Source organism: Nilaparvata lugens, chromosome 1 (genome assembly GCF_014356525.2).
Source record: "Nilaparvata lugens isolate BPH chromosome 1, ASM1435652v1, whole genome shotgun sequence".
Classification (NCBI taxonomy): domain Eukaryota; kingdom Metazoa; phylum Arthropoda; class Insecta; order Hemiptera; family Delphacidae; genus Nilaparvata; species Nilaparvata lugens.
The window spans coordinates 813,022-885,110 of NC_052504.1; the positions used below are offsets into that span (position 1 = coordinate 813,022).

The window sequence follows — 72,089 nt, forward strand, 5'->3', positions numbered from 1 at the left end:
TTCTACTCACAACTCTAAACGTTGTGCTATACTTAGATAGTTTTGTGTCGAAACGCTGTGGAAAATTTAAAAGCTAGGAGAGACAGTAGTAAACTCTAGGCTTGTAAAAGTGGTGGTGAATAATTAAAGAAGAACTGTAAGGTCCAGGTTCTGGAATTTTACTGGTAGTCAAGTCAAGATTTGGAGCTGGGAAATCCTGTTTTATGTCATTGTTTCTTTATTCGTTGGAGTCTGCCGATTTTCGGTTCTTTGGAGAATTTGTGTGATTGATTCTAGGATATTTTATGGTTGACTTAAACAATTTTCTAGTATTATCATCACATATATACGAGATTTGAAAATAATATTACAATATCCTATTACATTATCTATTTCCTATTACAATAATAATTGTCAATCTATTTATAAGAGTGGGGAAATTTCAACTTCCATTTTCATCTTTACTCATCATAAATATAAACCTTTGCATTACCATTCATCACCTGGGTATAAAATACTTGTGAAAAGTTGTCTTTGTAAATAAACAGATAAGACAATAAGAGTGACAACAGATCTATTCAAGAAAAAAAGTTGTTGAACAGCTTCTTCAATGATAATCTTTCTCAGGACCATCCTATTGATATTGGACCACCCATCAATAAATTATTTTATTGATAAATCTCAATAGCAAATATTGATTGTCTAATGAGATATTGATTTATGTTCAAGACTATTGGAAATATACTATTGTTATTAATATGATTGGAAATAAATTGAAGATTGATTGGATGGTTAGGAAATTGATGTCTATTAATTGATATCCAATAAATTAATCATATTGGGTAGGTGGCATTCTCTTGGTACGTATTGTACTTCTAGGTTTCAGCTTGAAGCAAGTTGAGAGTTGGTTACTAAACCACTAATACTGTAGTTGAAAGTTGAAGGTTCAAATTACTGTATTTCTTAGTACCTAGTTCGGAACCAACTTACAATAATTTTATAAGTTCATTAATCTTTTATCATTTTTACTTTCTTTACCCGTTGCCTATTATCAGATAATAGATTCTATTATCTATTTGGGCATCATCTTCATCTGAGAAATAATAATTTTAAATCTCCGAATTTCAATATCTACTAATAGAATCAACTGCAAGGCAAAAATTAAGAACACATTTGATTTAATTATTCATATTTCATGATGAGTTGAAGCAACGACGGCAACTTTCATAATAGTTTTTATCAGAAACCACACTGAGAAATTTTTATTCTAATTTGATGATTTAATAGATAGGTAATAGATAATAGATTTAATAGATTCGGGTTTAATAGTGAAGCACTCTTTATTCCTTATCCTCCTTATCCTTGAAACTGTTTGAAACCTTCAAATAGCTATATACAGGAAATTAATTGAAGGAATCCGTTCATTCAAACTTCACCTTGTTCTAATTGTGTCTTTCTGTCTCTTACCCCATTCAATTTAAATATGAAGCCAAATATCCAAATAATCTATATTAAATATTAATTATCTGTATCCCGTATACAAATCATTAAATTTACTAGTCACAGGTTTTCAGCCTGCGCTCAGGTTTTCCTTATTTACCGGCTGTGCCAACAAGTAATATTTATATTATTCTATTCTATTGTGATTATAAATTCACTATTTGATCATTCACTAAGGTCATATTTTTTGCAACACATTAACAATATTCATTATTAATTATAACTAATTCTTTGTTATTATTGTTATTAAGAACGATGAGACTTTCTGCAACAGCACCGATACGTGACCAACTCAAGTAGGAAAACAACAGACGCCAGACTCAGTCCGACTACCAACGTGGTGAAAGCGACCGTTAAATGCTCCAAACTGAACGTGACGTTATCACTGCGCCACGTCTCCTGGTTGACCACGTTCACACTTTGCCGCTTGCTCATGTTGTTGAAGAACCAACTCTTGAAGAGACCGGCTGCCAACGACTGCCCGATAATCCTGTTGATCGACTCCATGTAGGGCGAGTTCACACCCACAGAGTAAGCACTGTGGTAGGCACGCGGACATTCCTTCACTAAATGCAGTAACGGATCTCCATTCTCAGTGACCAGGTTGATCTGATCGATAAGATCGCGCTCCTTGCCCAGAACGGCGATGTCTTTGTCGTAAGCGATACGCTTCCACCTGCCTCGGTTCGACTCGTCTTTGAAGTTGTAGATGAACTTCTTGAACAAACTAGACATGATAGCATTGTTTTCGGCCAAGAAAGTGTCGCCCAGGTTCTTGGAGGCTACGTACACCTTTAGGTGAGACTTGTCCAGGTCCTCCAGAGTGTTGATGTCTTTCTTGTAGGTGCGCGTGCTGAACGACTTCACGAGGTATGTTTGAAAAGTGTGTGCCATCAGCAGCGAGAAGATCACCACAAACACAACGAACACTCGCTCTGATGTTGTCCTCAGTTTGCGGCGGATTGACGAGTTCAAGAATATCTGCAACAGTTCAATTGCGAGCTGTACACTGTCCGGTTGTTTTCTGTCGATGACCGAGCGGACAATGAACCAGATGACAATGGACAACACGTAGCAGACGGCTAGCAAAATCCACACGTCCCGTTCGAAACACAACAGAATGAACATCCAGATGTGATTTTTCTCGGCTTTGGGTACTAGCACACACAGCTGATCGAAATCAAAAGGGGTGGTGAACTCCATTATGGACGCGCTGTACTGTTTGATGAATATACGATTGGTTAAGATTGGAGTCTCCCCGTAGGACAGTTTTGCCAGGGCACCTGTTAGAGTACCGTTCCTCAGTTTTTGTCCATACCGTTGACCGTCCTCTGGTACCAGGGTGATTGGGGTGAAATTCATTCTGTCAGCCAACAACTTGAGGAGGTAGCCATCAGCTGCCCCATAACTTCCATCCGGTCTCAAGATGGCGGTCTTTGTTGTGGGGAACATGGTGACTGTCAGTGGTTGTCCGTTTAGGTTGAGAATTCTTTCCCTCCTCAACTTCACCAACAACTCTTTCTGGTTTGCTCTGGTGTACGTGGATAATTTCATAATGTTGGGATCATACGAGTAGAGTTTTCTGAACTGTCTCGAACAAACAACAATCGTGTTGTCCACCCTGTGCTTGTCCCAGATTTGTTGCAGGAACGTCACCATCAGCTCAGTGCAGTCACTGTCTATCACGAAAACGTACAACTTGAGCGGATTCCAGAAGGTGGCCGTGTGCAGGTCGGCCACATACTTGAGGATGTGCTCCTCTTCTATGAGAATCATGACGGCTTGGAACCGGGTTCCCATCACTACAGAACCAAGATGGCGGTTGCTGTCGAGGTCGCTCATCATCACCATGGAACCAAAATGGTGGTTGCTGTCGAGGTCGCTCATCACCACGGGACCAAGATGGCGGTGGATGGATCCTATGAACCTGGACGGAGCCAAGCCTTTAGCTTCGCCCACAATTATCAGACCCATAGAGTAGGGGTCCACCCTTCTCACTCCTACTGCACACATATCAAAGAAGAATTTCGGCTCTCTGTAGCCCACACTTTTCTTTAGAGGAGTCAGTAGTTTATGGAGAGAGGACAACGAATCTTCACAACTAACTGGATTTGAGCTCAGAAATCCGGCGATGTAGAGAGACACAGTGAAACTGAAGATCATGATTCTAAAATAGCTGTCTAATTTTCTGAATGGTTCTTTATTTTGTGTTATGCATTATAGGGTTCACTGTATATTTATGTTATATTTGCAGGTATAACGTGCTCCGTAAGGGTCCAATTAAAAACTTGACAAACTGGAAACTCGACCTACTAGAACCTTGAAGAATTTGAAATAGTCCTATAACCAACCTCGGTAATTTAAGAATCTATATGCAAAATTTCAAGTTAATCAGTACAGTAGTTTAGTCGTGATGATGCGTCATTCGTGTATTTCTTATCCCGTACGTGAATAAGCCAATTCTTTCCCTTAGATGACGAGCTTATAGATTATGTAAAATGCTCTGGTGAATCTTGAATGTGTATATTCGATTTAAATTCAATTTATAAATAATAGATTATCTCCAAACTGATCTATTTTGAAGAAGTTTCAATACCATACTTTTTCTCCGCAATAAAGAGAGCTAACAGAGGCCGTTTTCAAGCAGATATAGCATATAGGAATGTTCACTGAACACCCAAGTATTCAAGACAATGTTATATGAAAGTCAGCACTAAATAATCTCACTTCCTCCAAAAATCTAAAAAATGTTTAAACTCTCATATACTTCTGAAGCTTATATTTGAAGTGCCGTAAGCAAGAGATGCGTTGAAGTAAATAGCATCAAGTATCCAATAATATATATACAGTATTCATATTATTTCTTCAAGTTCTTGATATTCATTATTGTAGAGAACTTTCCACACATTCTAACTCCATGAAGCTCCAGATATTCATAGAATATTATATAAGATTTCCGATCATATCTATATGATTTGTAATAATATTGTATCCACAAATAAATAAATAACTTCAAGTTACTCTACCGAGAACACTCCAGGAGTCATACTGGTTTATTTTGGAAAATCAAAAACTACCATTCTTGTCAACTCTTCTGTAAAGGGACATTTATTACGATAACAATTTCCCAAATTATTGTGCACTTGACATGTCTATTCCTAACGATTTTACCATCTATCAAGACAATCTTCTATTTGTCTATTTCCTAACAATCTACAATAAGGGGAAAACTAATGAAGCGGACTGTCCATTATTATTTTATGACATCTGGTTATAGTTGTTTTGACATCTCTGATTTTCCAAATCTTATTTCCACTTATAAGTGAAAAATTATGATATGTCATTATTCTCTTTATTCAAGAGATGAGAATATGTCAAACTTGTTTTAACGATGCTGGAAGCCAAACATTGTTGTTAAGGAGACAAGTCCTGATAGAAAGTTTATTGATTGATAAATCTCTACACATTGAGAAATCAATCAATCAATCATATATCAATTCATTTATTACAATGATCTATAACAATATAGATTGTATTTGAAATATTATTATGCTGGCTAATCTAATAATATGCGAGTGGGTTCATCTCTGTAAACTATTACTATCTTATATTTAGATTATGGAATTGGCAATCAATTAGCAGTGAATAATTTATTAGCAAGAAATTATCAAATAATGAAATGATTAATCCTTCTTATTTGATCAATGAGAAATGCTCAGCTCAATAATATTATGATATAATACTTTGTACCGTAGGTTTTGTTTGATTTCTCTTGCCATATTATCTTCAATCAGAAAACAAACGTATAATCTATCAAATAATATTATTCCAGTTCAACTTTATAACATAGAGAAAGGTGTCTCATTCTTCTCAATTTATATTGCATGACAATTTCTTTTCTTTCTCCTCCTCCTTCTCCTCTTCTTCCTCCTCCTCCTTATCCTCTTCCTCCATCTCTTTTTCCTACTCCTCCTCCTCCACCACTTCCTACTTCTTCTGCTCCTCCACCTATTCTTCCTTCTCCTTATCCTCCTCCTCCTCATACTCCTCCCCCACCTCTTCATCCTCCTTATCCTCCTTCTCATTCACCTCTCCCTCCGCCACTTCCTCCTCATCCTCCTCCTTCACCTCTTCTTCCTCCTCCTTCTCCTCCATCCCATCCTCCTCCATCACCTCTTCTTCCTTCTCCTTTTCCTCCACCTCTTCTTCCTCATCCTCCTCCTCCACCTCTTCTTCCTCCTCCTTCTCCTCCTTCCCATCCTCTTCCACCATCTCTTCTTTTTCCTCCTAGTTCCTTACCTTCCCATCCTCCTCCACCTCTTCTCCTTCTTCATCGTTCGTCTACTGTCTAATCCTTCTTTCTTGCTTCTCTCTTCTTCTTCTTCTTCCATCTTCTTCTTATTCTTCTTAAATAAATAAAGATTTGTCATTGGTTACAAAGTATAACTGATTACTGTAGCCTACTTCTAACATTACGTAGGGTACCGAGACTGATAAGAACTAATGAACCTCAATAAAGAAAACAATTTTTTCAAGTATTTTAAGTATAATTACATATAAAATAGAGTGTACTGTTGCTAAATACTGATAATTTTATTTTAGTACAATATCTTCACGCGTTTCAAATTATCCCCAATATTGAAGTATTTATTTGAATACAAATCAAACATTGAATCGTAGGCCTTTCAAATAATATAACAGTTATTGGTTACAAGTATTGCATTATCTTCAACATTATGGCCCGGTTGCACAACAGCCGGTTAAATTTTAACCGTGATTAATTTCCCGAGAACCAATCAGAGAAGTCGTTTCAGAAAAGACTACTTCTTTGATTGGTTCTCGTGAAATTAATCACGGTTAAAATTTGACCGGCTTTTGTGCAACCAACGAGCTCCAATACCGAAGATCATTCTAGTATTTAATTACAAATCAAATACAGTCAGCCTACGATACTCAGATTTAATAGATCTACAGTAAGATTACTGTTTTCATTTAGTATGTTCACCTTATAATAATGGCAGTGGATAAAGGTAGGAGAATAGCGTTGCCGATTCTCTGCCTTTCCACTGCCTTCCATAGAGGATAGCTGATACCCGTACATTTGGCCATTCTTGTTTAAAATAATCATCATTCGTCAAGATGAAAATATATTTTCAAATGACTGTATAATAAATTTTCATTCTTGTATAAGTATATTCTGCTCATTCTTGTCTCTTTTTTCTTCAGCATGTTGTGACTAAATAATTTTATAAAGGGTACTTAGATTTCTATTTTTATTTATTTGCTCATTCTTGTTTAAAATAATCATTATTGAGAATAGAATAGAATATTTATTTTCGCCAAAATACAATATACTACATAAGACAAAATGTAAATAAATTATAATGAATCTTTGGCACAGCCAGCAAAGTCAGACTTGTGCGCTAGCTGAGAGTTTGTAGAACAGTAGAAAGCAGCAAAAGAATGAAAAAACAAGATTAATGAAAATAAAAAATAGCCTACTAATAGTAATTCTAATAAATAATACAATGAAGAACAAATATGAAGTAATTTCGTGTTAAAGAAGATTCGTATTCGTCAAGAAGATATATTTTTGGATGATTTTAGTAATACATTTTTATATTTGAGATGAAATATTTTGTTAATTGATTATATTTCTACATTTAAACGATCTGGCAAAGGTTCAAAAGGATAGCGCTATCTGCTTTGTAGAGTGATAGACAAGGATAACAACACTAATGTTAATCAAATACTTCCATAATAGTGTGGTGATAACATTATCAGATAAATATTTTTCACCGGTAGACAGTCAGACCTGTACTAAAATGAAGTACTCAGTGCCGGTTGCACAAAAGCCGGTTAAATTTTAATCGTGATTAATCCCACGAGAACCTATCAGAGAAGCCGTCTTTTCAAAAACTACTCCGATAGGTTCTCGTGAAATTAATCACGGTTAAAATTTAACCGGCTTTTGTGCAACCGAGGCTCAGTCTCCAGTCAAACAAGGCCCAGAGTATCGAGCATTACCCCTCAGCATCACTTCCCCTCCTCGCCTGCGATTGTGAGGGTGGATCACGTGATCTTATCGACCTCCACCCCTCCTCCTTCTCCTCGGTAACCATGGTGATGACACCCCTCCCCACCACCCCAACCGTCGGGTGGAGTTTTCCCCACATTTTCACACTGCCTCCTCAGTGTTGCAAGGTCTGCAGTAGTGAACACTACCTAGGTGGGACGCTATAGAGGGTCGGCGATTAAAATCGCTAGCTGCTCTCTGCTATCGCGATGCTATTTTTAATAAAACTGTAATATAATTGATAGGGTTAGGTTAGGTACAAAGTGAGTTTGTGGTCACAACTGGATGGGATTGTGTTGTGAATATATATAGTGCAAGTGTGCAAGTGTTTGTGTATTGATAAAAGTTGTTGAATAACGAAAAACGATTTGCAAAAATCACCTACGATCTGATGTTTGTGTAGATTTGATCAAATACACAGAAACCAACGAAATTGAATTATAATCAACACGAATAAGTGTTGATAACAAGTGTGTTTTTTCTGACAAACCCGTGATTGAAACTACAATCCATAGGATTGATATACCGTATTTAGGTTACTACATTATACTCTGTGGAATATCACCAATTAGATAACTACGCTACAATAAATACCACGCGTAATGGAAACTAATTTGTATGAAAGATTCAACAATTTTTTGAGCTAAATCAGAGGACCGTACTGTGTGAAATTAAATCGTTTAATTTTATAACGTTTTCAACAGTTTTTTGTGTGGCTTCAACACAACTTTGAGGTACATTGCAAGCGATTTGACTTAGAATGAGTGCAAAAACTGGATTTTAAACAGTGTGATCTCAAACTTACCACTGCGATAAAGATATCGCAGGTCACAGCGTATGACTACACCCTCTGTGGTGTAGATATAGGACTTCTATTTCAAGCTTAACAATCGAGAACCATTTTGAAAACATACCCTAAGATATGGTTTCGAAGCTTGTAGGACTTTAGCTGTATTTCAAGCTTTACAATCTAGAACGATTGTAAAAAACATACCCTGTTTCGTATAACTCAACTAAGATAACGTTTTGAACCTTATAGGTTTTTCCTCATTTCCAGATCTACAATTTATTGAAACCGCTTGTAAAACATTTCCTGTTTCAATAAATATCTCAGTCAAGATAACGTTTTGAAGCTTATAGAACGTCTACCCTACTTCAAGCTTTACGATTTAGAACGGTTGTGAAACATAACTGTCTACCCTATTTCAAGATTTACGATTGTAAACAATCTAGAATCGCTCTAGTTTGTTTGGAGTGAAGACATCGCGATAAAAATCGCCTGATCGACGATCGTTGTGGTTAGAATCGTGTGTTATTACGTACGACAACCGTACGACAACTGTATCAAGTACGTATACATAGAACGACAAACATTTCTTGATTGAATTTGATCGTTGAGGTTGGAATCGTATGTGATTACGTACGACAACTGTACGACAACTACTACGTATGTATAAGTACGTACTACTATCAAGTACGTATACATAGAACGACAAAACGTTTTTTGATTGAATTTGATAGTTGAGATTGAAATCGTGTGTGATTTTGGACGACAACTAACTACTAAGTACGTATAAATAGTTCAACAACCGTCTACTTTTACGTTTGTCTCTTACGTACGTATAAATAGTGCGATATTAATTGAATTAATTTAGATTTGAGCGGGCAATGAGCACACTGCCAACTTGATAAGGAATGGGCACAGTGCTGAGTTTTAGTCCCCGCGAGCGGCGGACAATCTACACGACCACTGCCAGCCATCATCACCACCCCTCTCACTCACCCCTCACCCTCAACAACCTGACCAGCTACGAACAGCTCAACAACGCCAAAAACGCCATGAGCGCCTCACTAGCGCCCCAACAACAACCACCCAACAACAACCATCACAACAACATTAACAACGAGAACGCACGAATTATCTCCGAGAAGAACGCTCTGGAGAAAAATTTCAAGAAACATTCTCTGTTCATCAACGCGCTCAGCTGGAAACGATTTTCCACCACCAACAACAACAAGAAGAAATTGGATAACAAGAACAAAAACCTGAGCGCCAGTTTTCGGCAACCGCTGGTCGACAACATCAACCCGATTGTTGTCGATAAAAACAAGAATGTGCAGAAGGCTACGGCGATATCCTGCTACTACCCGCCGAAGGGTGTTGTTGTGTCGACGCCCAGCTTGGATGTGGTGCGTGCCAACAACACTAACAACAACAACAGTAATCTGCTGTTGAGTGAGAAGTTAGCGCCGAAAGTGGTGTTGTTGCCGCCGGCCAAGGTGCGTGCGCCCGCCAAGAAGACGGTGATTCAGGCGTCCACTTCGGAGCTGTTGAAGTGTTTGGGCATCTACCTGCACACCAAGTGCTATCGGCTCAAGGACTTCCAGGCTGGGGATGCGGTCATGTGGCTCAGGACGGGTCGACAGGAGTCTGCTGCTGCAGGGCTGGCAGGTGAGCAATCGATCTACATTCACATTTTTGAAAATCTAATCATGTTTTATTTGTGTGTCAAATTATCTATTAATATCAAAGCACTTCGAAAACGAATGCGATTGATTTAAAGCTTTGAATAAAAAAGTAAATTCGTATGGCTTTTGTTGGTGGGGAGTCCCTTGCGGGATGGTCCCACCGCCTGAATATATAATTTAAGCCGTCAATGGGCCTTACGACTGTCATACTTCAGCCGGGACCGACAATTTAACGTGCCCATCCGATAACACGGGAGTGATCTGGTTAAAAAACTTTATGTAATGAGAGCTTTGAATTAAGAACACTATTGAAGGGCCCGTTTCCGAGCTCGGGAAGCAATATTTAATACCACTTTTGATCATTAAATCATTGAAAATATATTTCCTTGAAGAATAAAATATAATTGATCATTTTTGATAAGAATGAACCTTTAATATTACATAATATATACTGGTATCAGCTATCCTCTGGGCAGTGGCAAGGCAGAGAATCGGCAACGCTGTTCTTTTATCCACTGCCAATATAACGTAGACCTCGCTGTAGATAAGGGCTGGTTTCCGAGCTCGGGATTTAGCTAAGTTCAGACTTTAAACGGCTGGATCAGAAAATTGGCTTTCCAAAACGGGGTGTAGCACTACCTCCGCAAACAAAGCCATATAGTTCATGACAGGTGGTTGATGGTAACGTCAGAACAGATAGGGCTCCTACACCAATAAAAACACTAGCTGATGTAGATCAGCTGAAATCAACAAATTTTTATTGGTGTAGGAGCCCTACCTGTGCTGACGTCACCGGAATGCACGATGGCTTTGTTTATGGAGGTAGTGGGTGTAGTCGCAGTCCACGGTTAAATTAAATTTCGAAAAACTAGAAAATTGAACACAAAATAAAAATACAGAGAAAATAGTGTAAAGTATCAGCTATTTTGAATTATTTAGGAATGTTTCATTTCGCCAAGGAAAAACGTTTCCAATTATAGAAATTACAAAAAAAGATTGTCATAAAAACTGCGACTACGCCCCGTTTCGGAAAGCCAATCTTCTGACTCCAGCTGTTTAAAATTCAGAACTTAGACCGGCCCCACCATGAATACTATGAATTACAAGATATTCTAATTGAAGAAGCGTTATTTGTGTGTATGTGTGTGTGTGTGTGTGTGTGTGGTGTGTGTGTGTGTGTGTGTGTGTGTGTATATGAGTGTATGTGCGTCTGTGTACACGATATCTCATCTCCCAATTAACGGAATGACTTAAAATTTGGAACTTAAGGTCCTTACACTATAAGGATCCGACACAAAAATTTTCGATCAAATGCAATTAAAGATGGCGGCTAAAATGGCAAAAATGTTGTCAAAAACAGGGTTTTTCGCGATTTTCTCAAAAACGGCTCCAACGATTTTGATCAAATTTATTCCTAGAAAAGCCATTGATAAGCTCTATCAACTGCCACAAGTCTCATATCTGTAAAAATTTCAGGAGCACTGCAACATCTATGCAAAGTTTGATTTTAGATTCCAACTATCAGGCTTCATATACAATTAAAACGAAAAATTTCAAGTCGAAAAGATTGAGCATGAAAATCTCTACAATTAATTTTCACCTAAAATTGAAAATAAGCTCGAAATTCGAGAAAATACGATTATTCAATTGCAAACTGTTGGCAACTGTTGATTCTATTAAATAATTCACTATGAAGAGATAGCAGATCTCGTGTGTCTGCAGCGCTATTGTCCTGTCACCAGCTGGCTCAGATCTTAGAAAAGTAGACTTGAGATGCGCGGGAACACTAGCGTCAGTTGATCAATTTTTATAACGGCAAGGGAAATTGTGTGAGTGCGCCACACCAGATTTTTGTATGCATCTTAATGGAAATAGAAAGTATTATCATTATGAAGTAGTAGACAATTAATATCCCCAAGATATCCCAGGGTAGAAGCATAGACAAAAGATAGCATATCCATGATGAGATGGATATAAATATCCTATGGTATGGGTAGTTTATGTTCCAAATTTCAAACTGATTTTTGTCAACTCAAGCCGATTACTGTCGACTACTGTCTATTATTACTGTTTTGACCGAGTGTTGTAGAAGGGGTGAAGAACAGGTACAGTGATCACGTTGTGAGTTCCTCATTTTATCTTATAGATCATTCAATATGGATGTGACCAGAGTCCAATTTACTCTTCAGATTTGAACTAATAATTTCTGTCAATATCAGAGAATACTCTTACAAGGCATTGAATATTCCTGGCTTCAATACTGCCGATACCTGTTAATAGACAACTCCAATCGTAGATTGACAGCTTATTCAGGTATTCTCTCATGGGGGAATATTACTGTAATTACAGGCAATATTGGTAATGTTACTTCATCATTAATTTACTTCTGGTTAGTCCCAATGCACTCAAGTATAACTGATCAATTAATGTTCTCGAATTAAATAAAATTTTGATCTTACTTAGACTAGCACGTATTAGAAACTAGACAAGCTGAAAACATGACCTACTGAAATCTTGAAGAATTTAAAAAAGGCCTAAAACCATCCTTGGTAGATTGAGAATCTATACGCAAAATTTCAAGTTAATCAGTCCAGTAGTTCAGACGTGATGATGCGTCGAATTAAGAATAAGAATGATTTTTATTCCTTTAGTGCATACAAACAATGCCATCGGAAACGTCAAACTATGCATTATAAATACATTATAATAAAATATCAGAATCTATATATATATATATATAAGCGAAATGGCATTCACTCACTGACTGACTGACTGACTGACTCACTCACTCACTCACTCACTCACTCGCAGAACTAAAAATCTACCGGACCAAAACGTTCAAATTTGGTAGGTATGTTCAGTTGGCCCTTTAGAGGCGCACTAAGAAATCTTTTGGCAATATTTCAACTCTAAGGGTGGTTAAAAGTTTAAAGTTCGTCTTTTAGCATGTATATTCTTCTTATTCCAATATCTTAATTATAATTGAAATGTCCATACCATATGTTAATATAGAACTATAATCTAGAGAGAGTACCTCTTCGAAACAGTTGTTAACTGGAAACTAAATTAATAATTTTGTCAGGTTGGCATTAAGTTGAGTTGACTTTGTTAGGTTGGCACCAAGTTGAAGATTGAAATGCATAATTTATCGCGGAAAAATTGATTGGACATCTGGCTAAACGGATATGGCGAGCGAAGCGAGCCTGACGGCTAGTTATAGAATAAAAGTTTCATTCCATTCAGGACACAAACAATGCTATTGGAAACCTCTATTTAAGGTTTCCTTCATATATGTAAATAAAACAATAATATTCTTTCCTCGACCAATCCTTTATTATATTTATTATAGATGATGTTTTTAATTGATCATACTCTAGCAATAACATAATATTGTATTACATCCGTCTTCAAGTTTAATCATGAATAAAGAAAAAATACTAGAGAGTGATAATTTTTATCAAAACATCAGAATAAATTTCATATGACGAATTTGATTCTTTTTTCTTTAGAAAATGGTAATCTCCTCTCAGTTCCCAGCCAGCACGTGATTAACATTGTTCTGCTATCCTTGTCTATCACTAGTAGTTCTGTGAACAGTAGACCTCACGCAGTATTCTCATCCACAAGTTTCTGATTAAAACTGTAGACCTTATGGAAATACAGCAATAGTGTGTAATCACTTGTCAGCTGATTTATGATGAATAATATTCTAAAGTCTGATTTTTACTCTAATATTTGCGTATGAAGGAGGCTCCTTTTTCCTTTTATATTATCCTCGAAATGCAAAATTTCCAAAAACCTTGTATATACGTCGACGCGCAATTAAAAAAGGAACATACCTGTCAAATTTCATGAAAATCTATTATCGCGTTTCGCCGTAAATGCACAACATATAAACATATAAACATTTAAACATTCAAACATTTAAACATTAAGAGAAATGCCAAACCGTCGACTTGAATCTTAGACCTCACTTCGCTCGGTCAATTAATATCCAACAAATTACCTTATCTAACAAAGCAGTTACCTTTCTAGTCCTGCACTGTTGCAGAATCGTTTGAATGCTTGGGAGAAATATAATAAAGTACTGTAGCAGAATTATAATCCCAATTCTGAAAATGTAATATCAAATCACGAAGAAATATATTTTCTTGATCAATAAAATTAATATATTTGTAATAGAACTGATCATCATTGACAAGAACCAACAATAATTAATATTAATTAATTAAACTGCAAGGGTCTAATTAAAATCTTGAAGAATTTTAAATAGGCCTTTAACAATCCTCGGTAAATTAATAATCTATGTACAAAATTTCAAGTTAATCAGATAACAGATCAGATTTCAGTTATTCAGACGTAATTATCATGATAATATTCGTGTATTTCCTATCCCGTAATCTTTTCTTCATAATATCATAGATATATATATATATATATATATATATTATATATATATATATATATATATATATATATATATATATATTATATATATTGTGATGAATCTTTCAAATAGATCTCATGAAAAGAGAGAAAAAATTGTGATTACCTTTTAAAATGAAAGAATTGCTAAAGGAATAGTTAGCGACCGAGCGATAAAGCTTACTTATCAATAACTGTATATTTGATAAGAGTACCGTTCTGTACTGAATATTTTTCTAGGAAAATTATTCAATAAATTATAATTATTTTGCAAATAAAGCACAAATATTTATGAATCGCTCACTGATTTTGAGGTTACACTTGTTTACTATCGATCAGATGTTTTTAAAACAGTTCGAACGCAGCTGACTGATTCGAAGTATTATCAAATGTCATGCCGGTTTTCATGCAAGGTAAAATATCATCTCTAAAAATTATAAACTATCAATAAAGGACCAAGAATTTCAAATAAAAAAATAAAATGTATGTGTTATCGTTGAAATTATTATTATTTAAGAAATTATATTATATGTCAGGTCTTATTGTAACTAAATAGGTCATAGCATGAAATTATATTATTGATAAAATGGCAGAAATTATTTATAACAATCTCAAACCTAATAAAAATTGTACAAGAGTATTAATTCATAACGACTTAATTCAACTGAACCACATGGTAATTAAATCTCTTTGGCAGGTCTAAGCCAATCACAGTGCATAGAAATAGCACCAAGACAGTGATCGTTTGAAAGCAACACATGTTAATCTATTATCAGACAACAACCCTGCCTTATCAGTTACACTAGCACATGTACATTGTATGAGAGAAACTATGTCTAGAAGATTAAGCAGTTTTAAGGATTACCTAAATTGAATCATTATTGTAATTAAAAGAATTATATTCTACTGCTTGCCACTGACGTCATGTTTACGTCACAAGCGTTCTACCAATGGCAAATTTTTATGCAAATTATTACATCGAGATTCTGAGAAGCAAGGTCTAGCCTAAAAGCTTAGAGAAAAGACAGCACTTCCCTTTTGAAATCCTCACCGTGCAGATCTCTTTCTATAGTTACCAAGACCTATTTGTGAAAATTTCTTGTTCGATTTTAAATGTTCTATTTGTGAGCCGATATTTTAGGCCAATTTATTTGTTATTTGAAAATTTCTGTTTTCATCAATCGATAAATTTAAAAGTTTAAAGTAAATTATCCATAATTAATTGGTGAAGGAAATATTAAATTAAAATTCCCCACGTGCTGAAATTGAAGCCTGGATTGCCGCCGATCAAACGATTTTGATCTAAAGAAGAAAACCACGACCGCCAAGGAATTCACGTGAGTTATAAGTTTTAAAAAGGGGCCCCAATCTACGCTTCGAAAAATATTTCAGTGCAGAAACATAAATTTTTCTTCGTTAAATTATTGGCCACGCCGACAAGCGCTTTAGCATTTAAGAATCTAGAATTTATTCATATTAAATTTATAAGAATTGTAGTTGATTAACTATCCTCCGCTGCCTGACCACGACCCCGAACATTTTAAAAAATATTTTCTATAATCATTTTTCACTATTTTTCAAACTGTTAGATTTTATCAATTGTAAAATTCTGTCGAATCACGCATGGTATCATGCAAGCACAAGAACATTTTTAACTCCTTTTGTTAATGCTAAATTATTATCAACCTGTAAATCAAATTCTGAATCTGCACTGTATGATTACATATTTTATTATAATATATTCCAGTTTTGTTAATTCGCTTTCTGAGTTCGATTATTTCTTAAGCCTGTCAATTATTGTGTCTGATACGTTCTATATCATCAAGAACCGATCGAATACGATCATTGGAATAATTGAATCAAGCTGGATATTGGAACAGGTCTAAGTGGATGTAGCGAGTGGGGTCAGATCGAGATATTTATTCTTTGTCCTTACCTGCTCATATATCAGCTTTTATCTGTTACCTACCTCGACTTAGGAGCGAACACATCAATTGTACAGCAGTGGCAGCCATAGATCATATAAATTCCTACAATAGAGCTTAAAACCCGACAAGACTCTGTTCTCGAAGTATATTCTGAACGATATTTGGTCCAAATACCGTATTTTAATCCTTCAGAACTTATTAGAGACGCAGTCCCGTAAATTATCTACATCGGGATTTTTGCTCGACCTGTATGATTTTGTATGCTCATTCTTCACAGGTAATAATTTTAAGGTATCCGTATTCAGTGTTTAGCGATCGCTACACTGCTTATTAAAAACTTCATCATTATACAATTTGTCATTAGAGAATCAAGGGTGAGCGAGCGTTTAGGCCTCCCGCGATTCCGACAATTGTATTGAGTCTTGTAGTGAGTCAATCAGTCTGGTGTTCACTCAGCGTCCTCACACGCCATTGCAAAATTTATAGCCGCTACACCATTGACTCAGTACAAGATTCACTCTACATGTGTGAAGCCTTCAAATACCGCTCCACATGATTTGCCGGCCCAACGTGAGGCATTTAGATTCGGCACCACAATATATATATATATATATATATATATATATATATATATATATCGGGATAACGTAAGTCACAGCTATTTACGCGTACTATAGAAGGCGGTTGCAAAAGAGAATTGGCAACCACGTCATCCTATCAATTTCACTGACTTTATAACGAGAGTCTCACTAATTTGAACTCTGTGAGATTAATATTATCATATCATCTATAATACTAGTAGTTCTGTGAACAGTAGACCTCGCGCTCAGTAAGTAACATTGACCTGTTGTTATATTTTCTCAAAATTAATAAACAGTTTATCAATTTAAAATGTCTAGAAAAAATCCTAAATAAACATAGAAAAAATAGAGCTTTTTGTTCTATCGTACCGTGACGTGTCGTCCCGGAATGTGAGTGTGAGCGCTGTTATCAGGTCTGGCTGCAACTATCTTCAACGTTGATGAAAGATACATTTTCAGGATGTTCGATGTTTTTGAACGGGTAGTATTATAGTCCACTAGACAGCTGATTTATGATGAATAATTCTATAGTCTGATTTTTACTCTAATATTGGCGTATGAAGGAGGCTCCTTTTTCCTTTTATATTATCTTTGAAATTCAAAATTTCCAAAAACCTTGTATATACGTCAATTAAAAAAGGAACATACCTGTCAATTTCATGAAAATCTATTACCGCGTTTCGCCGTAAATGCCAAACATAAAACATTTAAACATTTAAACATTTAAACATTTAAACATTTAACATTTAAACATTTAAACATTTAAACATTTAAACATTTAACATTAAACATTTAAACATTTAAACATTTAAACTTTAAACATTTAAACATTTAAACATTTAAACATTTAAACATTTAAACATTAACATTTAAACATTTAAACATTTAAACATTTAAACATTTAAACATTAAACATTTAAACATTTAAACATTAAACATTTAAACATTTAAACATTTAAACATTTAACATTTAAACATTTAAACATTTAAACATTTAAACATTTAAACATTTAAACATTTAAACATTTAAACATTTAAACATTTAAACATTTAAACATTTAACATTTAAACATTTAAACATTAAACATTTAAACATTTAAACATCTAAACATTTAAACATTTAAACATTTAACATTTAAACATTTAAACATTAAACATTTAAACATTTAAACATCTAAACATTTAAACATTTAAACATTTAACATCTAAACATTTAAACATTTAAACATTTAAACATTTAAACATTTAAACATCTAAACATTAAACATTTAACATTTAAACATTTAACATTTAAACATTTAAACATTTAACATTTAAACATTTAAACATTTAAATATTTAAACATTTAAACATTTAAACATTTAAACATTTAAACATTTAAACATTTAAACATTTATACATTTAAACATTTAAACATTTAAACATGAGGAGAAATGCCAAACCGTCGACTTGAATCTTAGACCTCACTTCGCTCGGTCAATTAATTTCATAATATTAATTACTCATTCAATAATAAATTCCTCTTATAAACTGCATTATATACATCTTCTGTCTCTCAGGGCTACGATTTTCTCTTTTCTTGTCCCTAACTGTGAAATTCTTACTATTTCCTGCTGTTTCAATGTTCGCTTGCTTGTTCAATAAGAGATAGCAATAATTTTTTTCTTCTCGCTTCTTCTTCTCTATCTTCTTCTTCGTCAGAGGTCGTCACCCTCGCTAATTGAAGTGTGCGAGCACATGGCTCTCCACCCCCCACCACCACCCCAATCGTGAAAGATTCACCCTCTGCTGTTTCTGAAAATAGAAGCACCCTAGAAGAAAATGTTTAGACGGGGGTTAGTAACACCCCACTAGGAAATAAAAAGAATCTTCCGCCACCCTTATTGCAGTCTGAATTAATGTGTTTTAGTGCGTCTGTACTGCATAATAAGTGCATCGAGTTGTTTTTCTGTGTTATGTCGCTTTTTTTTAGAGACTCAGAAAAAATTTGATGATTTTTTTTCTCTCATGAAAATTGACACAAAGCTTTTCTTGGAGAGGCGTCACAGTAGCATTCTCGAATCTGAAACAAACACGAAATCTGCCATTTGATAAAAATGACAACTTTTGAAAGATTGTAGCGTGTTCCTAATTTTGACTAGAGACTATAGTGAGGTCCACGTTATAATGGCAGTGTTTGATTGACTATGTATGGTATTGCTATCCTTGTCTATCATTCAACAAAGCGGATAGCGCTACCGTATCTCTTTCTCGCTTTGCCCTGTTACCAGATCGTCTTTTAACAATGTAGAATTGATAATTGATTAACAAAATATTTCATATTAATGTTGAAAATTCATTATGGAATTATTGAAAAATATAATTTCTTGCTCAATAAAATAAAATTGATTATTTTAAACGAGAATGAACAGTTAATATTACATCAATAAACCTGTATCAGCTACCGTCTATATTTATTTATTTATTTATTTATTTAATTACAATATGGGCGCATACAGGGCAAGCCCCAAAAATTGCTCCCCAATCAAAACAATAGAAAATACATCAATTCTTAAATATAGAAGGCATTGAAGGCATTGAAGGCGTTATAGAAGGCATTGACAAGACAGAGGATCGGCGAAGTTGTACTCCTACCTCTCCACTGCCATTATAACGTGGAACTCACTGTAATAGTGTGAATATTAAGTGGGTATTATTGTAGTTGTTTTTGTGTATCTTATATTGTTTTTCAGGTTTTTGAACTGGAATGAACTTTGATTCGTACTTTCAAGATTTTATGTGAGAATATTTGACCATGGTTTATTGAATTTACTAACTTGTTGCTTAGTTGTCGAAATTAAAGCAATTTTCGTGCATTTTTCAAGTACAGTTTCAATATCTTGTCGAAAAAGCTACTGTATTTGGGAATTGTACGACCATTGGCTTTTTGCAGCTTGGCTTTTCCACTGGAAGTTATGCTCAACGCTCGTGAGGGGGAATAATTTTCAGTGAAAGGGCCACAGTTCGAATTGAGACGTAACTGGGAAAACATGTAACGGTGTGCGAGCCTCGGTCCTCTGAATGGGCCCATTTCTCATTCAGAGGGACAAATTGCTATGTTTTCAGTTATCAGTAATTCTATCTAGTTGAATAGGAAACAAAATTTTATAGAGTTAGTGGAGTAGAATCAGGGAATTATTGAAAAATATAATTTCTTGCTCAATAAAAAAAATTGATTATTTTAAACGAGAATGAACAATTAATATTACATCAATAAACCTGTATCAGCTACCGTCTATAGAAGGCATTGACAAGACAGAGGATCGGCGAAGTTGTACTCCTACCTTTCTCCACTGCCATTATAACGTGGAACTCACTATAGTGGCTCGATTAATTGTTCGTTCGACGATAACTTTCGATCGCTTCCATCAATCAACTACAAGTTTTCAACACATTTTCTTTGAACCATTATAAAGATCTAGTTCGTAGGCAAATGAAATTGACTCACTCAAAGAGCTACTGTCAAGTTATTGAATCTTCTATGTAGAAGAAGGAGAAGAAGAAGATGAAGAAGAAGAAGAACGGAGAAGAAGAAGAAGATGATGATCCTTTATGTACTACTATCCATCTTTTTAGTCCTTTCTGAGGATATAACAGGATGAGGAGAACATTGGAAGAGCTTGAGAAAACAATAAAAAATTAGTAACTTATCAATAAAAAACATAGTCTAAATCAGCAGTCAGCTTAATTTATTATAAATTGCGTGCATCGATGCATGCAATTAAGGCTGTGCAAAGGCTAAAAATAAACTTTCTACTCGTGATATTTTTCAAAGTTTTTCGATTTGTATGTCATCAAGCTATCAAAATGAAAAAGTTTTCTCAGGAAAAAATTTTTTCCTGAACATTGCTATTTGAGATATGAGCGCCTAAAGCTTAAATTTATGGGACAGAATATTTCATATTCGGTAAGATATAAATCCATGAGATTTAGAGGATAGATTCTTCATGGTAATGTTAATCTGGTAAAACAAAAATTTTCTATAAATATCAATTTTTTAAAAAGTTATTCAATTTACCAAAAATAGCTCAACTAAAAGTTATTTTTAGTAAATTGGATAACTATCTTAAAAATTGATATTTTCAGAAAATTTTTGTTTTACCAGATCAACAATACCATGAAGAATCTATCTTCTAAATCTCATGGATTTATCTCTTACCGAATATGAAATGCTCATATCTCAAGAAGTAATAATCGGAAAAAAAAATGTTTTCCCGAGAAAACTTTTTCATTTTGATAGCTTGATGACATACAAATCGAAAAACTTTGAAAAATATCACGAGTAGAAAGTTTATTTTTAGCCTTTGCACAGCCTTAATAACTCAATACAAGCTATCTGAAAAATTGAATAAATCCAGTCATTTGTTTGAACTGATCTTCCTGGTTGTTTCCTGAATCATATTCCAAATATGAATTATTTTATTCCAAACTAGCAGGTAACCCGTGCTCCGCAAGAGTCTAATAAAAAATTTGACAAACTGAAAACTTGACCTAAAGAAATCTTGAAGAATTCGAAATAGGCCTATAAACATCCTTGGTAAATTAACAAGCTATATGCAAGTTGATAAATTTCAAGTTAATCAGTGCAGAAGTTCAGACGAAATGATGCGTCATTCGTGAATTTCCTATCCCGCACAAGTATAAGCCAATTCTTTCCTTTATTTACATATCAAAAAAGTGTAAAAATATAGGCCTACAGTATTTGTCTGTTGAGATGAAAAATCGATCGTCTATTTTTATTTCATTCCAAAAACATGCAAAATATATATTTTTTAGATCAATCCTGGCTACCTTATATTAGAGACAAAATTCGATAGATACCGTTTAGATTATTTAATAATCTAAACGGTATCTATCGGTATAATCTAAATAATTCAAACTGTATTTTTACTCTATTCTTTTATCCTAAACACTAAGATATAATAATCCATATTATTTGAATAAATATAGGTCATTCGATACCCTATTTCCAGGGTTAGATCTGAGAATAAACATATCTCTCCAAATAGAAACGATACTGTTAGGAAAACCGTTGATGCGTGTAGATATTTTGAGTTTTCCGCAGCGAAGGAAATAGATTTTTCCACTTCTGCCATTGTATGACGGATTTTTCCGACTAGAAAGAGACACAAATAGCAAATCGATTTGGGAAACTGGAGTGGTGCGTGTCTTCACCCACAAAACAGTTCAATCACAACATATTCTTTGTGAGCCCATAGGTACTTCAAACTATAGTACGGAAAGGGGGTTATAATATTCTCACATGTCAATGCCACTTGGATAGTGACAGTATCACTCAACCTATCAATCACACAATCTCATTCAATCACTTTCATTCGATCATATAATAGAAAAATGATAGAATAAGAAGATATCCCATGGTATAGGTCGTTTATGTTTCAAATTTCAAGTCGATCTTCTGTTGACTCAAGTCGATTACTGTCGATAATCACTGTTTTGCCCGGGTGAGAGTGCAAGAACAGCACAGTATGAGAGACTACCAGCGTTACATAGCTTCACAAAAAAATCTGGTGTGGTACACTCACACAACTTTCCTTGCTCATATTTGAAACTACGATCAGACTTCTGTATGTGTGTATATATAATTGTTTTCAGAGTACTTTCTCCTTTGTGTAAACTGTGAAATTTGATGATTTTTTTAGTCGTCATTTTTTTAAAGTCGTCGAAACAGCTTTTCTACAGATGAAATAACTCGATTTTGTATTCTTATTATGAACTGCTCTACCTACCTCTACCTCATGCACGAGAAGGAGGTTACTAAGTTTATTTCTCAAGGATGGGGTGGACTCCCCATTAGTTTCCCAGAACGAAGACTCATGCCAGTTGATAGAGCTGATAGATAACTATACAGGGTATGAATTTGAAAAAAATCGGTCAAGTTATTTTTGAAAAAACCGTAAAAAACATGGTTTTTTAGTAATTATCCGCCATTTTTCTCAAGAATATTACGGAGCTCCTGCAATTTTCCCAGAAATGAGACTCGTGTCAGTTGATAGGGCTTATAAATAGCTATCCATGGTATAAATATGACGAAAATCGTTAAAGCCGTTTTCGAGAAAACCGTGAAAAACATGGTTTTTTAGTAATTATCCGCCATTTTGAATTCAATTTTATTGAATTTCTTATTGTCGGATCCTCATGGTATAAGGACCTTAAGTTTAAAATTTCAAGTCAATCGGTTTATTAGGAATGGAGTTATCGTGTTCACAGACATACACTCATATACACACACACACACACACACACACACACACACACACACACACACACACACACACACACACACACACACACCACACACACACACACACACACACACACACACAACACACACACACACACACACACACACCACACACACACACACACACACACACAGACCAACACCCAAAAATCATGTTTTTGGACTCAGGGGGACTTGAAACGTATAGAAAACTTGAAATCAGGGTACCTTAATTTTTTTGGAAAGCAATACTTTCCTTACCTATGGTAATAGGGCAAGGAAAGTAAAAAACTACAAGGACTATCGGCTTGAGTTAACTTTGAAAATTGGAACATAAACGCCCTATACCATGGGATATCTTCTTGCCCTATCTTTTCTCTATGATCATATTTAAAAATGAACATTTAGCCTACATGAATTAATTCAAGTAGGCTATTCCATCACACTTATGTGTTGAAAACTTTTTAAATGCAAATACAATTAAATCGAGTAGAACAGAAACATAATACTGGTAACTTACTGGAAATAAAATTCCTCAATTCTATAATTCTTTAAATTAGAAAAAATGTAATCTCCTGCTGTTTTAAAAAAATCAGACAAGTGAACATAATTTTATGTATAAAGTTTTTGACTCTTGTTCAATGTAATCCTATGTTGATAAGTTATAGCAGTTGGATCATCCTACTAGATTTCACCTCTATTATAATACCATATAATCTATTTAAATAATAATAAACTTTATTGCCAAAAACAATGCATACAAAATAATATCTACTCAATGATCTAGAGCATAAATTAATAATAATAAATAATACAATTATGAATTATACATTTAATTCTCTTGACAATAAATACTCTCATGCAAGGGAAGCTTCCCTGTATGCATGGAGGAGTTGGTGCAGACCCTAGAAATTAAAGTATATTAATTAAAGAATATATTAATTAAATTAATTAATTATAATTAAAAAAAAAAATATTAATTAAAAAAATGAAGTAATACTACAAATAAAGAATAGGATGAAGGCTATCAACAGGAAAAATAGTAAGTAAAATAACTTTTAGAATTTGAGAAATGTGATCTCCCATTAAATTTCAAATAAAAGTACACTATAAAAGCGATCAATGCATGTGGTTCAACAATCCCTTTGCCATACCTAAACCCACATTGATTAATGAAAACAATTATTCATCACTATATTAGTGACTAGCAAATGACCCGAGCTCCGCAAGAGTCCAATTGAAAACTTTACTACTAAAGTCTTGTAGGATTTGAAATAGGTCTATAATCATCCTCGGTAAATTAAGAATCTATTTGCGAAATTTCAAGTTAATCAGGCCAGTTTTTCAGACGAGATAATGCGTCATTCATAATTTATTTAGGAATTATTTTAATTATAATATTTTGCATTATTCAGTGGATTGGGGCATGATCGTACAGACTGAAGAAGAATGTTTTCTACTTCAACTAAGCAACAGTTCTATCAATCTGTCAGCCTCATCTTGTTGACACAGGCACAGGCCATCTATCCTGAAGATAATAGGGTGATTCAAAAAGTACTTTAAACTTTGAAAATTCATATAAATCTTATTGAACAAGTTATAGAAGTGGTTTTGGTGTTGTTTAAAAGGAAAATACTTCAAGTTTTGACTCGCGTCGTCCGCTAGTCCCTGGTCGCGTGAAACATTGCAAAATGTGTGTGATAGCCCTAAAGTGAACGTTTTTTGTGCGTTGAGTAAGAGGAAAGTGTACGGCCCCTTTTTTTCCAAGATCAACGGCATAGTGTAACTTGATGATTATGTTGCAAAAATGTTTGACACCACAGATCGATGAGGATGACCGAGAACGAAATGTTTTCTTTATGCAAGATGGCGCACCACAACACTATCTGACTGACGTCCGGGCAGTGGATTGGCCGTAATGCGCCAATTGCATGGCCCCCTCGTTCCCCAGACCTAACACCGCTGGATTTTTTCTTGTGGGGTTTCATAAAAGATATGGTTTACCTACCTCCTTTACCAGCCACTCCACCTGAACTTAGAGCAAGGATTTGCGCTGCTGTTGAGCAAATTACACCTGAAATGCTAGTGCGAGTCTGCGAAGAAATCGACTATCGATGGGATGTCTGCAGGATAACCAACGGAAGTCACATAGAACATCTTTAGTTTAAGGAGAAAAAACTTGAAGTGTTATCCTTCGAAACAACACCAAAACCAGCTCTGTACCTTGATTAATAAGATTTATATGAATTTTTAAAGTTTTTATGTCCTTTTTGAATAGCCCGTATAAGATAATAGTCAATTGGAAGATTCTTGTATCAGAATTTAATATGAATACTTTAATTGAAATGAAAGTTCGATTGAAATAATCTAGGAACTGTTCACTAGGATCAGAAGAATGTTAACTGAGAAAATGATACATGACAAAGCAAAGATCATACTTTTTACTTTCCTTGCCCTATTCCCATGGGTAAGGAAAGTATTGCTTTCCAAAAAAAATTAAGGTACCCTAATTTCAAGTTTTCTCTACGTTTCAAGGTTCCCTGAATCCAAAAACATGATTTTTGGGTGTTGGTCTGTGTGTGTGTATGTGTGTATGTGTGTATGTGTGTATGTCTGTGAACACGATAACTCCATTCCTAATTAACCGATTGACTTGAAATTTTCAACTTGAGGTCCTTATACCATAAGGATCCGACAATTAGAAATTCAAAAAAATTCAATTCAAGATGGCGGAAAAAATGGCGGATAATTACTTAAAAACCATGTTTTTCACGTTTTTCTCGAAAACGGCTCTAACGATTTTCTTAAAATTTATACCATGGAATAGCTATTTATAAGCCCTATCAATTTACATGAGTCTCATTCCTGGAAAAATTCCAGGAGCTCCGTAATATTCTTGAGAAAAATGGCGGATAATGACTAAAAAACCATGTTTTTCACGTTTTTCTCGAAAACGGCTCTAACGATTTTCTTAAAATTTATACCATGGATAGCTATTTATAAGCCCTATCATCTGCATGAGTCTCATTTCTGAGAAAATTGCAGGAGCTCTGTTATATTCTTGAGAGAAATGGCGTATAATTACTTAAAAACCATGTTTTTCACGGTTTTCTCAAAAATGACTTGACCGATTTTTTTCAAATTCATACTCTGTATAGTTATTTATCAGCTCTATCAACTGGCATGAGTCTTCTTTCTGCTAAACTAATGGGGGGGGGTCCACCCCATCCTTGTAACCTCCTTCTCGTGCATGAGGTAGGTAGGTAGAGCAGTTCATAAAAAGAACACAAAGTCGAGATATTTCATCTGTAGAACAGCTGTTTTGACGACTTTAAAAGAAGTCATTGAATTTCACAACTTACACAAAGGAAAAAGTACTCTGAAAACAATTATATATACACATACTCGTATACAGAGGTCTGATCGTAGTTTCAAATAATTATGTTGCCGCCAATCGGCATTATGTTATTCCCCTAAATTATTCTCGTTTAAGAACGGGGTTTACAGTTCAATGAGCAAGGAAAGTTGTGTGAGTGTACCACACTAGATTTTTTATTGCTACAATTGGAAGGCAATAGAATTTATGCAGTTAAAATCTATTCCAGAATTTGTTATTGATGAGATCGAAATGTTGGAAAAAATGTGTTATTGCTTGGAAATTTGCGGATTATATTATTATTAGTCATCAATATTCTCACTTTATAGTGAGATTGACGTCAGTGGAAATGATAGGACAGCATAGGATAACATAGTAGTCAAGTTTCTTTCTCCACTGCCTTCTATAGACGATAGCTATGATTCAAGTAATCCCGATAGGCTAATCCAATGATTGTTGATTTTTCTTAATGTTGATCAATTCCATCTCAAGTAAGATATATATTTAACAAGAAATGAGCTTGTGAGAGTTATTTATATTTCTTCATAGCCTACAAAAAATTTGTAACGTGAGGAATTGGAAAAGATACAGCTACCTACTCTGTCTGATAGACAAGAATAGCAAACCAATGTTAATCAGGTGCTCACTTACTCCAATCTAATTTATTCACACTTTACTCCTATCCTTCTCACCGATACTTTTCCTTTCACCAAGAAAAGAGGACTTCAAAAAGGCTTTGAAAGTTTTGTCATTAATAGGCTATCACTTCTGACAACCTTGAGACCCTTTGTAAGAGGGCATACCCCTGTAGGGCTAGGAAAGGGGAGTGTTGCTAACTTGAAGAAAGGTGACTCATTCTTCTCAAATTGTATTGCGTGACGATTTTTCTTCTTTTTCCTTTTTCTTCCTCCTCCTCCTTCTCCTCCTCCTCTTCTTCCTCTTCTTCTTCTTCCTCCTCCTCCTTCTCCTCATCATCGTCTTCTTCTCCTTCTTTATCGTTCTTCTACTCCTTGTTTTTCGCTGTACTTTTTTGTTTCCCTCTACAGACAATTCCTCATATCCTCCTCTGGTTTTTCATCTCCATTTCCTCTTATTATTATCTTCTTCTTCTTCTTCTTCCTCCTTCTACTCCTCCTCCTCCACCTCCTCATCCTCTTCCTCCTTCACTTCCTCCTCTTCCTCCTCCTCTTCTCCTTCTACATCGTTCTTCTACTCCTTTTTTGCTGTTCTTTCTGTGTTTTCCTTTCCAGATAATTCCTCTTATCCTCCTCTGGTTTTTAATCTCAATTTCATCTTCTTCTTCTTTCTTCTTCTTCTTCTTCTTCTTCTTCTTCTTCTTCTTCTTCTTCATTTTGTCTCCTTCTTCTTACTGTCTCCTCTTCTTAGGTTTATCTTTTAATTATCTTCTTCTCAGTCTTCTTGTACATTCTAGCTGCTTCTTCTCCTTCTGCTTCTTCATCTTTTTCTTTTCCTTCATCTCTTTCTACTTTTTCTCCAATATTATCATTTTTCCACTTCGTCTTCACCTTTTTTCCCTTCTATTTGCCTGCTTCTATTTTGGTACCTATTGTTGATTCCTAAAAAAGTGACCGCTTTTGTTCATTATTGTATTGCGGTATAGTGAGGTTCACGATTGGGAAGTGGAGAAAGATAGAAGAACATCGTTGCCAATTCTCTGCCTTGCCACTGTCTTCTATAGAGGATAGCTGAAACCGGTATATCTGATGTGATAATTTAACTGTTCATTCTTATTTAAAATAATAATAAATATTTTATTCGCCAAGAAATATGATTTTCAATGATTAAAATTTAAAATAAAACTATTTAATAGTGAATTTTCATAATTGAGATTGTACAGTTCGTTGGTTATATTTCTACATTGTTGAAAACGATCTGGCAACGTTACTGAGCTAGAAAAGGATAGCGCTATCTGCTTTGTCGAATGATAGACAAGGATAGCAACACTAATGTTGATCAAATACTGCCATTATAACGTGGACCTCACTATAGGACACATATGGTCATCATCCTTAACAAATAAATAACCCTTTTATTGTATTATTTTACATTTTTCAAATCAAATACAAGTTTCATAAATCATAATATACAAAAAATGTTATGTATGCAATAATCAGCGTCTTCTGGGATATCCTTGATTAAGAATGTGATCTTCATCCTTTATCCTATCCTTAGACAAAATCATATGGATATAGAATCCTATCAATTAATCTATATAATATAATAAAGGAAAGAACTGGCGTATACTCCTACGAAATAGGAAATTCACGAATGACGCATCATCACGTCTCAACTACTGGACTAATGAACTTGAAATTTGGCATAAAGATTCTTAATTTACCGAGGATGGTTAAGGTCTATTTTAATTTTTTCAAGATTTCAGTAGGTCAAGCTTTCAGTTTGTCCAGTTTTTAATTAGTCACCTTCTAGTCCAAAATAACCCTCTACTTCTACAATGAACAGGCAAGCAGGGTAGTTTGAAATTGAAGACAGACAGACACCTGGCTGAGTATTTGCATACCAAACTAAATTGGCTTAGCGGTACGGATTCAAAACGTATATTATGGCCTCTTTGCATTGTCTACTGGTCTGCTGGGTAGAAGAAGCCACATGTTGTCATCACATATCTTCATCTCTTACCCTCTTCATAACATGTATATCTTCCCCTCTTCCTCTTACACCCTGTCTTCACTCTTCCCCTCTACACCTCACGCACCCTTCACAAACACACGACATGCAAATCTGCTTAATCGCAGTACCTAATCACGTTGATACAACACATTACCCTGAATATCTTATCAACCCTCACCGTCAACCACTCATATAGGAGAGAATAGAATGACTTTTTTATTTGTTGACGTGGCGAAGTTTGGACAGTAATGTCCACTCTACCACTTAGCCACGAGTCCACTCTACTTACAATTTTCAAAAGACAATTATTCAAAAAATCTGGTGTGGTACACTCACACAACTTTCCTTGCTCATTGAACTATTATAAGCCTCATTATCAAACGAGAATAATTTAGGGGAATAACATAATGACGATTGACGGCAACATATTTGCAACTACGATCAGACTACTGTATATGTGTATATACAATTGTTTTCAGAGTACTTTTTCCTTTATGTGAATTGTGAAATTCGATGATTTTTCTGAAATTCGTCAAAACAGCTGTTCTGCAGATGAAATATCTTGACTATGACTGTGTTCTTTTTATAAACTGCTCTACCTACCCACGGTATATGGAAGAAGAAAAAGTAAAAACCGTTGCACGGTTTACCTCATGCACGAGAAGGAGGTTACAAAGTCCATTTCTCAAGGATTGGGTGGACCCCCCATTAGTACCCCAGGAAAAAGACTCATGTCAGTTGATAGAGCTAATAAATAACTATACAGGGTATGGATTTGAAAAAAATCGTTAGAGCCGTTTTTGAGAAAATCGTGAAAAACAAGTTTTTTTAGGAACTGTCATTTTTCTCAAGAATATTACGGAGCTCCTGCAATTTTCTCAGAAATGAGACTCATGTCAGTTGATAGGGCTTATAAATAGCTATCCATGGTATAAATTTGAAGAAAATCGTTAGAGCCGTTTTCGAGAAAACCGTGAAAAACAGGGCTTTTTAGTCATTATCCGCCATTTTTCTCAAGAATATTACGGAGCACCTGAAATTTTCCCAGAAATGAGACTCATGCCAGTTGATAGGGCTTATGAATAGCTATCCATGGTATAAATTTGAAGAAAATCGTTGTAGCTGTTTTCGAGAAAACCGTGAAAAACATGGTTTTTTAGTCATTATCCGCCATTTTTCTCAAGAATATTACGGAGCTCCTGAAATTTTCCCTGAAATGAGACTCATGCCAGTTGATAGGGCTTATAAATAGCTATCCATGGTATAAATTTGAAGAAAATCGTTAGAGCCATTTTCGAGAAAAACGTGAAAAACATGATTTTTTTAGTAATTATCCGCCATCTTGAATTGAATTTTATTGAATTTCTTATTGTCGGGTCCTCATGGTATAAGGACCTTAAGTTTTAAATTTCAAGTCAATCGGTTAATTAGGAATGTAGTTATCGTGTTCACAGACATACACACATACACACACACACACACATACACACACACAGACCAATACCCAAAAATCATGTTTTTGGACTCAGGGGGCCTTGAAACGTATAGAAAACTTGAAATTGGGGTACCTTAATTTTTTTACAAGGAAAGTAAAAATGAGAAAACGGTAAACCAGGGAGCTACCGACCAGTTTCCTTAGTACCTGTTAATCATAGAGATTCTGATTTGCGAGCAAGAAAATGATTTTTCAAAATTATTATCCGGAGACCACTGTGCCTTTAGAAAGGGTAAGGCAACAGTAGATGCAGTGGACCCTCTATAGTGAGGTTAACGTTATAATGGCAGTGTTTGATTAGCAAAATTGTATTGCTATCCTTGTCTATCATTCAACAAAAACTGCGCTATCTCTTTCTCGACACATTTACTTGTAGATATGGTTGCATTTATCATAATGTGTTTCATACGGGGTTTAAACGAACAGCTGATATTTCTCCGTTTAAACTGAGTATCTACATACGGGCATAAATAAGCTCAAGATTTGTTTATTTTTAAAGTGTACATTGTCCTTTTAACTTTTAATAAGTGATAAGTGACCTTAAGGCTGTTCGGTAGGCCTACACCTTTTTATTTGCATTTAAATTGGATAATCTTTTTCAATATAATTGTTAAGGTCATTATAAGAGTGAGAAAAAGTGGCAACTGACATTTTTAAGTGGTCTAATAAGCGAGTTATGTGTTGTTGAAGTGCTAAACTCCGTTTTCTTTCCAGATCATAAACGGTTTCGAATTTTCCATTAGAGTTTTTTTTTAATACATTCAGAATATCATTGGCTTTGCTCTAATGTGCGTTTTTTCGCGATTGATGCCAAAATAAACAAATTATCGAATTTCAAAAAAATGTTACTTTTTTATTTATTAACGATGTGGGGAATAAAATATTTTAGTTTGGAAAGATACATTTTTCGAATTTTTAAGAGAAGTTCTAATAATATAGTCAAAACCGTTTATGATCTGGAAAGAAAACGGAGTTTAGCACTTCAACAACTCATAACTCGTTTATTAGACCACTTAAAAATTTCAGTTGCCACTTTTTCTCACTCTTATCAACCAATTATTAACAATTATTTTGATAAAGATTATCCAATTTAAATAATGAAAAAAATGTATCGAACAGCCTTAATCTAAATTTTGATTTTAACTGTAGTATTTATTTGAAAAGGGACAGGGAACTTTTCATAAGTCTGTTGTGCCATCTCATATAGTTTGAAAATTATACATGACTAAAAGAGTAAATAAATAAATGAAAAGCTCGTTTCTGTCCCCATTCTGATGTTGCACTGCTAAATGTGGCTCAGTCATTAGTCATAGTCTGACTCAGACAAATACAGTCAGATGTAACAACTCTAAATAGAATAAAACTCAGGATTCAGCAGAATCCATTTTCATCCCAGTAAAACCCTTTCAGGCAAAAGCATGCTGTTGTTATTTTCAGCCCTTGAGCGTCTGTGTGTGTGTGTGTGTGAGAGAGAGAGAGTGAGAGTATTCGCTATGACGCCATCACACTTACACACACACACACACAAACAAACCCTCCTTTTAACTTAGTTTATTATTGTGACTGCATCGGGTAACGGGGGGGGGAAAGTGTACTGGCAGTTTTCTTCTATAGTGAGGTCCACGTTATAATGGCAGTGAAGAACGATAGGAGAACATCGTTGCCGATTATCTGCCTTGCCACTGCCTTCTATAGAGAATAGTTGATACCTGTATATATGATGTAATATTAACTCTGTTCATTCTTGTTTACTATTGTCAAATTGTATATTTGTTTTTTATTATATTTGTTTATTATTATCAATTGTATTTCATCTGTCAAGAAAATATACTTTTCTATGATTAAATAATACATTTTCACTATTAAGATTGAACATAAACATTTTGTTAATCTATACTATAATAAAGGAAAGAACTGGCTTATACACGTACGGGATAGAAAATTTATGTATGACGCTTCATCACGTCTCAACTACTCAACTGATTAACTCGAAATTTTACATAAAGATTCTTAATCTACCGAGGATGGTTATAGGCCTATTTTAAATTCTTCAAGATACCATTACGTCAAGTTTTCAGTTTGTCAAGTTATTAATTCGACCATAGCGGAGCACGAGTTACCTGCTATAGTGAGATCCTCACGATATAATGGCAGTGAAGAAAGATAGAAGAACAACGTTGCCGATCCTGTCTTGACAATGCCTTCTATAGATGGTAGCTGATACAGGTTTAATGATGTAATATTAACTGTTAATTCTCGTTTAAAATAATCAATTCTATTTTATTAAGCAATAAATTATATTTTTCAATAAATTCATAACCGATTTTCATAATTGAAATGAAATATTTTGTTAATTTATTATTAATTGTTAAAAGACAACAGAGCAAATCAAGAAAGAGATAGCGCTACCCGCTTTGTCAAATGATAGACAAGGATAGCAACACCAATGTTAATCAAATACTGCCATTATAACGTGGACCTCACTATAGTTAATTATATTTTTCTACATTGTTAGTACACGATCCGGCTATGTTGGAGAGCTAGAGGAAGATAACGCTATCTGCTTTGTCGAATGATAGACAAGGATAGCAACACCAATGTTAATCAAATACTGCCATTATATCGTGGACCTCACTATAGTTTGTGCATTGGTTGAGGGGGGTAGTGGCGGTTTTTCTTTTTTGCCACGTGTGCGCGTGATGGGACAAGGAGGGGTTTTCCCGCCAAGTTTTCCCGAGTTTCCCGCCCCCAGAAAAGCGTCGACGGAGGTGCACCCCCACTCAACCCCAACCCGACATGAATCGATAGATGGGTCGCGACGGACGAGTTCATTCTCGTTCACAAAATGGGGGAGTCCCCGTCAACCTTGCTCTTTGCACTGCTGCAGATACTCTATCCTCTATAGTGAGGTCCACGTTATAATGGCAGTGAAGAAAGAAGGAGAAAAACGTTGCCAAGTCTCTCCATTTTGCCACTGACTGTACACAGCTGTTACTCAATTCATCCCATTAAATTTAATCTAATAATAATTATCATTTCCTTAATAAAATAATCAATTTAATGTCAAATTGATCAATAAAATATATTTTTTCATAATTTGATTCAAAAATTTGCTTTCATGACTGAGATCAGATTTTTATTTTTATACAAACCTGAATGGCGGCTAATTTAAAAAGCTGTGATACAACAATCTGAATTTCAAAACAACAGAAATTGAGTTATTTGGTAGGTATTCTATTCCAATTTCCTTTAAAAATAATAGAAAAATAGAAATCCTATTTAAAAATAAGTAATTTCAATGGATTAATTCTGAAGTAACTTTTCAATATTATTTATACCGGTACGAGTAGGTCTAACCTATACGGGTAGGCTAACTGAACCATGGATGAAGTCTGGGATGGTTAGTTATCAACTTTTAAAATGTCATTTCATGTATTTTAATTTGTGTTTCTCATACGGTAATGTTTAAAAATTATTTCATTGTTACAAAAATACATTTTCCTACAGTTACGTTGAAAAGTGGCCATTGCTGCACTGATTACAGAACGCAAAGAATCACTTTTCCGCTCTAGTGCGGGAAAAATTTTTCTGCACTCAGATTTGCAACATGGAACGCAAAATACTTAGTAGGTTATATGGAGCAACAGTGCAGCAAAATCAAAATGAAGTTGGTAACAGTGACTGGGCTGCTATAGTGAGCAGTGGTGCAACGAAGCACAACGAGCACCTTATTCATTATTATATTATAACCAAGGACACATTTTTATTCAATTTGACATTAATTAGGTTTTTATCAATAATAAAATTACACAGAAAAACATTTGATGCATTTCAGCAATTTTTACCCATAATTACCCACTTTTCATATTCATGGTAACTGTAGGAAAACCTTAATGTGAAATACGTGTGCAAAGTTCCTCTGCTTCACTCAAGAAACCATTCCGCTCGCTACGGCTCGGGCGTAAACGTTTCTTTCGGTGCAGCAACTGTCACTTTGCGCACTAGTTGCACAAATAACTATTTACATCAATTCATATAATTGATTTGTGTACTATAATATGACTTGTGTACTCAAGTATTTTGATAGAATGAGGAAAAAAATGGCGGCTGAGAATATGGTTTGTTTAGTTTTGTACAGTCACTGTCAAAAGTAAATATAAAATATTCTGGCAAATAGACAACATTGCAAAGCGAGAGACAGATAGTGCTATCTGTTTTTTTGTATGATAGAAAAGGACAGCAACAGTATTGTCAATCGTACACTGCCATTATAATGTGGACCTCACTATACCAAGAGAGACTATAAAAACAAACCATAATTTAATAAATGAAAGAATTGGCTTATACACGTATGGCATAGGAAATTCACGAATGACGCATCATCACGTCTGAACTACTGGACTGATTAACTTGGAATTTTGCATATAGATTCTTAATTTACCGAAGATGGTTGTAGGCCTATTTCAAATTATTCAAGATTTCAGTAGGTCAAGTTTTCAGTTTATCATGTTTGTAATTAGACCCTTGCGGAGCATTAGTAACCTGCTATAGTGAGGTCCACGTTATAATGGCAGTGGAGAAAGATAGGAGAACAACGTTGCCGATCCACTGTCTTGTCAATGCCTTCTATAGACGGTAGCTGATACAGGTTTATCCTATTATATTAAGCGAGCAATTTCTGTATATATATCTATATATATAAAAGCGAAATGGCACTCACTCACTCACTGACTGACTGACTGACTGACTGACTGACTCACTCACTCACTCACTCACTCACTCGCATAACTAAAAATCTACCGGACCAAAAACGTTCAAATTTGGTAGGTATGTTCAGTTGGCCTTTTAGAGGCGCACTAAGAAATCTTTTGGCAATATTTCAACTCTAAGGGTTGTTTTTAGGGTTTTAAAGTTCGTCTTTTAGCATGTATATTCTTCTTCTCCCAATCTCTTAATTATAATTGAAATTTCCATATCATAGAAACTATAATCTAGATAGAGTACCTCTTCGAAACAGTTGTTAATTGGCAACTAAATTAATAATTTTGTCAGGTCGGCATTTTAAGTTGAGTTGACTTTGTTAGGTTGGCACCAAGTTAAGATTTAAATGCATTTATCGCGAAAAATTGATTGGGCACTGCTACTTCAATCCTGGAAATAATATTACTAGCAGTCAGGCTCGCTTCGCTCGCCATATCCGTTAGCCAGCCGTTTAGTCTGGACCCCCGACTGGATTGTCCTAACATTATGATAAAAATGCCCAAATGAAAAATGCAGGCGAGCGAAGCGAGCCTGCTGATCTCATTCTTGGACGATCCAGTCGGGGGTCCAGGGGGCGGAGCCCCCTTGCTAGACGAATATGGCGAGCGAGCGAGCCTGACGGCTAGTATATATATTTATAATTAATTATATTTATAATTATAATAATATATGGTTATATGATTAACGGATCTCGAAAACGGCTCTGACGATTTTCAAGAAATTTGGAACATAGTAGGTTTATGATATAAAAATTCGATTGCACTAGGTGTCATTCCTGGGAAAACTCGCTGAAGGTCATTAAAAGGATAATTAATCCTTGTAAAAACAAATGATAATTTCGTCGTCTGTCGATAACAGAAGATGCGTGTGCCTGTGTGGGAGATCAGCTGTGTAATCAATCAGCTCACCGTATCTCGGTAATATTATCTAGACATCTTAATAGACTCGATCAAAATAATCTGATTTGTTGACATGACATGGTATATCATTCTAAATTAGAGTATATCATAATATTCAAAGTTAATCATTATTTTACAGTTTTAAGTGATTAGTGAGTGTCATTTTGATATTCTATTTGGTTTGTAAACAATCTAAATTGGAAATTTTCTGTTTTCAAATATTTTGACTGAAAATTGGCCCTGAATTCAAGTGTATGTAGTACCTACTTTTTGGACCATTTATAGTGTATAAATCAACATTCGGGGAAGAAACGGTTTTGGGCTGTGCCTGTTAGTCCTTCCCAATCATTTTGAAGAATTGTGTTTTGTTTATCAATAAATAAATAACGAGCGAAGCTCGGTGCCCCTATATTTGATGTAATATTAAATTTTAATTCTCGTTTAAAATAATAAATTATATTTTAATAAGCAAGAAATTATATTTTTCAATAATTTCATAATTAAGATAAATATTCTGTTAATTAATATAATAATTCTACATTGTTAAAAGACGATCTTGGAACAGAGCAAAGCGAGAAAGAGATAGCGCTATCCGCTTTGTTGAATGATGGACAAGGATAACAATACCATTGCTAATCAAACACTGCAATTATAACGTGGACCTCACTATAGTATAGAATATTGTAGTAAATGTGATCAAATAATTTACCCTGATTATACAGGGTCTGTATAATAAGTAAGTAGAAATTGGCCATTTTTTGTGTATTTGAATATGGGCTTAAGTACACTCAACAATAAATTTTTCATTTTTCGACCGAATTTGACTTGTGATGCATGATTTTGGACCGCCTTGACGAGCCGAGAAGATTGAAGTGTAGTACGATGAAATCTGAGCATTGCGTCAAAAGTTATAAGTGTTTGAAATTGTGATCCTTGGGGTGTCCTTAAGCGCTAGGAAATACTGAAATGAAGTGCATCTAACGGGTGATTCTCATGGAACATGATCTCATGAACTTATGTCATTGTGCGATGAAGTTGGTGATTATGGTTGAAGCTTAAAATTAGGTGTTTTTCACAATACAAGGAGCATTGTTGTCAGGTGTACCTGGAAATCTATTTGAGATAGAGCGCTCTCTCTGATCTCAGATTGTAGAGCACAAAAATACGCCCAGAGGGATTTTGAATTATACATCTAAATGTTAACAATCGGAAGATATTGTTAATCATAAACTAAAATTCATCAAAATTGATTTTTCCTTCAAATTTCACTCATTTTTGAAAAATCATAACTTGATACTCATTGGAGATAGAGAGTTCCAAATGATCTCATGTTATTCAGAATTTTATAATCTAAAAAAACGGCGAGAGCAAATTTTTCTGTCCGATTACGAGATTTGGCAGAAATAGCTGAAAACTAGAAAATGAGCCGAAAATACGAGGTTTTTGGGCCACGCTGTATCTAGCACAAGGAAATTTGCATGAAGAAATTGGTTCTGGACTTCTCTTATGTACCCAAATAATATATTAAAGAATCAGAACTACAATATAAATTGCATACACCAATGTATATAGTGACTGGACTATAAAAACATGTGTATGAAATCATTCAAAGTAATACCACAGATAAATAAACAAACAGTTCAGTTTAAGACATTTTGAGATGAACGATGAACTCACGATTAGACGTTGTTGTTAGCATTAGCTGTTGAATGAATCATGTTATTCATGAGCAAGTCTGTCACTGTGAATCTCACATCTCACTCTAGTGAGGTCTACGTTATATTAGCAATGGTATTGCTATCCTTGTCTATCATTCAACAAAGCAGATAGCACTATCCTTTTCTAGCCCCGCAACGTAGCCAGATCGTGTACTAACAATGAAGAAATATAATTAAATGAAAAATATTCAATTTTAATAATGGAAATTTATTATTTAATCATTGAAAAATATATCTTGACGAATAAAACATAAATGATTATTTAAAAAAAATGAACAGTTGATAATTATTACCGGTTTTGATAATATCAGATATACCGGTAATCAGCTATCCTTCATAGAAGGAAGTGGCAACTCAGTGCTCCTATCTTTCTCCACTGCCGTTATAACGTGGACTTCACTATAAGGTTCAGTAAAGTGATCGGATTACAACCAAGCCTCGTTTTTTAGTAAAACAGAATCCAATTATAAACCACAGAGAAGGAAAAGCTGAAAGAGAAGTTCCTTTCTGTGTTACAAACAGCCTGGAGTGGAGTTCTATATTTGTGTCAATGAAAACAAAACGCATTCCAATTAAAAATAATAATTTCCGCCAAATGTCCGCCGTAACAAAAATAGTAACAATACAATTGAAATAAACGTTCTCAATCATCATTCCTCCACCCCCTCCTCCACCTCCTCCTCCTCCTCTCCTCCTTCTCCTTCTCCTCCTCCTCCTCTCCTCCTCCTCCTCATCCTCCTCCTCCTCCTCCTCCTCCTCCTCCTTCTCCTTCTACTCCTCCTCCTCCTCTTAAAACTTTTACAATATTTCCATTAATAAATAAATCCTTAGTTTAATGAGTTAAATTAACGTTTTGGTAGAGACTAGAGAGTTAGTGGGGAGGATATTTTTTAATATTCTTTCCGAAGAATGGAAAGAAGCTCCGCCAATTTATGTAGATGCATAACAATATAATTATCTATAGTTATTATATTACAAATTACTTTTTCATATCATATACAGTTCAATAATTATTTTCTTAGTCTATATTTTGTAAATTCATCTATAATTTTGCTGTATTGTAAGCTATTGTATATAAGTGTATAAGCCAGTATATATTGTAATCTACATAAATAAAGTACTCAATCAATCAATCAATCAATCCTCATCCTCCTTCTCCTTCTACTCCTCCTCCTCTCCTTCTGCTCCCCCTCCTCCTCCTCCTTCTCTTTCTCCTCTTCCTCCTCTTCCTCCTCCTCCAACACCTCATCCTCCTGCTCCTCCTCCTCCTTCTACTCCTCCTCCTCCTTCTCCTCCTTCTCCTCCTTCTCCTCCTTCTCCTCCTTCTACCCTCCTCCTCCTCCTTCTCCACCTTCTACTCCTCCTACTCCTCCTTCTCCACCTTCTCCTCCTCCTTCTCCTCCTTCTCCTCCTTCTCCTCCTTCTCCTCCTCCTCCTCCTCCTCCCCATTATAGAACAAAGATAACCTCATGACAACGACATTGTTACCGCCAAGCAACTTTTGTTGGGAAATATTTTAATGAGACTTTTCCATCATCCAGCCATAATTGGACGTTACATCATTACGTAATGTGGTCCACGTTATAATGACAGAATTGGATTAACATTGGTGTTGCTGCTTTCCTTGTTTACCATTCGACAAAGCAGTTATCCTTTTCTAGCTCCGCAACGTTGCCTGATCGTTTTATAACAATGCAGAAATATAATTTATTAACAAGATATTTCATCTCAATAATTATGAAATTCATTATTGAATCATTGAAAATAGCTATTTGCAAGAATGAACAGTTAATATTACATCAGATATACCAGTATCAGCTATTATATAGAAGGCAGTGGCAAGGTAGAGAATCGGCAACGCTGTTCTACTATCTTTCTCCACTGCCTCATTATAGCTATAGAGAAACGAAATCTATAATAGTTCATTTCTTAAATCTATAGTGAGGGCCACGTTATAATGGCAGTGTTTGATTAGCAATGGTATTGCTATCCTTGTCTATCATTCAACAAAGCGGATAGCGCTATCTCTTTCTCGCTTTGCTCTGTTGCCAGATCGTCTTTTAACAATGTAGAATTGATAATTAATTAATAGACTATTTCATCTTAATTGTGTAAATTCATTAAGAAATATCATTTATTGCTTAGTAAAATATAATTGATTATTTTAAACGAGAATGAACAGTTAATATTACATCAATAAATCTGTATCAGCTACCGTCTATAGAATGCATTGACAAGACAAAGGATCGGCAACGTTGTTCTCGTATCTTTCTCCACTGCCATTATAACGTGGACCTCACTATAGATCATCTCTGCTATAGCTAACTATTCAATGAATTTCGCAAAAAGTAAATGTATGGTGTTTTTCTAAACGAAGATCTATATTTTCAAATGGAAAGGGATACTACATTCAGAGGTATTTTTGTTTTCGCCCCACTTGGATGTAATGAGCTGGTTTTCGTGCGTACTATGGAGGTCGAAAATGATTGTTTTCCTGACCAGGCCGGTAAAATTTTACTGCCCTAGGGCTGTAAAATACCTTGAAGTCAGCTGATTCTCTGATTCTGATTTGATGTGAACATGTTACAAAATAGTTTATGAACCGGAATCAGTTTTGCTTCTAGAATTGAATAAATTATTCTGCTATAAGATACTATCATTTTATTTGGATGACTAAAGACAAATAAGTTATTGACACTATTCAAATTCGATTTTCAGAGTAGGATAGGACTTCTAACCTCAACTTCCGATAACAAGCATTGTTGATTGTTGACATCCAGATCGTCCAAATTTCAAGTGCGCTAAAACAGCTGATCCCCAAAAATTTTCATTACAGTATTTGTGTTTATATTCAAGAATCAAACATTCAGAATAATATCATCTTATTGATTTGAAAGAATAAAAAGTATAAACTCAAACTCCACATTAAAACATAATTGAACATAATCTGTTAGGTTATTTAGACAAATTGAAATCTACCCAAACCCAGCTTAAGTACTGCGTTTTCCACTAAACCTGGTGGATAATTTTGGAACTACTTAAAACAACCTATTTTTTCGGACATGTTATTCATTATCAAATTCGGAACCAGAATAGTTTGGCCTTGCCTGTTGTTCTTTCCCGATCATATTTATATGATATGTGATTGTATTCACTGAAAATGAGAAAAATAAAAATCTTGGAGAATTTCCTGATATTCAGATTACCTCAGATTTGCTAGAGCTATGACCTTCCAGTTTTGCTTTTGGAAGTGCCTAATAAACAATTATTCTCATATATTTATTGTTTTATTTTTTTGTGTGGCGAAAAATAGCGTTCGCACCACGGGCAAAAATGTTTTTCCGGCTCTCAATCTTTTCTAGTCCTCGGCCTACGGCCTCGGACTTGAAAATCGATTTCGAGCCGGAAAAGTCTCATTTTCGGCCCTAGGTGCGAAATATACTATTGCTGACTCATTTTTTACAAATTCGTTTGTTTTAAAAGAGATGGATGTCAGTGGAATAATACTCAGAAAAATAAAGGAGAGCGGAAGAATAAAAGGTCAAATAGAACAACATTTTCTTCTTTTTAGCGTGGGCGCCTGATCTGACAGATTTCCTCCCCTTTTACCCCAAAGTACGACACATACTGCATCACTACCCCCACCTTCTTGTCCACCACCACCACCACCACCTCCTCCTCCTCCTCCTCCTCCTCCTCCTCCTCCTCCTCCTCAACAACCCTTTCAATGAAGGGATGGTTTGATGCAGACTTTAGACAACACCCCTCACCTCTCAAACCATCTCATGCCAACACTAGAAAAAAAATTAGGATAGAAAAAGGGTGGGGGGATCAATACAGGGGCGGTATAGGCTACTCTTGATTTGGAAAATTCTATCTCTGTCTCTCACACTCTCACCTTTCCTCACTCACTCTCTCTCTCTCTCTCTCTCTATCCTCTCTCTCTCTCTCTCTCTCTCTCTCTCTCTCTCTCTCTTCTGACTCTCTTCCCTTCTTCATTGATATGCGTATTGCGTATATTTAGTATTTTTTGTGGGATGTTGACTGCAGAAAATAATGTAGGCTTAAACAACATAGGGGGCGAAAAAACTGCACATCGTAATTCATTAAGGCTTTGCAAAGGCTAAAAATAAACTTTCTACTCGTGATATTTTTCTAAGTTTTTCGATTTGTATATCATCAAGCTATTAGAATGAAAAAGTTTTCTCAGGAAAACATTTTTTCCCGATCATTACTTTTTAAGATATGAGTGCCTGAAGTTTGAATTTTTGGGACAGAACATTTCAAATTCGGTAAGAGATAAATCCATGAGATTTAGAGGATAGATTCTTCATGGTATTGTTGATCTAGTAAAACAAAAATTTTCTGAGAATATAGATTTTTGAAAAAGTTATTCAATTTACCAAAAATAACTCAACTAAAAGTTATTTTTGGTTATTTTTATATCTTACCAAATTTGAAATGTTCTGTCCCAAAAATTTAATCTTTAGGCGCTCATATATCAAAAAGTAATGATCAGAAATAGATTTTCCTGAGAAAACTGTTTCATTTCATAGCTTCATGATATACAAATCGAAAAACTTTGAAAAATATCACGAGTAGAATAGTTATTTGTGCAACTAGTGCGCAAAGTGACAGTTTGCTGCACCGAAAGAAACATTTACGCCCGAGCCGTAGGCGAGGCGAAGGGGGTTTCTTGAGTGCAGCAGAGGAACTTTGCGCACGTATTTCACATTAAGTTTTTCCTACAGTTACCATTGAATATGAAAAGTGGGTAATTATGGGTAAAATTGCCTGAAATGCATCAAATGTTTTTCTGTGTAATTTTATTATTGATCAGTGGTGGCTGAATGTGGTGGCTGTCGGCTGTCGCTGTCCTTGGTTATAATATATAATGTATAATAATTAGCGCGTTGTGCTTCGTTGCACCTCTGCTCACCATAGCAGCCCAGTCACTGTTACCAACTTCATTTTGATTTTGCTGCACTGTTGATCCATATAACCTACTAAGTATTTTGCGTTGCCATGTTGCAAATCTGGAGTGCAGAAAAATTTTTCCCGCACTAGAGCGGAAAAGTGATTCTTTGCGTTCTGTAATCAGTGCAGCAATAGCCAATTTTTAAGGTAACTGTAGGAAATAGTTATTTGTGCAACTAGTGCGCAAAGTGACAGTTTGCTGCACCGAAAGAAACGTTTACGCCCGAGCCGTAGGCGAGGGCGGAATGGTTTCTTGAGTGCAGCAGAGGAACTTTGCGCACGTATTTCACATTAATTTTTCCTACAGTTACCATTGAATATAAAAGTGGGTAATTATGGGTAAAATTGCCTGAAATGCATCAAATGTTTTTCTGTGTAGTTTTATTATTGATAAAACCTTAATTTATTGTCAAATTGAATAAAAATGTTGTCCTTGGTTATAATATAATTAAATACTAATAATTAGCGCGTTGTGCTTCTTGCACCTCTGCTCACTATAGCAGCCACAGCAGTCACTGTTACAACTTCATTTTGGTTTTGCTGCACTGTTGCTCCATATAACTACTAAGTATTTTGTGTTGCCATGTTAATTTCCTGTCCAATAAAATTCCCAAGAATGCTACTTTCTCTTCTTGGTCCAATTCATTTTCCTCTACAAACACATTTATTTCTCTATCCTCTACTGAATTATATTTACTTTTGAATTGTAGGAATTGACATTTCTTACTATTTATTGTTAATTGCCTTTGCTTCAAGAATTGGACAATTGACTGTACTCCAGTAAAAGCATTTATTTCTAGACTATCTAATAAATAATTGTTAAAGATAAGCGATGTGTCATCAGCAAACAACAGAGCTCTGTGATCTTTTAACTCTTTTGGTAATTGGTTCACATACAACAGAAACAGTAAGGGACCCAGAATTGAGCCTTGAGGTACTCCAGCCTGGACCTCCAGTTTTTGAGATTTAATTTTTACTATTTCATTCCCATCCACCTTGGTAAGCTCAACACACTGGTTTCTACCTATGAGATATGATTCAAACCATTTTAGTTCTATACCATTCACACCTACAGTTTTTAGTATTTCCAATAATATTCTATGGTTCACACAATCAAAAGCTTTGGATAAATCAAGAAATATTGCGGCTGCCTTCTCACCTGAATCTATTATATCTATTAGTCTTTCAACAAGGGATACTATTGCAGTCTTAGTAGATTTCCCTTTCTGGAACCCATGCTGTTCATCACATATGAAATTAATTTCTTCCAGGTGCATCAATAACCTATTTAAAACTACTCTTTCAAAAATTTTACTTATTACATTTAGAATACTAATGGGTCTATAATTTTCAACTCTCTCAGAATCACCGCTCTTGAAAATTTCGATATAGATTTAATGGTATATGTTGTTCTGCTTTAAGAATCCAAACCGGGATCAATCTTCAGCGTGCTTCAGTGGGGGTTTTATCAACTAAAATTATAGAATTCCTGATACAAAATTCTAAAATAATTATATAATTGACCGAGCGAAGTGAGGTCTAAGGCGGGATGCACACCGGAGAAACGCGTTTCGTGAAAAAAAGTTTCAGGAAACGTGAAACGAAAGTTGCTCGCAATCGACTGATAAGATTAAGCAGGGAACGTTTCTTTTGTATGCATGCCCGAGTGAAACGGATTGCATGAAACAAGTTTCATGAAAGAGGGCTTCACGAAATGCGTTTCTCCGGTGTGCATCCCGCCTAAGATTCAAGTCGACGGCTTGGCATTTCTCTTAATGTTTAAATGTTTGAATGTTTGAATATTTGAATGTTTAAATGTTTATATGTTGCGCATTTACGGCGAAACGCGGTAATGGATTTTCATGAAATTTGACAGGTATGTTCCTTTTTTAATTGCGCGTCGACGTATATACAAGGTTTTAGGAAATTTTGCATTTCAAGGATAATATAAAAGGAAAAAGGAGCCTCCTTCATACGCCAATATTAGAGTAAAAATCAGACTATAGAATTATGCATCATAAATCAGCTGACAAGTGATTACACAGATGTGTGGAGAAGCCAGTCTATTGCTGTATTTCCTTATGTCTATAGTTTCAATCAGGTACTTGTGGATGAGAATACTGCGTGTGGTCTACTGTTCACAGAACTACTAGTATAAATGGAAACAATGAGAATGGATGATAATACATATTACATGATACATATAAGGATATGTATAGCATTAAGCTTCAGTGGAGATTTTTTCAAAAAATTCCTCACTTCCTATAGTTTATATAGGAGGCCCTGATTGAACATAACTTATCATACACACGATGAACATAATTATGTGTTTGTCAAGTTCCGTTCAATCTAATAGAATCTATAAGGAGGGAGAAATAAACATTTTGTTAATAACTTTGGTGTAAACGCAGCTTTATTGATGCAAATATTCAAAAATCTGATGTGGCGCACTCACACAACTTTCCTTGCCGTTATGAAAATTGATCACCTGACGCTAGTGTTCCCGCGCATCTCAAGTCTACTATACAAAGATTTGAGCCAGCTGGTGACAGGGCAATAACGCTGGAGACACACATGAGGTCTGTAATCTCTAGATAGTGAACGATTTAATAGAATCAACAATAATTTGCAATTGAATAATCACATTTTCTCGAATTTAAAGCTTATTTTCAATTTTAGGTGAAAATGTTACTAAACATTAATTGTAGAGATTTCCATGCTCAATCTACTCCACTTGATTTTTTTTGTTTCAATTGTATCTGAAGCCTGATAATTGGGAATCTATCTGCAATGATGGGTCGGAGCTCCTGAAATTTTTACAGATATGCGACTTGTGGCAGTTGATAGAGCTTATCAATGACTTTTTTAGGTATGAATTTCGTGAAAATCCTGAAAAACCCTTTTTTGACAACATTTTCGCCATTTTAGCCGCCATCTTGAATTGCATTCGATCGAAATTGTTCGTGTCGGATCCTTATAGTGAAAGGACCTTAAGTTCCAAATTTCAAGTCATTCCGTTAATTGGAGATGAGATATCGTGTACACAGACGCACATACACTCATACCACACACACACACACACACACACACACACAACCACCAACACACACACACACACACACACACACACACACACACAACACACACACACACACACACACCACACACACACACACACACACACACACACACACACCACCACACACACACACACAATACAGACAATACCCAAAACCACTTTTGGACTCAGGGGACCTTGAAACGTATAGAAATATGGAAATTGGGGTACCTTAATTTTTTTTCGGAAAGCAATACTTTCCTTAAAAGAAAGTAAAAAAGGGTGCCGGTACTTGGATTTTTAATTTCCAGATAAATAAAAGAGTTGCCTTCTCCAAAAAGTTAATAGAACATAATAGTACATAGAACTCATGTGTTCAATGCCTTTGTATTCCGAAAAAAGCTACCTTCCCTATCACATTGAGATTTTTCAATGAAAGTTGACTAGTAGGCCTAGATGAATAGTCTGCAAATGAAAAATCGATTTTTGTTTTCAAACTGTCAGACAATACTGAGATACCAGAGATAAAAACGTTGTCGAGAGAATGTCGTCATTAAAGATAGTTAATCTGGCACTGATAATTTTATCATTAACTTAATACAAGCAACGTCTATGGATGCTATTTCATTTCAATTATATCAAAAACCAAATGAATTGCAATAGATCAACAGCATTTGGAAACATTATTATTTTTGAACCAATTTTTTATTTGGGGTGAATAAATAGGTGTGTAGCCTACTGAAGATAGAGTTAGAGCCTACGGTATTCATTAATTTATTTATTGGATAGAGTAAACAATACAGAAAGTTAGTCGGAAAGGAAAAATCAGGCTATTGCCCAAATCTTCTTCAATTTCCTGATTTTGTCATAAATTGTCCAAATACTATGTAGGTATAGCCTACACCTATAATGAAATATAAAAAAATCATTGCGCTATTATACAATATTACCAGTACAGTACTAAAGTGAGGTTCACGTTATAATGGCAGTGAAGAAAGATAGAACAACGTTGCCGATCCTCTGTCTTGTCAATGCCTTCTATAGACGGTAGCTGACACAGATTTATTGATGTAATATTAACTGTTCATTCTCGTTTTAAATAATCAAGCATATTTTACTAAGCAAGAAATTATACTTTTCAATAATTTCATAAATGAAATATTTTGTTAATTAATTATTAATTCTACATTAATAAAAGACGATCTGGCAACAGAGCAAAGCGAGAAAGAGATAGCGCATTCCGCTTTGTTGAATGATAGACAGGAAAAACAATACCATTGCTAAACAAACACTACCATTATAACGTGGACCTCACTATAGCAACTGGAATATATTAATAGATACTGAGTTGATATAGGGGCAGCTGCTAAAACAATTTACTTGAAGATGATATTTAAAATAACAAAACTATAAGTAAACACTTATTGCAAATTTAATTTTATAACCTGATGATGGTCTGATCACCGAAACTAGTAGCTATAATTTGTATTCTACTTGTTTTATTATTTCAATAATTTTAAAGGGTACTATAATTTTATTTTATAAATTAATAGAAAAATATTATTTTTTATTGTATCCACTCCTTAGATTTTCAGAGGCATCACAGAGAGATGTCAATAGAATGCAATATGAAAACATCTCTACCTTACCAAAACAAAGAGCCTCAGTTTATTGGTTCTGAGTTGAAATAAACACTATTGACTTGACCTTAAATACAATTCATTTTCAAGTGAATTCGGTCATTACACTGGAAAATTAGATAACATACCATATAATTCATCGTACATACTTAATCGCTAGACTGAAAAATAAATAAATAAACTAGAAAATGTGGCTTTCTTTAAAAATCAGTGCTACCAGCAGATGGAAAATTAAAACTGAATCAAACTATTATTGAGATAACTAGAATAAATCATTGTTAAAGTAGATCTTTGATGGAATGTTTTCATGTCTTCTTCAAATTAACGTCTAGACTTCAGACATTGGTTACCCTCTATCATAGAGTAAAGAAAACTATATTATTTATTCCATCTCTGCTTCCATACAGCTCTAATCAAAAGATAAACTATGACTATTATTTAAACTTAATTCTCTACGACAATAGTCTATTTACTACAAAATATTGATTGTTTAGATAGTTCATTAAATAATGGAATTTCCTAATCATCCTTTTAATGATATAAAGTTTATTTTCCATTTCACTATTTATTGTTTATTTGATGAGTTTATTCAATAATTCAATTTATTGTTCAACTAATGTTTTATAAAGGCCTGAGACTCTGAGTAGATACGATCACTGATCAAATATACCAGGGATAATAACCTTATTTATTAACGTTGTTGTAGCTCAGACGCTGTGTTACTTGTAAATATTTGCAAAAACACTTACTTTTCTTGGAGTCTGAGGAATGCATTTCACTCCCGAGGAGGAGCTACAACAGCCTCTTCTTCACAGGAGTGAAATGCATTCCTCAAGACTCCAAGAAAATTAAGTGTTTTTTTCAAATATTTACAAGTAACACAATGTCTGAACTAGAACAAAGCTATTATAAATAGTGTTTCGTCATGGAAAGCAACATCAACTTATTATTTATTACATCCTGATAATGTAGCATTTATCTTATCTTGATGTCAAGAATGATACTGTAGATAATTCAACAGCAGTTATACCTATTCCAACATAGAGTGCATAGTGCAAAGAGTACATAGAGTGCTAATAAATCAAAAAAATCTAGTTTTCAAAACATTACTAGTATATTTTCTACCTATCCTTACCCTGCAGTTAAATATATTCTTTCATATTTACACTTATTTTTTTATTACTAGTAGTTCTGTGAACAGTAGACCTCGCGCAGTATTCTCATCCACAAGTACCTGATTGAAACTATTGACCTTATGGAAATACAGCTATAGACTGGCTTCTCCACACATCTGTGTAATCACTTGTCAGCTGATTTATGATGAATAATTCTATAGTCTGATTTTAATCTAATTTTGGCGTATGAAGGAGGCTCCTTTTTCCTTTTATATTATCTTTGAAATGCAAAATTTCCAAAAACCTTGTATATACGTCGACGCGCAATTAAAAAAGGAACATACCTGTCAAATTTCATGAGAATCTATTACCGCGCTTCGCCGTAAATGCGCAACATATAAACATTTAAACATTAAGAGAAATGCCAAACCGTCGAATTGAATCTCTTAGACTTCACTTCGCTCGGTCAATTATGAGAGGATCGTATTCTTTTTATTATTTTATTTATTACACAATTCCCTAAATCTAATATTCCAGCGTACATTATGCAATCATAGAAGAAAATATATGTGATAAGACCTGGTAAATTAATTTAAAATAGTTTTGACTCTCTTATATTGTGCTTCACGTTAAAAAGTCAGTTGAAAATATAATTTATATTAAATTATATTAATAAATTAAATCATATTAAATTTATATTAATATATTTGTATAGGTTTTTGTCCTATAGGACGTCATAGGCCTTTCTATGATTCAGTTCATCCCGGAATATCTGTTTCAGTAATTCATTGTTGATTCTTTATTAATGATCGATTTCATCCCAAATATTTTATATTCAACAATAATAATATATATTTACATGATAGAATAATAAATTTTCAAGTAAGATTGATTAGTCTGGTAGTTCATTATAGAAGTTCTGTATTTCTTCATGACCCACAAACGAGTTTGTAACAATGCGGAGCTAGAGAAGGGTGGAGCTATCTGCTTTGTCTAATGACAGACAAGGATAGCAAACCAATGTTAATCAGGTGTTGCCTTTATAACGTGAATCTCTGGGCTCTTTGGTCCAGTTGCACCAAAGCTTGTTAATTTTTAACCATGATCAATTGCCGCAAGAACCAATCACAGATTACTTCTTTTCAAACAAGTCTCCTCTGGTTGGTTTTCGTGGTACGGTATTCAATCATATGATTAAAATTTAACAGACTTTTGTGCAACCCGATCTTTGAGTGTTCAATATCAGATAGAATTTGTAATTCTACAACTAATTTTCCTAGATTGCAGCATGGAAGCGGCTGATGAAGAAAAATTCATGAGAAAAATTAATTAACAAATAACATGTTTTGAATTCGTCAAGATTTCATTACATCAATATTACTCAGTTTTACAAGCTCTTAGTTGGACCTATGCGAAGCACGGGTTACCTGCTAGTCAACAATGATTTCCAATCTTCATTTGGACTCGTGTATAAATCGAAATTCGGGGAAGGAGCAGTTTTGGGCTGGGTTGTTGGTCCTTCCCCAATCATTTTGATGAATTATTATTTTTACTTTCCTTGCCCTATTACCATAGGTAAGGAAAGTATTGCTTTCCGAAAAAAATTAAGGTACCCCAATTTCTAAATTTCTATACGTTTCAAGGTCCCCTGAGTCCAAAAAATGGTTTTTGGGTATTGGTGTGTGTATGTGTGTATGAGTGTGTGTGTATGAGTGTATGTGCGTCTGTGTACACGATATCTCATCTCCCAATTAACGGAATGACTTGAAATTTGGAACTTAAGGTCCTTACACTATAAAGATCCGACACGAACATTTTCGATCAAATGCAATTCAAGATGGCGGCTAAAATGGCGAAAATGTTGTCAAAAACAGGGTTTTTCGCGATTTTCTCGAAAACGGCTCCAACGATTTTGATCAAATTCATACCTAAAAAAGTCATTGATAAGCTCTATCGACTGCCGTAAGTCCCATATCTGTAAAAATTTCAGGAGCACCGCCCCATCTATGCAAAGTTTGATTTTAGGTTCCCAATTATCAGGCTTCAGATACAATTTAAACAAAAAAAAATCATGTGGAAAAGATTGAGCATGAAAATCTCTACAATTAATGTTCAGTAACATTTACACCTAAAATTGAAAATAAGCTCGAAATTCGAGAAAATTTGATTATCCAATTGCAAACTGTTGTCAACTGTTGATTCTATTAAATGACTCACTATGAAGAGATAGCAGACCTTGTATGTCTCCAGCGTTATTGTACTGTCACCAGCTGACTCAGATTTTTGTTTATAAGTAGACTTGAGATGCGCGGGAACACTAGCGTCAGGTGATCAATTCTCATAACGGCAAGGAAAGTTGTGTGAGTGCGCCACACCAGATTTTTAAATCTAATAATGGAATAGATAAAAAATAAATAAAATATTTATTAATCAATTTATGCATTAAAAGTATACACAAATAATAAAATGTATCTATAAATAAAAAATACATAAATGAGAATCGAGGGATGTTTACAAGATTGTAGAACAAGGAAATTGAAGGCGGGTGTATATTGATGGTCAATGCCACTCAAGGTCGTAGTGAGATTCAGTTTATACTGTCATTATTCCCCATTGAATAGAATCAATACATTCCATTCATATTCAATGCTGCCACTAAATCTCACAATACGGAGCTAAAATTACTTTGCATGTTGCCAGTCTTGTCGCCGAAAAAATGAATTATTCAAAACCAATCAATGAGCAGAGTTATTTTTCTACTTCACAGTTTTCTGTGGGTTACTGGCAGTGCTTTGCACTGGAGAACTTGCCACTAACATATTATAACTTTCTATAAAAGTTGGAACATTTCATAATTTAGCATCGTCTAGGACCAATTAAACTTTTTTAGACTGAAATAGTTGTGAGTGAACACTTGCTATTCTATAGAAAGGTTGGGATATATATTTTTTAACAATGAAATTGCTTCTCCAAAGCATTATACATTTATATAATTGAAAACATTTTCATTTGATTCTCTATAGCAGAACGTAATTGAATGATCTTCTCCAAGACCTTTTCAAAATAAAAACTCAATAGATTAATATTTCCTATTTTAGTGATAATAATATGTGAAATATTTCTTCTATGTTTGGTATTGAAGCAAATAATTTTAAAAAATTAAGGACTAAAAATTGTATGAAGTGAACAATTACAAGACAACCTATTTGGGACTATGTGTAACCTTATCTAAATTTGGGAGAGGAATAGCACAAGGTTACCTTATTTTTTCTCCCTATCATTTCGATGATGTACTTATTATATGAATAAAGATGAGAAATTTCATTATTTTGAGGGAAAACTCAATAGTCTATAATTATTATATCATACTTGGACTAAATGAAACAGAATGATATTAGAATGTCTTTTCTGTAATAATTCACAATGATCTGATTCTCAATCATTAATCAGAATACACTAGTTTTAGAAAATATGATATTTTATTGCTGTTTGTTTTATTCTTATAATCCTGATCATTATGTATCAATAAATAAATGAATAAATCCTGTTATTTAAGTGCATTTTTGACAATTGAGTGACTATAGATAATTTTTTTTGTGTGTAGTTGAGAAGTTGATATTGTGGTAATTATTCATATTGAATGAAAAACTCTAAGAAATTGTCAAAAACTACAGATTTATTGATACTTAGTTCTAAGTCTTTGAGACTATACTTAGAAATTCTAAGTATCAATAAATCTGTGGTTTTTGACAATTTCTTCTTAGTCTTTCTCATTCACTATAGATAATTTTTCTCTAAATGAATATAATCCTTATAGCCCTACTTATTATAATCATCTATGATTACAAAAATAGTTGTGTAATAAGTTCCAGTTGAATAATAAGTTCATAGATGTATCTTTTTCTCTACCTTCTCTCCATGCAGGTGCCCATAAACACAACATGTGTTTGTGTTACATCGAGGTACCTCTATCTCGACCTCTCCCTCTACCTCTACCACGACCTCAACCCTCTGAGGGTTGTGTGGCAGAGAGGGCATTGAGTCCTAACTCCACCCTTGATGAGGAAAATTATCCATATTATTCATTTTTACCTACTCATCATGTGGGCGCCCTTAACATTGAGGTATACCTCAATACCTCTATCTCGGCCTCTTCACGACCTCTCCCTCTACGGGAGGTGTGTGTGGGAAGGATATTTTATATCCTTCTAAGAGAATCGACAATTATTTGTTGAAACACCGCCGGTTTATGAAGTTACATCACATTATTATATTATCGTTATTCTAATTGCATTCTATATTTATTCTCATTGATTAATTATCTATAGGTACTTTGTGAAATTCGTTGAATAACTAGCATTATCGTCATTTAATGTAAATTAGTGTATAAGCAGTGGCTTATTTAGTGAAATATTGTAACATACATAAATAAAGAAATCTAATCTAATCTAATCCAATCTACATCCATCTCTTTCTCTTCACTATATGCACCTCTCCCTCTACCGCTCCCTCTAACTCTACCTATAGTGAGGTCCAGGTTATAATATGGCAGTGTTTGATTAGCAATGGTATTGCTATCCTTGTCTGTCATTCAACAAAGCGAATAGCGCTATCTCTTTCTCGCTCTGCTCTGTTGCCAGATTGTCTTTTAACAATGTAGAATTAATAATAAATTAACATAATATTTCATCTTAATTGAGAAAATTCATTATGAAATTATTGAAAAATATAATTTCTTGTTTAATAAAATATAATCGATTATTTTAAACGAGAATGAACAGTTAATATTACATCAATAAATCTGTATCAGCTACCGTCTATAGAAGGAATTGGCAAGACAGAGGATCGGCAACGTTGTTCTTCTATCTTTCTCCACTGCCATTATAACGTGGACCTTACTATATCTCTTTCTTTACCTTCTCACCATGCAGGCGCCCATAACACAAAATGTATTTTGTGCTACATTGAGGTATACCTGGATACCTCTATTTCTCGGCCTCTTCTCGACCTCTACCTCCATCTCTTGCTCCTCACTATTCACCTCTTCCTCTCCCTCTACCTCTACCTCTACCTCTACCTCTACATCTCCCTCTCCCTCTACCTCTACCTCTACATATTCATCTCCCTCCACCTCTCCCTCTACCTCTACCTCTACATATTCATCTCCCTCCACCTCTATCTCTACCTCTACCTCTACATCACCCTCTACCTCTAGCCCTCCCACTCCCTCTACCGCTACCTCTCCTACTCCTATATGGGCAACGAGATCTCCTACCCGCTGAAACCGTTCCTGGTCGAAGACAGCAAAGACCGCTTCTGGGACCGCTGTCTGCTAATCGTCAACTCGCTGTCCCGCAGCATGCTGCGAATCAATTCGGAACCGGCGTTCTTCACCGAGATATTCACAGAGCTGAAGGCGTGCGGCACGCCAACGGGCTCCCAGGTGTCGCAGGCCGCTTGACAAGACAACATTCGAAAACCCGCGCTGCTCGTCAAGTTGAGTGCCGGCCAGCAGAGTCGCGCCGATCGCTGTCAAATCACCACCAACCTGTGACCTTCAAGTCAGCTGGCTTTTGATATTCCAACAGCTGATTGTCAGCAAGGTGTCCAAACAGCTGACTGTCGGCTGCGACAGCAAGGTGTCATGGCGGTCGAAACAGTTGATTGTCGGCTGCGACAGCAAGGTGTCAAGGCGGTCGAAACAGCTGATTGTAAGGAACGTGGCATGGCGGTCGAAACAGCTGATTGTCAGCTGCGACAGCAAAGTGTCATGGCGGCGTACAACTGACACAGCGTGAAAACAAGTGATCTGCCCTTTGTACAATGCAATATTGATAGTGAAGCAAAAGAAAGACACAGCTAGGAATTTTTGAAGCAAATTGGAGCTGGGAAATGGAGTTGGATAGCAAAATCATTACTGATTGAATAAAAAATGAAAATGTAAAGGTTTTGGTATTGCACGGTATTTGATTGGGTTTTGCCAGGAATTCTGAGAAAAGTCAACATTTGTCAGTTTTCTTGATAAGATTGTGAACTTGAAGAGACTTTTCAAGAAAATGTCACAATAAGAATGTGATTTGAAATAGATCCCCAAAGAATTTTGTCACAAGAATGTGCTTTTGAAAAGATTTGTTAAGGGACCTCCAAAGAATTCAGTCACAAGAATGTGGTTTTGAAGAGACTATGTGAGAGATCATGAAAGTACAGTCAGAGGTGGATTGGCTGTATCTTTTTGAGATCACCTGCCGTGACTAGTTACACAGTAGTGGTCCAGCCAACAGATACAGTTGTTATTAAGAGTAGGTACTAGTCATATACCGGTAGTATGTTGAACAAATTATTGGGGCTCTGATTGAAAAACAGCAACAGAAAAAATTGACTTCTTTGTTGGTTTATATGGGCAATTTTCTTGTAAAATCTTCAAACTTAATGTTTGAAATTAAACTTATTGTTAACATCAACATTTTATGCTTGATTACCCAATGATGACCTGCCTTGCGAGAGATTTATATTTTTCTCATAACAAAAGTGGATGTCACTCCTTCCATCTCAGTGAGCATCTGTTTATATTAGAAAAGAAACTGGAAAGTCTCAGCTCCAAAATAATGCTTTCAATTTTCCTGTGTGTTCTCCAATGCAACTTCACAGTGGACAATTTGTTCTAGAATATAAATTATTGTAACAAACAAAAAAAAACAGTAAATGATTTAAATAGTCCAATCAAACTTGGCAAAATAATGGAGCATTAATTGGTTTGAAGGATGCTTAGAGTTTTGTTACAATCTATTTTTTATTATGAGGAATCGAATGCTTGAATGAATATAGTATAGTAGCAAAGTCTGGAGAAAGTCTAAAGGTGCGTACAGATTTACGCGCCGCGAACATGAGCAATTCACTTTTAATCAGCTGATGCCAAGCTTTTTATATCTGTATCTTACCGTTTCTGTAAAAATACAGATATAGTCAGCTGATTAAAAGTGAATTGCTCATGTTCGCGGCGCGTATATCTGTACGCACCTTATGGATTACGCGCAACCAATGCTATTGGTTGCACAAGACGAGATGACCCCTGACTGTCACCTGAAAACAATTATTAGAACCAGGGACCATCTCATCGTGCGCTGCCAGGGACTTTCATGGACAATAGTTATCAACTTTTGATTTATTGGAATATTATTATCGATTTCAGGACTCTATAGAGGAATTGATTTTATTTCTATATAGAAAAGAATAGCTTCCATTAATAATTCCTGGGAGGGCCAAGTTGGAGCTCAGCTGGTTTTGTCTCAAGATAGAAAAATGACCAATGATGGTATTTAGGCTTGTATAAGAATAAGGACAGTATTATATCCTTGTATAAGTATAGCCTAATCACTAGCCTTGAGAATGATCAACTAAAATTTAAAAATATATTGATAGAGACTATCAATTAACTAAAATTGAAAAAAAATATTGATAGAGACTATCAATTAACTAAAATTGAAAAAAAATATTGATAGAGACTCAATCATAATAATGTAGGTAATTATAAATAGGAAATTTTATCCTTTCCCTCTGATGGAGAATATTGATAGTTTTATCTTCATTTTTATTGGAAAATTTCTGCTTTTAAAATGAAGTTAATACATTTTAAAAATGAATTATCCAATATAGATAATAATAATAATGATTTATTATAAATAAATGAAATATTATTATAATGTTGTTGATCTGAAGAGACTGTTATCCAACTCATAAAGCATGAGTAAAATGTTTAGAAAAATTCTTTTCACAAAAAACAGATTTTGTTAAAATTTTACTGATCAGTAATTTAGTTTAATTGTTGAAATTTTAATAGTGAAAATTCTAGTCATGAGAATGTGAGTATAAAACGTGAGTTAATTCTTATTCTCTGAACTAATCTCATAAATAAGATGTAGTATAGCTTAATTATGATAGTTTATGTGATAATTAGAGATGTACAATTGAGAGACGTCTTTTAAATGTAGCCAAATTTGTATCGTTTACTAAAAGCTTCGTTTTTCCTCGCAACAGTGCCAATACATAGTCCTTCAAACCAATCAAAATGTTCTATTGCCTTGCTTTACTTTAAATATGAGAATGGACATTGTTATCTAGCACAAGTTAGTGAATAAATACGAAAATTAATATAATTCATGCGAACGTTGCTATGAATTACTCAGGTACAATTTATTTTCCTGCTTTGAAACAAGAAAGAACTGTGTAACAGAATACAACTGAAAATTTCTTGTCTAAGTTTTTAATTTTGTAAAGATATCTTGGAATCCTATGAGGAATTTATTGTTATTTTTGTTACTATCTTTGAAAATGTTAATTTTTTATTTTTATTCATACCAAGATCTATTTTTATTTTTACTATACCTAATTATTTTCATTAGTTCAAGGTTAATAGAATGGTCATTTTGATCATACTAGTATAACATGTACAATCTACCATTAATACAAAATGTTATGTCTGAAAAATGCTTCGGATATCTAGAGAAACTTTTAATTTTGGTCTCTATAGCATTGACATCAATTTCAGAGGAATTATACCATTTTTATTTTTGTTTTTGTTTGTTCAATTCAATATTGAACAGCGATCAAGAGTTATTTTAGTTTTTTTTAGATATCTCCTAATGAATTAGAACATCATTTGAGAGTATTTACTTGATTAGCTTTTAGATTTATAATTTACAATATCTATTTCATTAATTCCACGTTCAAATCCCTAAACATTCCAAATACTTTACATTCGCTGCCAACTCAAATAAAAATACATTATTTATTCATGGTTCTATAGAGTCTCCTTCATTGGAATACTCTCTATTCCAAGTGAAGTATTGTAAAATATTGTGTTAGGAAATTTCTAGCCAGTTTGTAAAAACATTATATATAATATTGAAGTAGGTAACCTGGTAGGACTCTTACCTACCTATTCGAACATTCAATGAGACGACTATGTTATAATATAAATAATAATATTCCAACTTTGGTTAGAACTTGTAGATCTGTAAGGCAAATGAGTGACATGTGATATTTGATTTAGTTTTTCAGTTTTTAAGGTAAATCTCATAGTTGATAACCGACTTGTGCAATGAATTGGAACATTGGAATGGTGAAATTTTACATTTAAATTTTGAGATTATTATGAGGCATTCTCCCATTATTGTCTCATCAATTTCCCATACTTTTTCTGTTATAACCGCTAATTAATTAAAAATAATAATTATAATTCTTGCTTCGGTTTTGATACAGTTTCAAGTACCAGCCAATGAGAGTGGTAAGTTAATTTCTGTAAAATAGACAAGCTCAATCAGTGTGGACCAAGTTGTTAGGGAATTCAAAGTACGGTAATTGCACCGTAATTACTATCATTACTTTCTTAACCGCCGGTTGGTTGACCTCCGATCAAGGTTTAATTCCCAATCAATAAATCTGTTGCTAAAATAGAAACATAATATTATCTTTTCCACTAAGATACCCTGCTTAGTATCGAAACTCAGTTTATTTTGTCCAAACGTAGAGACAAAGTGTATCATGCTCTGGTGCATTTGGACTTGAGCAAAGGAAAATGTATGTTTTCTGTATTGTTTGATACCATACCACCGAAACTTGAGTTATGTGTGAATAAAACCATCTCAGTAGAAAAGTCACATTATATAATTATATAATCATAGTTTATTATTCTATGTCATCCTAAAGGTGCGTACAGATATACGCGCCGCGAACATGAGCAATTCACTTTTAATCAGCTGACTATATCTGTATTTTTACAGAAACGGTAAGATACAGATATAAAAAGCTTGGTATCAGCTGATTAAAAGTGAATTGCTCATGTTCGTGGCGCGTAAATCTGTACGCACCTTTAGGAACAAGTACACAACTTCTCTGATAACAGTATTTCAAATTTTTTTCCACTGTAACTTGAGTAAAATTCACTCTTAAATGTCAACATGGGCTGTATCTTGTATGAGAAGTATTCATGTTTTTATTAGCAATTCTGACCATTTAAAGTAAATCTAACTATGAAAAGATTTGAAAATTTCATCAGCGAGGTCTGAAGTGAGATCAAAAATTATAATCTGTAATTCAATCCGTGAAAATTATAATGTTAATAGTAATTGGAGTTACATTCAAACAAGGCATGATTGAAAAAAATAAAATGTTTATAGTGATTCATTCTAAAAATTATAAATAAATTGAAGATTACATCCAAAGAAGGCATGATTTAACATCAAACATAAATTAATTGGGAATATCTACTCAAAATTTGATCCCAATTGAAAAATTGTAAACCGTGAAATTTACCGGAGGTCATCCCAACTTGGAATTCATTATATCCGACCATCAACTACTGATGTTTATAAATTTTGAATTTTTTGACATCTTCAAACCATCTTGCAAGAATAAATGTTGTTTCCTGTAGAGGCTTGTCCAGAAGGAGGCATTTATGGACTAGAGTAGTCTCGTAAAGCAATTTAGACTCTTGTTACACTGGTATAACTGATACAAAGACATTACTGAGGTCTACTTCTACTCCTAAACCGGTAGACTAGTCTACAGTCTGACACTAGTCTATAAAAACCTTGGTATTTATAGACCTTGTAGTCTACTAGTCTCCAGTATATATTCTAGTCTACCCAGAGACAAATAAATTATCAGTTTTATAACTTGTATCTAGATTGGTGTACAAGATCACTAGAGCTTAATACACTTTTGTCTCCAATTTTGGACATGTCTTAATTCAATTTAAAAGCGTCTACAGTAGACTTCAAATAGACTGGCAGAAGTCAGATGCATATGTGGTATTTCCACCAATTCTCCCCACGCTGCCAATTTATTTGAAACAAAATATCGTCAAAAAATGTTCCAATTTAATAGTAAATTTAGATTACGATTTTAGACTCGGCTGGGTTAGTGCAATAATGTCGTCGATATTAATTAAAACAATGAAAAAATGTTAGGTATTGATCATTATACTGTGTGAATCGATGTCTCTAGTGAAACATTCAATGGTTGCGAGTATCTTATTCAATAATAATTACTAATTAATGTTAAATTAATGAATATTAATTATTGATTATTGACTGAGAAAGGCAGGCAAAAATAAGTGGCTCCGTCCCCTGGAGTAAAAGAAGGAAGGTATTAGTCTAATATTTATTTATTTATTTATTGAGAGGAAAAATGTCTATTCTTATTAGTCCACTTATACATACATTCCCATTATTTGTTAATCAATAGCTTGAATATATTATATTAGGTACCTAATACAAATGTATAGTGATATGAGTTTTTAGTTTCCAAGTTTGAGTTTTCGTTGTTGAATATTTTTGTCACAATTTTTATTTGTTGTTATAGGCTACCTCATTGCACTTTGTATTCAAATTAAATACCTGTCAAACCCCGAAGATATTGAACTTGAAAAAGGAAAATAAGAAAGTTGTCTGTTTTCTTTTAAATAAGTGTGTAATCAATTTTGATTCTTGTTAAGTCGTAAAATAGTTAATTTTTACTGAAAATTGAACGATTCAAATAGTTGACAGCTGTCGTCAGTATTGAGTTCAGATGAAATACGTCTGCTCTTAGCTCTACATGCTGCCAATCTAAATTGAATGCGAAATAAAATACAAAGTTTTCAAACTGTATTTTTGTTGAGGATTACCAGTTTACAAGCTACATGAAGTTTTTTCTGGATTTTTCTTGCAACTTGTTTGAGATTTAGCTCTTCAATTTAAGTTACAAGTCAGTTTTTATGATACCTTTTTAAGAAAATGTTGTGATAGTTGAATGAATGGATAGTAATAATTTACAAGAAGAACATTCAGTAAAATTGATGTTTATTGTGAAATAGGCTGACTGAAGAGTTTGAATCTGATTTCTTTGATAAGATAAATGATTAGATCTGATTATTATTAAAATATGAGATATAGTGTATAAAATGAGCTATATTAAATGAATAGCAATCGAAAATAATTGGGAATTTGTATCAATGTGTTGATAAATTTCTTGAAAAAAGACTTACTTCTTGTCTAGTCAATACTTGAAGAGCTCATAACTGTTGAAAATATTTAAGCACTGAATGATCAACAAAATTCAGAATCTCTTTGAAAAAGACCTACATTTAAATAATTGTGTACTTCAATTAAATTGGCGCAATATTTTTTTAGACATTTTTTGTATCTACTCAAATTTGACCCAGTGTTATATTACCATTCCGAATGATAACTGTTAACCAAAGAGACTAAACGATCTCATTAATTTATTTCGATTTGAATCCTTGATATTATATTCTAGATTAACTGAACATGGAATTATCATACAATTAGACTGTAGTTTCAATATTATTATAGGAATGTTAAATCTGTAACCGATTGTCATTATAATAGGAAATAAATATGCAGCTTCCTCTTTTGTTTTATTATGAGAGAATTTTATTGAGAAACCCACCTCCAAATAATGATTTTTTGCTGAGGATGACACCCATATGAGCTCTAGGCTTGTGCGTGGGTAATGAGACGGATGAGTCCTATAGCTTTAGGTGGGTTCCGAACCACCGGGAAGCGATTTTTAATCTCAAAGATGGTATTTTAGAGGGGTTCGGCTCCCAAGTTAAAACACTGTAGCTTCTATTCTAAATAGAACTATTGATCTTATTCTCAATAATTCAATAAGAGAGATTTTTTATATTTAACCCCATTATTGCGCTTATTCATAACGCAAATTAAAAAGTACAATCTCAATATAATAATTGAAATGGCATTTTAGTGTGTATTAATGGCAGTAAGGCGATTGAATTCCTGGTGCTCTAAAATCATATTAGGTATGCTATTTTAGTATGGGGTAATTCATCTCAACAAGATATGGACAGAGTGTTTAAGATTCAAAAGAAGGCACTCAGATGTATAGAGAAAGTGAATAGGTTAGACTCTTGTAGGCATTTATTTAAAAAGCTTGGTCTATTAACTGTGCCATCTTTGTATGTATATGAAGTTGTAATGCATGTGAAAACGAGTGGTGTGATCCAGAATTCAGATGTTCATGAGTATAATACGCGAAACAGAGCAGATTATCATATAATGGGTCACAATAGTAGGTTATTTGAACAAAAACCAGATTATATTGGTAGGAAATTTTATAACAAGCTACCTCAAATCTTGAAAAGTAATGATGATTTGAAGATTTTCAAAAAACAAATGAAAAAATATTTAGTTGATAGAGCTTTTTATTGTGTACAAGAATTCCTTTCAAACCTAAACTAGGTTGAACTACTTAGTGTTAGAATTATTATGTAATAACATGACTTGTCTTATACTCCATGACTGGAGTCTTTAGGACGTAATCTAAAAAAAAAAAATAATAATATGAAATCCATGAGTTTTATTCACGAGAAGAACAATAATATGTCATCACATTGGCGAAACTCACTCCTATTATTGAGTTATAATAAGCATTTGAAGATGAGTGATTTCTCTGATCTGTGAGTGGAGGGAAGATTCTATGTTTGAGTGAATAACTCACCCTGTATTGTAGCAAAACGTCTCATATTATAGCACAACACTTGTTAGGTCAACCTCTATCCACAGCCGGAATATCAACCAAATCTGGGAGATGTGCATTTTTCATAAAATCAATTAATAAAACATCATGGATTTTTGCAAAAATGGTTCAGAATTGTAATCGCTCATACTTTCAGGAATGATAGTACTTGACGTGAGGAACAATAAGATGTGATCACATATTGACGAAATACTCTCCTATTCTTGAGTTATAAGCATTTGAAGATGAGTGATTTTTCTGATCTGAGAGTGCAGGAAAGATTTTTTCCTACAGATACCCTGAAAAGTGACCATTTGTGCACTGATTGCAGGCTGCAAAGAATCACTTTTCCGCACTAGTGCGCAAAGTGAGTACTTTGCGTACTCCAGATTTGCAGCATGACAACGCAAAATAGTTAGTAGGTTATATGGAGCACCAGTGCAGCAAAATCGAAATGAAGTTGGTAACAGTGACTGCTGTGGCTGCTATAGTGAGCAGAGGTGCAACCAAGCACAACGCGCTAATTATTAATTAGATATTATAATGGAGGACAACGACAGCACAGTGCCACCACAGCACACACCACACAGCTGCCCCCCGCCATTCAAACACTACTACATTATTCAGGCAATTTTACCCATAATTACCCACTTTTCATATTCAATGGTAACTGTAGGAAAAATTTAATGTGAAATACGTGCGCAAAGTTCGTTTGCTGCACTCAAGAAACCATTCCGCCCTCGCCTACGGCTCGGGCGTAAACGTTTCTTTCGATGCAGCAAACTGTCACTTTGCGCACTAGTTGCACAAATAACTATTTCCTACAGTTACGTTGAAAAGTGGTCATTGCTGCACTGATTACAGAACGCAAAGAATCACTTTTCCGCTCTAGTGCGGGAAAAATTTTTCTGCACTCCAGATTTGCAACATGGCAACGCAAAATACTTAGTAGGTTATATGGAGCAACAGTGCAGCAAAATCAAAATGAAGTTGGTAACAGTGACTGCTGTGGCTGCTATAGTGAGCAGAGGTGCAACCAAGCACAACGCGCTAATTATTATTCATTATATATTATAACCAAGGACAACGACGACTTTAGGATTTTAGGATTAAGGTTTTTATCAATAATAAAATTACACAGAAAAACATTTGATGAATTTCAGGCAATTTTACCCATAATTACCCACTTTTCATATTCAATGGTAACTGTAGGAAAAACTTAATGTGAAATACGTGCGCAAAGTTCCTCTGCTGCACTCAAGAAACCATAAACGTTTCTTTCGGTGCAGCAAACTGTCACTTTGCGCACTAGTTGCACAAATAACTATATGTTTCAGTGAATAACTCACCCAGTATTGTAGCGAAATGTCTCATATTATAGCACAACACTGGTAGGTATCAGATAAAAGGATCGTAAACCAGATGTATCCTTATTTAGGGCTAACCCACACATTAGCAGACAGAAAGAAGAAAAATCAAACGTATTCATGCAGACGTGAGGTGACATATGGCGACACACGGACACGGACGTCTGTGAGCCTTGAAACATTCGAACACCTATAGCGAGGTCCACGCTATAATGACAGTATTTGATCAACATTGGTGTTGCTATCCTTGTCTATCATTCGATAAAGCTGATATCATTACCCTTTTCTAGCTCCGCAACGTTGCCAACAATGCAGGAATATTCAAAAATTTCAAATTCAGATTTTATTTATTCAAACTCACAATATTCACATTCAGAATCAATAAGAAAAACAAAACACTCAGCTCAGTAAGATAAAAAATAAATAATGGAAGATTAATAAAATAAATACTGGTATGTTTTATTAGAAATACGGTAACTTTGTGAATTGGAATAAAAAATACTACCTGCTGGAAGTATACAATACTCCACGTTTGCAAGCAGGAATGAATACCACTTCAACTAATTTTAAATGCATGAATAAAAGGAGAAAGAAAAAGAAAAGAGAAAGAAAAGACTAGCAACCATTCACTCACCTTGCACACTTTCCAATAACAGCTCATCTTACTAATGCTTATTGCCAGCAACCAAAATTACATTTAAACTACGGAATAACATTAAATAAGGATTCTAAATGGTCAGGCATAAGACCTCTGAGCCATCTAAGAATTCTTTTTCGATACAATAATTGATCTGCAGAATTTATGATTGAATCATTGATAGATATATTTTCTTATCTTAACTAATAGAATATAATTGATTATTTTTAGTGAGAATGAACAGTTAATATTACATAAGATATACCGGTATCAGTTATCCTCTATAGAAGGCAGTAACAAGGCAGAGAATCGACAACGCTGTTCTCCTATCTTTCTCCACTGCCATTATAACGTGGACCTCACTACATAGTGAAATTCATTGAAATTATTAGCGTTCCTAATGAAATTTAGTTCAAACAGTGTTGACACAACAAAATCTTGACTAAATGATTAATTAAACCAAAACTTCATTGCTAAGCATCATTGATAAGGAATGATGATGACATTTAAAAGTGAATAACACTGTAGTAAGGAAATCTTAGCGCCGGTTGCACAAAAGTCTGTTAAATTTTAATGATGATTAATTGTGACGAGAACCAATCAGAGAAGGTTTTTCGAAAAGAAGGCTTCTCTGATTGGTTCTTGTGTAATTTAATCACAATTAAAATTCAACAGGCTTATGTGCAACCGGCACTTAGATTCTTTCTATAACAATGGGCATTGGAAGAGGTTTGTACAGAAACAACCATATTTATAAAAAATAACAATATTTTATTGTTAATGACAATATGTACATGTTAGTAAAATAATAACATAAAATAAATAATGGAATGTTAGCAACATGGAAGCTATCTTCTTCAACAGTAAGCTGTAGTGTAAATAATATGGGAACTAAGTCGTCTTAAAACAATTCTAGGGAATAATACTATTAATAAAACAGTACCAGTGTCTAAATAGTCGTAAGAATTCTATTCTAATTGAAGATAAAATATGAGGTAAAAAGATAGTATAATATATAAAAAAATAAATGCGACTACAAAATGTGATACATAGAGAAAGTTATTCTAGAAGCAGTTTTAGATGAAGTAAAAATTCATGACATGATAATGATAATGCTAATTCATCATACAGTTACCTACTCCAGCACTAAAAAAATGTATTCTAATGTACAGAATTATAATTTAAATTAGAAGATGAGAAATGAGATTTGAAAGCATATTAGAATTCTACAGAAATCAAGAATTATTTGGCACTTGATATGACAAGATCACTTAAATCGAGAATGTTATGGAATATACTTCACAATTTGGATTTCTCTTACATAGAGGATCTAAAAATCTCTTGTTTGAAATTGATGCTGGTTTGAGAAATATATTTTTTAGAAGTATAATACAACGTAGAGAGCTAATCTATTGGAATATTTGAATGAAGAAAAAACAGGCTAGCTAGAGTGATAGTTAATTGGGAAGACCACGACTAAACTAATAGCATAGAGAAACAATAGCATAAGAAGATATCCCATGGTATGGGGCGTTTATGTCGCAACTTTTATCTTTCAACTGTTATCTCAAGCCGATAGTCCACGTAGTTCTTTCCCATAAATCTGTGTGACACTGGTAGTCTCTCATATTATGCCGTTCTTACAGTAAGTATAAGTAAAAATCTACAATAATCGACAGTAATCGGCTTGAGATAACAGTAAAAGTTGCGACATGAACGCCCTACACCATGGGATATCTACTTACGCTATTGTTTCTCTATGCTAATAGTCAGAAAAGAGGAGGTGGATGACAATAGTTTAAAGTTTGTTCGATAGAATAGTAAAAAGGAGTTCCACAAAGTTTTATCACACACTCTATGACCCAATACTTACTAAAAATGGATAAAAAACGTATCTAAATTCCACTCTTGAAACAAATTATACTAAAAAGCGTTAGTAGATACAGTACTAATGATTACTTAAACAAAAATTTAAAACTTTCTAAATAGTACAACAATTTACCAACAATGTACACAAGCTACTGCGTACCTTACAAACTGCATAATATTCATAAAAATGACAAAATGTGATTACTTCATAAAAAATTTGTTGCTAGATCTATAAAGAACTATTACAATATAGCATCTAAATAATTGATAATTGTGTCTTAGATTTTAAACGTTGCCTTGCTATGCACTCACAATCAAATTGAGCTCTCAAAATTACTACGTTTATAATATTACTAAGATTATGTACAAAATCAATATTCTCTATATATATAATATATAAAAACCTCTATACTCTCTTCAAAATGATACCTAAATTGCTTTCTATAGTATAAACTCTCTAAACGAATACAAAACAACAATAAGTTTATTACATACAAAAGATGAATAGATTAAATTAAGTACACAGAAATAAAACTAAATTATGATGATGATGATTATAATAAACATAGTGAACGTCCAATCACATTAATAATGAAGGCACTTCAAAAATATTATTATGAAAAAAATTGGAAATTTGTCCACCCATTTGAAGTCAAATATACTACAGAGAGATCCACTATAATCTGTCAGTATTGGTTAAATGTACAGCATTAATGTTATTTATTAGAAATGCTGTCAGTTTGGAGTCTCACAATAGTAGACGACTTATCCATGAATGAAAAATTAAATCAATCAAAGTTTAAAAATGGCAAAACTATTTTACATCCTAACATTCTATCAAATTCATTGAAATACTTTCTTAATATTCTACTGAATAATGTTATGCATCATGTTGAAAATGATTAGTTCATCAAATATATTTTATGATATTGGATAGGCAAGCATGGATATCTATTCGTTCAATACACTATTTTACAGGGCATCGGAAACGGATGAGATAGAATAAAACTGTATTTATCGTGAAAAAACAATAAATAATATTACATGTCTCACATTATACAAATTCTTAGCCTAATTGGAGTTGTTTTCGTTCATTTTCCTTCAATAATTTTAAAAATTATTTAGTCATCTCATAAGTATTGCACTAAGAATGGTGGAAATACTCCTAAATCAGTGGACTCTTCATAAAATCTCTATCATGTTTATTAATACAACTAGCTTCACATTTTTTAAACTAAAGATAATATAGTTTGAATAACAGGGTTTACAAAATTATGCAAAGATTTCAAAACATGAGGGTGAGTATTTGAAATATTCTCTCATGTGAAAATAAATTTTGCCAGACCTACAAATAAATTTCAATAGATTGATAGATTAGAAACTGGTGTTATATTGCTTTAATACATTAATTTTGGTTTGAATCAGGATGAGATTTCAGGTAGAAGATATTTCATACCTTTCTTCACTTTACAATTAGCTCTAGAGTCACAGGAGCATTAAATTTACAATATTATATCCCCATTTTTATATTTGTTAGGTTTATCAAAATCTGATATTACCTTTACTTATAATATGAAGATACATCACATTTTTGTTCTATTGGAAATTAATTACACTCTCTAAAGTTGAATTATTCAGATTCTTAGAGATTTATAGACAAAACTTTCCAATTAGTAAATTTCTTAGAGACTTGAATTAAATAAACTGGTGCAGGTGTAGAAATCTGGATTAGCAGTATATCTAGTGGGATGTTTATAATTTTAATTTTCTAAAATTGAAAATTAAATTGAGGTCTCCAAGATGACAATTAAGAGATTGATTTTTTATTTAAAAATAAGTAAATAATTTTTTTTGTGTTTGGATACTGATAGCAATTAATGAAACAAGAGCATGAATGTAGCAAGATTCTGAAAATCGGCAGAATAAATGTAGAGGAAGTTAATAATATTGTGTAAAAACAAAACTATATTCTCTATATTTCAATAGATGTGAAGCATTGTTTGTATTCTATAATTTAGTATGCAATTCTATACAGAATAGCTGTGTAGAATTTCCATTCCTCAAAAATATAGAATACTACATATCATAACAAATAGAATTTATAATTATTCAGACTATAGAATAATACATTTATGATATAGAATTTAATTGAATACTTAGCTGCTTCATTCCATTCCACTCTTATTCTAATAATTTATCAGCAGTAAATACGAAATACTTCCGTAATGTGCATTACAATAATCAATTATCACTGTACACAACAATTACACAATTAGTCAAAGATATGTCAAGAATTATAATATAATTAAACTGTACTACAGTAGATTCAAATACTCTAACCATTACTTTCAAATTTGAAATTTTATAGTTATTGTCTAGTATGGAATAACACCATTTTTTGTTGGGGAAGAGACCAGCCCCCACTTATTATATTAATATTCTAAAGGCACCCAAGAATGATTGTTTGATATATATTTTTTTTAATCATAGATTTTGCTTTGACTTGTAGAAGAGCTTCAGACAGGAAACAAATCAAGATTTTAAACTTTATCTTGTTGGAAAAAATATATAGATACTCAAGAGGAGCATATTCTGATGAATATATTCCAACTCTTACTTTAAACGCATTTATATGCATACAGTATATCATTTATATGTATATTCTAATAAGATTCATGACCTTTAATCACTCAGTATAAGTCAAGGTGTGAAACTAACCATTGCTATAGTCGACTCAAAGTCTATATTCCCATAACATAAGCCCAAAATAACCCCTAAGAATATACGCACCATACGATTCAGCCAGCAATGGTTAGCTAGCAAATTTTTATTTAGTATTTTCCTAACGATACGAGACAGAGTTGCTAAAAAACTGTGAATCGTTTGTCAAGAAAATAATAGAAACGTTTCTTCACAAAGCTGGTACAGTAAATGGCACATTATTGGATAGCTGCAAGTATTTGAAGAACATTTTGCAAATAGTTCAAGAAATTGATATAATTTGCCAGTTATAAACTTTATTTTTTATTCATTTGAAAAGTTGACCAAAGAAATCAAATTAGATTTGCTGTTCATTGATTCTTGATGAAAATCTGCCTAAGAGGTTTAACCAACAGAGGTGAAATTTTCAAACTCTCTTAATATACCGGGTGATTCAAGAAGGACTTTACAACTTTGAAAAATCATATGAATCTTATCAAACAAGTCACAGAGCTGGTTTTGGTGTTGTTTTAAAGGAAAACACTACAAGTTTTGACTCGCGTAGTCCGCTAGTGCCTGGTCGCGCCGCACAAGCGCTAGTGGCAGTTACGTCAAAGATCACTGGCTTCACTGGACCCGAGCGTGCTAGCTGTGTGTTTTGGTTTGAAGAATCCAAGTCTGCGACAACAGTTCAACGTAATTTTCGTACCAAGTACACTGAATATCCTCCTAGTAGGCCTACAATTTATGAGTGGCATAATGTTTTGTAGAAACAGGGTGTTCAGTAAAACATACTAAATCCTCAGGGATCGAACGGGATTTTCTTAATGACCGCTTTCCAAATCAGTGGATTGGCCGTAATGCGCCAATTGCATGGCCCCCTCGTTCCCCCAGACCTAACACCGCTGGATTTTTTCTTGTGGGGTTTCATAAAAGATATGGTGTACATACCTCCTTTGCCAGTCACTCTACCTAAACTTAGAGCAAGGATTTGCGCTGCTGTTGAGCAAGTTACACCTGAAATGCTAGTGCGAGTCTGCGAAGAAATCGACTATCGATGGGATGTCTGCAGGATAACCAACGGAAGTCACATAGAACATTTTTAGTTTAAGTTAAAAAAAACTTGAAGTGTTTTCCTTTAAAACAAAACCAAAACCAGCACTGTACCTTGTTTAATAAGATTTATATGCATTTTCAAAGTTGTAAAGTCCTTCTTGAATCACCCGGTATATAATATGCTGATCCTAAGAGCAATGTAATTAAAATTATTAAAACCCATTGGCAGCTGGAATCAATATTTTATGAAATATCATTAACATAATCACGCCAAGAGTCCACAATGGGTGAAAACATTTTTCAATATGATAATTCTATGTTTCTGTGGGACTTCTTCTCTAGAAACCATTCAATTCATTTATTTTATTTGTTCGAATACGTTGATGAAACTAAGAAATGTACTCAAAGTACACAGTCAGTCATTCAATAAAAAAACTATAACAAAAATAAAATACATTAATCATAACAAATTCATTAATTTATTTGAAATTCTAAAACTCCAATAGAAAACAATCAGTTTTTACTGGCCGTGTCAAATACACAAAAAATCGGATTTCAGAAATCCATCTTTCATATGTTTTATTGTTTTAGAAACAAAAGTTTACTCTGACAATGTCGTCAGTGATAAGAAAACAGGTCAAATTCTCAAAATAATAATTATCATCGTAAAAAATGTCAAACATATAATATAAAAATGCAATATTTTTGTTCGGAATCTCTCTATGATCAAAAGGAATCGTATAACTCGTCAATTAATTCATTTTAAAACTAGAATGTATAAAGTGCATCGATTTAAACAAAAAATCTTCGATACTCTCGATTCCACTTCAATAATCGATACCGAATTCGATACTATCGATTCCACTTCGATAGTCGTTGACCAACTTCTATACTCGATACCGAATTCGATACTCGATATCATCTTCGATACTCGACAGTCTTCTTCAAATCAAAGCAACAGCTGATATAGCCAATAATTTTCGAAACTAGACAAGATTTGTGGGTAATTTCAACTAGCCTGCCACTTGAACTTGCTCTTCATGACCCACTCCTGGCCGAGACTCTGGTCGCACCGTCGCAGCAGTGGTGTGGAGGGGTCCTTGACGTCCGGCTTCTGTAGACACTGGTCGGTGTTAACGTGCCTTATTGTCTGGTCCTGCAAACAATATAAAATAATATTCAGTTTCAATCATTTGTTCTCAACGTGCCATATTGTTTGGCACCTATTAGAAAAAAGTGCATGGTTTCACAAAAGCCTCATAAATTTGAATCATGGTTAAATTTAAGCAGCTTTAAATTCAATTTCAATTCAATTCAATTTATTCATTCACACACACACATAAAATACATCAATATGAAATAAAAATTAATTACAACAATAAAAAACATTACAGTATAAAATAAATAGCCTAACATAAATATGAGAACACATTACAATATTAAAGGCAAATTATACATGTTATGTGGTGAAGAAGGGTAGAGGATCAAAAGTTCTTCCAACTATGGCTATCCATGTCATAGGAAGGCTTTGAGCCACAAATGGCGACCATGTGCTCTCCTAAAATTTAAAAATTGTAGATATATGTTATTTGTTGCAACACGTGCTCTGAACATATTGTATTTAGGAATATGAACGCTCGAAGAGCTAGAATAATAAGAAGAACCGTTTCTCAAAACTATTGAGAATGCATTTGAATAGCTTACCTAGCCAGATGACTGGGGTTATTATTCTTTTCAAAGTAGTTTGAGACAAAATCATTCTTTCATAGAAATTTGCTAACAGCATTCCTAACGTCAGTCACAGACACGTTTACAATAGAAACCACATGGCCCACTGTGCTTTGTGTCAACCCTTGTATATATCTATAGCATAAGTTGATGGCAGGTGAATGAAGATTGTGAATAGCGATATAGATATATAGTTAGGAGAGAAGTAAATATAGATATGTAATTTTCAATGTAACCACGTGGTCAGCATATGCTACAATTTTA

General features: G+C 34.1%; 3 protein-coding genes across 10 annotated transcripts in view; 1 reads left to right on the top strand and 2 right to left on the bottom strand.

Annotated features, from left to right (window-relative positions):
- Positions 1-1,725: 1,725 nt before the first annotated feature.
- Positions 1,726-3,642, bottom strand: LOC111062548. The gene has a single exon (XM_039426903.1). The coding sequence runs from the start codon at positions 3,640-3,642 to the stop codon at positions 1,726-1,728; it is 1,917 nt and encodes a 638-aa protein (XP_039282837.1).
- A 4,017-nt stretch (positions 3,643-7,659) lies between these two features.
- Positions 7,660-54,390, top strand: LOC111062549 (cyclin-dependent kinase 5 activator 1). Its single transcript, XM_039426915.1, is given in 3 exon segments — positions 7,660-9,973; positions 9,975-10,007; positions 54,145-54,390. Coding segments are annotated over 3 exon segments (1,002 nt in total). The 5' UTR covers positions 7,660-9,250.
- A 12,656-nt stretch (positions 54,391-67,046) lies between these two features.
- LOC120348845 (polypeptide N-acetylgalactosaminyltransferase 5-like) overlaps positions 67,047-72,089 on the bottom strand; it is a 65,760-nt gene continuing 60,717 nt past the window's right edge. For all 8 annotated transcript variants that reach the window (XM_039427199.1, XM_039427192.1, XM_039427186.1 and 5 more), the window contains exon 11: positions 67,047-71,253. In XM_039427199.1, the coding sequence (XP_039283133.1) occupies positions 71,107-71,253 (147 nt within the window). In that variant the 3' untranslated portion in view covers positions 67,047-71,106. The remainder of the gene's footprint in view (positions 71,254-72,089) is intronic.

Coding starts and splice junctions, on each gene's coding strand:
- LOC111062548 (XM_039426903.1), bottom strand. CDS start 3,642: ATGATCTTCAGTTTCACTGTGTCTCTCTACATCGCCGGATTTCTGAGC.